The 72,089-nt window shown below is 32.0% G+C and overlaps 3 protein-coding genes across 3 annotated transcripts in view; 1 reads left to right on the top strand and 2 right to left on the bottom strand.

The window, feature by feature from the left end:
• LOC127737784 (methionine--tRNA ligase, mitochondrial-like) overlaps nucleotides 1–6,620 on the bottom strand; it is a 20,174-nt gene extending 13,554 nt beyond the window's left edge. The window contains exon 1 of the mRNA XM_052248703.1: nucleotides 6,444–6,620. Within this exon, the coding sequence (XP_052104663.1) occupies nucleotides 6,444–6,573 (130 nt within the window). The 5' untranslated portion in view covers nucleotides 6,574–6,620. The remainder of the gene's footprint in view (nucleotides 1–6,443) is intronic.
• A 5,327-nt stretch (nucleotides 6,621–11,947) lies between these two features.
• LOC127737789 (uncharacterized) lies at nucleotides 11,948–22,893 on the top strand. Its single transcript, XM_052248709.1, has 5 exons — nucleotides 11,948–12,285; nucleotides 14,199–14,270; nucleotides 18,917–19,043; nucleotides 20,771–20,921; nucleotides 22,729–22,893. Exons 1-5 carry the CDS (start codon nucleotides 11,995–11,997, stop codon nucleotides 22,820–22,822), a joined length of 735 nt encoding a protein of 244 aa, XP_052104669.1. The 5' UTR covers nucleotides 11,948–11,994; the 3' UTR covers nucleotides 22,823–22,893.
• A 16,928-nt stretch (nucleotides 22,894–39,821) lies between these two features.
• On the bottom strand, nucleotides 39,822–71,017 carry LOC127737790 (uncharacterized). The gene is made up of 3 exons (XM_052248710.1): nucleotides 70,741–71,017; nucleotides 43,317–43,394; nucleotides 39,822–40,820 (listed from the first exon to the last, which is right to left on the bottom strand). Exons 2-3 carry the CDS (start codon nucleotides 43,364–43,366, stop codon nucleotides 40,154–40,156), a joined length of 717 nt encoding a protein of 238 aa, XP_052104670.1. The 5' UTR covers nucleotides 43,367–43,394; nucleotides 70,741–71,017; the 3' UTR covers nucleotides 39,822–40,153.
• Between the last annotated feature and the right edge of the window lie 1,072 nt (nucleotides 71,018–72,089).

The raw sequence follows: 72,089 nt of genomic DNA, 5'->3' as shown, positions 1-72,089 counted from the left end.
AACAGTATTATCATAGCCTTTATCAATAAGTTTATTATGCCAATAAGAAAGATTAGCAGAATTTAAATTCAGAAACTTATTACCTTTATGAATAATTATATGAGGTAGGTGATCAGGTATTACCAGTGAAAGAGCAAAAAGTTTGTATTATTTTCATGATATTTTTACATCAGATAAATTTACACAAATGCAGGATACTGTTTGCTCCTTTATGATATGTATGATCTAAAATTATAGTATGAGTTGGTAATTGAAATTTAAAAAAAAAGGATACTGTCTACTTGTCAACTGTAGACCTGTCAACCACATATTCCTCTAGATCTACTGTTTTCTTTTCAACCTCAAATTTAACAGTCTAACTTTGTAGATCTACCAACCAATGAACCTCATTATTAAACCTATTGAAATGTTAACTATGCATATGAATATAGATTTATTTAGGAACTATTGATACCCTATACTCCAGTTGAGCAGGACATCCTCTGTTTGTTCTGTTTGCCCCAATAACATGTTCGACCTGAGTCTGTTCATCCTGGGTTCTTTCGCCCTTCTTTTATAAAAAACATATGATATTAATGGTATTAAGGTTTTATAGACTTATTCAGATATTTATATGGTAATTATTAAAGAAAATATATATTTCTCAAAAAGTCATGAAAAAAACATGGAAATAATTTTTAAATTAATGGCTTGTTTTTTAGCATTAATTGGCTTCATTGTAACATATGTCTTCTTCAGAATTACTTCAGAATTACGGAATTAAGAGAAAACATGGCGGACAGTGGTCAGTAGTGAATTAGTAGTGATAATGAAATTTCTAGTTTTTGTGTGGAAATATGCCTAGAAAGGGAGTAAGAAGAAGGTCAAACAGAAGTAATAGTAGTGACAATAGTGTTGTAAATGACTTAATAGAAAAAAAGCCATCCAAAAAGAAAAGTAAAAAAAAGGACATACTCAGTTCGACAAATGTAAACAAAGGTGAGCTGTACACAGGCGACATAACGAATGTAAACAATCACACATACCCTTTATTTGACAATCCAAGTTTAATGAGCAATATGAACAATATGAAACAGCAACATTTTACTCAAGATACAAACTTAATGTACTCGCCTAGTCCTAACCCGATGTTTCAACTACAAAATCAACAGCTATGCTCTACTCCGAACTCCGGTGCAATATATCCTATGCAACAGGTACAACATTCATCGCCAGTCATGCAATACACATCCCAACAACGTCCAGTCTGGGTTGATGAGTTATTTCAGAGAATGGATACATTTGAAAATAAACTTAATAAACTTGACAAAATAGACTCCTTAGTTACTTCTTTGAATGCTAAAGTTGTAAAACTAGAAGTAAATGCCAAAGTCATGGACGACCGTTTGGAACAAGTTGAAAAATCGACGCAGCTTATCAGTAACAATTTCGATAAAGTTGAATCTTTTAAGTCCGAACTTGATAAAGTATCGAAACAAATGAAATCTGTAAGCGGGAAAAAAAATTCTGTAGACAAATAATTGCGTCCGTCGACAACATGAAGAAAGAAAACAACAAACTTAAAATTGATTGATATCCAAATGAAGTCGATGCAAAATAACTTAATCTTCTATAATATTAAAGAAACTGAGGAGGAAATTTGTTCTGAAATTATTGGCAGTTTTTGTGAAAATAACATGAAAATAGACGGTGCTGCTACGAAAGTGGTTATTTCAGATGCTCATCGATTAGGCAAAAAGGGTGAAAAGACACGTCCAATTTTAGTAAAATTCTCAACATTTGAAAGTAGGGATTTGGTAAAGAAAAACGCAAAAAATTTGAAAGGTTCGAAATTTGGCGTCTCGGAACAATTGCCTAAAGAAATCCAGATACGGAGGAAGGAAAAATTACCTTTTACTTAAGGAGTTGCGCGAACAAGGCGTATTTCGTTAAAGACCGCATATTTGTTGGTGGTAAAGAATATAAACCATAGGACATTTCCAGGGAACTTTCTGAGACATTAAAATGTTAATGTTGGAATATCAATGGCCTTACATCAGTTTATAATGATAATAACTTTCTGAATCTAATAGACAAATATAACATTTTATTTTTTAGTGAAACATGGTTACAAGAAAATAACTTTATAAACATTGAAGGGTTTGAAAAATAACTTGTCTTTGTAGAAATAAAAATATTGGTACCAGAAATGAAGGTGGTTTAGCTGTATATTGTGAACAACAATTATGTAAAGGTATTTTTGTTGAAAAAGAAGTCAACCATGGTATTTTACTTTTAAAATTTGAGCACACATTTTTCAATACAACTAAAGATGTCTTTGTTTTTTTTTCTTACATTCCACACGAGAAATCGAAATATTATAATATTTGTGATATTGATTTTCATGAGATTATTGAAAGTATTGTTTTAGATTATAGTGAAAAGGGCATTGTTTTGATATGCGGAGATTTTAACAGTCGCATTGGTGAAGTGAGTGACGTTTTATATAATGATCAATTAGATAAATTTGTAACGAGTGTAAATCATTTTGAAAACCCCATTATTTCTGATCGATGCTCAATGGATAAAGTTGTAAACACCTTTGGACGTAAATTATTACAGGTGTGCTACAACACGGGATTAACTATAGCTAACGGTAGACTCGGTGGCGATACGAATGGTAAATTCACGTTTTGTTATAGTAAAGGGACGAGTGTCAACGATTATCTTCTTGTGTCTCCGAACAATTATGGTATTATTAGTGACTTTGAAGTTCTAGAAATGAATGAGTTCTCAGATCACATGCCTATATTTTTTGAACTGAACTTTTCCACTATATGTCAAAAGAGAACAAATACTACAACACGCAATTACATTAAATGGGAAACAAATAAAAATGATGAATATGCACAAATTTTACAACCTCATAGAGAAAAACTATTGTCAGTTGTGAATAATATTACATCAGATGTCGACATACATAACGCTGTAAGGGAGATAACTCGTATTATTTACGATAGCGCTTTCAAAGTGTTTGGATAATCAGTTTCTATTCATAAAAACATAGATCGCCAAAATCGTCCGAATAATGAATGGTTTGATGAAAATTGCAAAAACGCCCGAAAAAGATTTCATGTCACGAGAAACTTTTTTATACGTCACCAGACAGATGCAAACAGGAGTGAATACGTGATTGCTAGAAATTCTTACAATAAAGTGAAGCGAAAAGCCTAGTATAATTATAAGAGGAAAAAAGGTCTGGAACTTTGTAGTATTGCAAAAACCAATCCAAAAAAATTTTGGTCAACCTTAAAGCCAAAAAACAAATCAAAGTGTGTAGTGGACAACGAAGAAATGTTTAATTATTTTGAAAATGTTCTTGGTATGAACCCACCCGAGCTATCTGATACAGTATTAGATCTTTTAAATAACACTTATTTTGATGGTGTAAATATAGACTTACTAGATACAGACATTTCCGAAGACGAAGTTATTAAAGCACTAAAGAGACTTAAATCCGGAAAAAGTGCAGGTAACGATGAAATTGTAGGTGAGATGTTTTCGTCATGTCCATTATTTTTCGCACCTATTTTAAAAACTTTGTTCAACTCGATCTTTGCTATCGGAATATATCCAGAAAATTGGACTGAATGCTTAGTTATTCCTGTTCCTAAAAGTGGTGATCTTACGAATCCGATTAATTATAGACCTATAATATTAGTAAGCATCCTTTCGAAGTTGTTCACTAGTATTCTAACTGACCATTTGTTATCGTGGTCTCAGGACGAAAATCATATAATAGACAACCAATTTGGATTCCAGCCAGGACGTTCGACTGTTGACGCTATATTTACTCTGCATGGAATTATTTCACATACTCTTCAGCATAAATCAAAGTTATACTGTGGTTTCGTAGACTTCAGAAGGGCGTTTGATAAGGTGGACAGAAGAATTTTGATATACAAACTTCTCAAATCTGGAGTTAGCAGTAAATTCGTATCAATGGTAAATTCTATTTATTCATCTGTGCGTTTACGTGTGTGGTCTGGTGGGGTACTATCAGAGGCGTTTGATAACCATCTTGGTGTAAAACAAGGCGAGCCCTTATCTCCCTTACTTTTCTTATTTTTTATAAATGACATTATTCAAGATATCTCCACTGATGTAAACGAAGATGTCATATCTTTGAATGGAATTCTTATATATCTGATACTTTTTGCTGACGACACCGTTTTATTTGGAAAAACACCGACTGTTCTGCAACACTTATTTGATAAACTTTTACTTTACTGCAATAAATGGAATATCGAAGTAAACGCTGATAAAACCAAAGTAGTGGTATTTAGAAATGGATTTAGACCAGTAGACACTCATTTTTTCTATGAAAACAAGGAACTGCAAGTTGTTAATTCATATGTGTACCTTGGTATATTATTACATTACAACGGAAAGTTTTTACATACTCAAAAACGTTTAGCACAACAAGGATCTAGAGCCATGTCATCTCTAATGAACTCTCTCAAACAATTCTTTATCACTCGAGAAGAACAGATGTTTCTTTTCGACAGTATGGTCGGATCCGTCTTAGGCTATGCATCAGAAATATGGGGTTTCCATCGTGCTAAAGATATCGAACTTATCCATAACCGTTTTTGTAGATTTGTGTTACAATTGGGTCGAAATGTACCAACATGTTTTTTATATGGCGAACTTGGCCATTTACCTCTTTTTATTGTTAGAAAACAAAAAATATTGAAATATTGGTTACATTTTATTACAAATAAACCAAAAGTTGTATACGATGTGTATAAACTCTTGTATGACGATGCTGTCAATGGTTATGTAAACTGGTCCTCAAATATACGGGATATATTATATGATCTTGGGTTAAATTATGTATGGCTAAATCAAGATGCTAGCACAATATGTATAAATAATATTAAAACTCGTATTAAGGATCAATACTTGCAGAATTGGTCAACAACTATTCAGGAATGTAGTAAACTGTCTTTTTATTGTAGATTTAAATTAACTTTTTATATTGAAAAATATCTTTCTTATAGCAATAATGTTAGTCTGCTAACAAAGTTACGTAGTGGAACATTAAAGTTAAATATTGAAGTTGGTCGTTATAATAATATTTCTAGAGAAAAATCGTTTATGTGAATGTTGTAAAATGTGTGTTATTGAAGATGAATACCATTTTGTTCTTGTTTGTCCAGCTTATAGATCTGTACGAACACAATTTTTACCAAAGTATTATTGTTCTTGGCCTAATAATGGCAAACTATTAAATATACTACAAGCTTCTAGTAAGTCTCTTACGATCAAATTATGTAATTATGTAAAAGCTGCATGGAATATTCGATCTAATATAGTCTCATAACTTTATATGTCATTGTATTATACTGTTGTTCTCTGCTGTCTATTCATGTTTTATGTTATGTAATATATGTTGTTAATTTTGCCATAGCATGTTTATGCTTATGCAATAAAGATTCATTCATACTTTAAATGAATGTTGATTATAATTTAGAATGCTGATTAGTATATTTATGATATCTTTGATCTCACTGATTGTTATATTAATTGTCTTTGGTGGATTAATAACGAAAACTTAAAACAGTCTTTTAAAAAATAAACTACATGTAGTCAGCTTGGAATGAGTAAAAACAATTATGTACATGAATGGGAAATTCTTTTGTAGCTTGGCTTCTACATGTTCTATGATCTCAAATTTGTTTTATGTAGTAAATCATTGTGTAGAAATGTAGAGTGAATGGCTGAGGGAATGTGTCTTCTTAGTATTTTGTTTTCATAGAATATTTTAATTGAGTTGTTTTAATATATAAAATGTCTTGCATTCCTGTGCACTTTAGCATGTTTAGTGCAAATCTAAGAAAAATAATTATCTGGTACATTGTAACAGCATTACAAACATAAATATTTAGCAAAATTTTTCAACAAACTTTCAAACACTTTTTATAGCTGACATTGCAGTATGGTTTTACCCATTTTTGAAGGCCGTACAGTGACCTATAGTTGTTGATTTCTGTGTCTTTTGGTCTCTTGTGGAGAGTTGTCTCATTGGCAATCATACCACATCTTCTTATTTTTATATTTATTCAAATAATTTACATTTAACATCAAGACAACAAAATAGAATAAAAAACAGGGCAAATGAACCCAGGGTGAACTGGTACTAGGGCAAACGTGAATCAGGGCAAACAGACCCAGATTCACAACAAGCTTGGTGTGAAAAATCTCTTCGTATTACATTCCTGCAGGTGGAATCATACTTTACACACTTTGATTGGTTGAAAAACAAGTGTTTACGGTCTACTCTATGATTACTGACTTAATGTACAATATTTCATCCATATTTTACTTTAGTACATCTACTCGTTAATGGTCATTCTAACGACTGACTTGTACTTTTGTAGTGATTTTACATGTTACTATACCTGCATTTACGTAGAAAATTGGTGTTGTCACAAAATAGTTACTACATGTATAAAACCTTATTTGCTTGAATAATCTCCCACATTTTATAAGTACAATTTTCTTTTGGAACAACAATGATTTTGTAAGCATTATTTGAGGTACGAAATTAGGGACGATACCAGGATGGGGAATGTAACGGGTCCAATCTGTAATCTGTACTCTGTGATCGTAACTCTGCCAATCAAGGCACACCTATATTCACATAGAGGAAAATGTCATTACACGATAATTTACAATACAACGCGCATCACTTTATATATTAAAATATAAAAATTTCCGCCACCTCAAAAATTATTATATTACACAGCACAAATAAAACAATAAATTCTTTTGATAGAAATAAATTAAAATGTTCTTTCAATGTGAAATCAACTCATTCTGGGACTATGTGTGCCCTTTATGTCATTGCAAGGCCAAGCTACCTATTACGATAGTAATAGCATTTAGAAGTTAGATTTTCTACTGCCTATGTTATCTATATTAGCTAATAAAGCATAGCGCTTGTTATGCAAATTATAAAGCAACTGTCTACACAACTACCCTACACTTCAAGACCTGCCGAACATAACAGAAAACGGAATAGCAAAACTATTATCCAACCTAAATCCATTTAAAGCTGCGGGTCCAGACACCATTACATCAAGGGTGCTGAAGGAATTACAAACACAACATACTGTATCCACTACAACACGGATTCAGGAGAGGCCTATCCTGCGAAACACAATTAATTGAGTTTATTAATGACATCACCATAAACATGGACGCAGGAAAACAAACCGACTGCCTTATAATGGATTTTTCTAAGGCCTTTGATAAAGTAAGTCATAGCCTACTTACACACAAACTGGATCAATATAGCATAAGAGGGAAAACCAATAGGTGGATCAAAAACTTCCTCGCCGACAGGAAACAAGTCGTAGTTGTAGAAGGGGAAAAATCTGATACAATCAACGTCGATTCGGGCGTCCCACAAGGATCAGTTCTTGGACCCAGTTTGTTCCTTTTCTACATAAACGACATGCCAGAGGGAATCCGATCAAGGGTAAGACTCTTTGCTGATGATACACTCATATATCTCACAATATCATCGGACACAGAGAGCGACCACCTTCAGGAAGATCTGAATAAATTGGCAATTTGGGAAAACAAATGGAAAATGGCATTTCATCCAGATAAATGTAATGTTCTTACCATAACAAGAAAACGCAAGCCTATTATAAAAGAATATGTACTGCATGGCCACACCCTCGAATCTCTAAATTCTGCAAAGTACCTTGGCTGCACCATCAGCTCCGACTTAAAATGGAATAAACACATTAAAAACATATGTGTCAAGGCAAACAAAACCATAGGCTTCCTCAAACGTAACTTGAACATCAATAACAACACAATAAAAGAAACTGCATACAAGTCACTTGTAAGACCGACTCTAGAATATGCATGTACAGTCTGGGATCCTTACATATGTCATCAAAACAACAAAAACCGACTGGAAATGGTACAGAGGAGAGCAGCCAGATATGTCACTAACAGATATCATAACACATCATCTGTTAGTGACATGCTTAACAAACTAGAATGGAAAACCCTCGAAGACCGTAGGAGAACATCAAGGCTTACAATGATGTATAAACTTGCCAACGGGATGGTGAAAGTTGACACCAGTAATACTCTCATTCCACCAGATAGGCTATCCAGAAACATCAACACAAATGGATACCAAGTACCATCTTGTAGGACCGAAGTGCGGAAGGAATCTTTTTACCCAAGGACGATACGAGACTGGAATGCCCTACCACATACTGCCACCAATACAGGTAGTCTTGAATGCTTCAAGACTTACCTGCATGAGATGAACTAGATCAACGCCAAGATGTTTTTAAATTCACTGTATATATGATGTATAGCACAAATTCAAATCAATTCAATATTTATTTTTTTGTCTAAATTTTAAATGCGCATCCAAAAAGAGGCAAAATAATCAACTTATTGATGGTGGCCGCGTATTGGTAGAAGTAGAAGTAGAAGGTGTTCTAAAATGTTACTGGTTTCCTCAAAAGCAGTTCTGTTTACATTAATGTCTACATAACAGAACGGGTTTATAATAAGTTGGATAGGATCAACTGGAAACGAAGTTGTAACTTTAGCTAGGATCAGGCTTCCATTATTTATGATTTTTGACATAATTGGTATTCTTGCCTCATCTAACTTTTCACATAACAGGATAAAGTGTTCCACAGTTTCATCCGCTTTACTACAGAGTTTACAAGTTGAACTAGTATGATTCTTTGAAAATGATGCCTTCTGGGTTTGTAGGATATAGTTCCCAGTTGCAATTTTAAGACGTACAGGAATTTTTCTGATGTCCTTTAGATTTGCGCTGACCGAAATTGCTAAAGGATGTACGGATCCAATGTTATATTTATGGTCCATGAATTCAAGTATTGAATAACCTTTTGATTCATCGATAATTTTTGATGTCCAATAGTCATGAATTTTGGAATAAACTAGCTTTTTCCATTGAAATTTTGATAACGGGTTGTTTAAATAAGCATACAAGTCAGTAATTTCATATTTTAAGCATAATTCCTTGATTTCAATAAACCAGCTGTGACTATTGTGGGGTTTTATCTGTAGCTGTCTTTCGGCTAGCCGCCATTCAATTGAATCACATTTCGCTCTAGATATCTTACCAAATAAATTGATAGCTTTGACATGGATTTCAGCGTCAATAGGGAGTAAACCAGATAAGGTATAAACTGCAGAATCAGCTACATTGAAATATAAAGACAAAATTTGTTTGATCCATTTTTCAGTTATACTGAATAGAGATATTATATAGTATTTTTCCTTTTGGTAGTAAAATTTCCAAACCATAAGTTAATATTGGCAGAATATAAGTTCTTATTAATGATATTGAGGTTTTACTATCTAATCCATTCTCTCCATGGAGGCCTGTGCCCATTAGACTGTACATCGCTCTACGTGCTTTCTTTATATTTTCATTTACTGTTGTGTCAGCAGTCTTTATCAGATTTTTGAATTCCAATATGGGAGGCGTTTGGAACGATTGGCATATTTTTTCCATTTAATTTCCAAAATCCATCTTCGATCTCATAAAATTTACGGCAGGTTTTTACTGGTATAACAACACTTTTTGTAGGCTGCAATAAATATCCTTCCCTTTTGCTAAAATCCAAAGCTATGCCGTTAATCATGGTTTGTAGTTCTAGAGGGTTATTGGAGACAAGTGCTACATCGTCAGCACATGAAGGAGCACAGCAATTGATGTTCCATACTCTTCCACCAGAACCTGATGTACTTAAAATGTTAAGCAGTGGATTAATGTAGATTTTATATAATTCAGCGCTGAATGCACCTCCTTAAATGTAACGAAATATTATTTTCAAGATTTTGTTTTCCAGATTATCACTCTTTCTATAATGGAGCACTACCTACAGTTAGGATACTGTAGTCTGCTGTCTACAATTTATCAATGCATATATATAATTGTTTCGAATAAATACTATTAAAAAATTAATTGATTTTGTATGTAGATAGAGATCTACACTGATAAATCATAGTAAATATCATCGGATAGTCCAAATAATTATGACGTCTTGAAAGGCCAGGCGCGTAGCTGCCTTTACGCAAAAAATCATTTGCTTGCACATTTTTTTCACACAAAAAAAAAATTCTGAAATTGAATTACGGATAGTCTTTAGTTTTTACAGATTATCGTGTCGGGCGGTGTTTAAAGCCTAAATCTCTGATGTCGTCTCTAGCAGTGAATAATAAGGAACTATATCCTTCAATATTCGCAATCTTCTCAATTCTAGTTACAATGCCAGTAACTACATCAACTACTGAACGGTCATTTAGTGCATTACGGCGACCGAAAACTTATCTCCGTTCAACCATGGTACAGGACAGACTATCTTCGTTGGCGCTAATACATGTTCACAAAGAAATGGATATCAACACCGAGAGAGTTCTGCGATCATTTGCGTTGGCAAAAAATAGATATATGGACTTTCGATATTAACTTTACTTTAAGTCTTACATGCAGTATTAACATTTAATAATACAGGCTCAATACAATCACCTTGAAAACATCTTATATTTATATCCCTTACTTATAAGTCAAGACTTAAAAGTGGCCGTTAGATTTCGTATTCCCATTGTCCGTTCGTCCGAAAGACTATTAATTCACCTGGGGTATCTGTGTCCCAAATGACCTTCTACCGTTGTCGTAGAAACCTCTACTTTGATTTAAGAATGACCTTCGTGAGAAACACAACGGGTGTCTTGCAAGAAGCAGGAACTGCTTACCCTTCCGGAGCACAGGAAGTCGCCACATTGTTTTCTGGGTTCGTCTGTATTTATTTTTCAATGTTGAATGTTTTTGTTTCTCCTTTTGTGTCTTATCTGTTCCGGGGTTTGTCAATTGTCAATTGATTAACGCTTCGGTTGTCGACTCGTCCTGATCTTCTCGTTTTATAAAATTTATTTTATATTTGAAAATAACCATGTTAATAACATAAGCAGCAAATTACGGAAATCACTAGACTTTTACTATCGTTTCATGAAAATATGGTATAGTAAGAAACAGATATGGTATTTTTCATGTTCAAAGCAGTCACTGTAATTACTCATATGCCCGAAGCTTCATGGGGATTCGCTTCCCTGGACCATCGTCTACGGTGCTGCCCTGGATTCCCGACTAGGGTGCTACCCTGGACCAGCTGGGGACTTTGAGCGGTCCATAGCCTCCTCCCTTGCCGAATCATTATAAAGTCCACAAGTATTCACAAAATAGGAGTTTGGGCGTGAAGGAGTAATGTGAATTTCATAAGCATGGCATACCGGGAAAATGCCCGAAAAAAAGTTATCATTTTCTGCATAAAATGGTCCAAAAAAATGTTTTGCCTCGCTTCGCTCGGCGATAGTTATGATTGCACTTTATTTAAGTCCAGCTACGCCCCTGAAGGCTATTTTAATTTTAATGCAAACTCATGGACAAGTGAATTCTGGCTCAAAGTGGTCTACATATATTTCTCTTTCACCAAATGTTTCATTTCTGCAAATTTGTTTGCTAGTTTAAGTAAACAATGACATCAAAAGCACCATAAGGGTTACTTTTACGTTCTTAATTGAAGTGGGTAAATTGGTGGTCTAAACGTAACAATAACTTTTTTAATCGTAGCCAGTGCCTAATAGGTGGTGGGTTGATAGGTTCGGCGGTCATTGTTGAATTTTTTTATATTAGTATTAGTAACAATATGATTCATAGGCGTAAATATACTGGTGTGCCGTGCACATTCGTGTTGCACTGACATATCCGCTTTTAAAACTGTAATTTTACAGGACATTTGATAATCCGTATGATACAAAAGTAGTGGTACTCCAGATAATGGAGGGAAGAATAATAAGAAGAAGATCTATGGTACTTTTACTAGTTTCTTTCCTATTTCCAAAATGTCTCCTTGAACTTGGCCGATATTAACAAAAATGAACCTAGCACTGAGACTGCTGCTGGCAAAGCCGTCTTACAAATCATTTATTCCAATCTGCTCTTCATTTAAAAAATGTCCTTCACACATATCAGAGAAATTCCGTGCATTTTCTACGAACAAACCACTATTGATGTCCAATGAACGACCTTTAAAATTAATGAACTTGCAAAAAATAGTTCAGCCCAATTTTATTTTATGGCTGAAAAATAAATACTTTGAATTTTTGATAAGGAACTACTATGATGCAACGTTTTCACAACCAGAATTTCTAGCAGGAGCCACACAAGTAAGTTTATATAATCAGTGTTGATTGTGTAATTTACTGAATTAGGCCTATCACTTGGTTTGTATTTACATGAGCAACACGATAGGTAACACTTGTGGAGCAGAATCTGCTTAACCTTCCAGAGCACCTGTTATTACCCTGGTTTTTGGTGGGGTTGGTGTTGCTCAGTCTTAAACAAAAAAAATAAGGAGATGAGGTATGATTGCCAATGAGACAACTATCCACCAAAGTTCAAATAAAGTGGATGTAACTTGTAAGCAATTATAGGCAACCGTACTGCCTTCAACAATGAGATTATCCATACCGTATAGTCAGCTATAAAAGTCCCCGACATGAGAAATGTGAAACAATTCAATTGGAAAACTAACATGACTAACAGCCTGATTTATAAAAATTTTTTTTTTAACAATTAATGAAAAACAAATATGACAGACATGAACCAATGACAACCACTGAACTACAGGCTCCTGACTTGGGACAGGCACATAAAGAATGTGGCTGGGTTAAACATGTTTGTGAGTGCTCAACCCTCCCCTAACCTTGGACAGTGGTGTAAAAACACAACATAGGACAAACTATAAAAATCAGGTGAAAAAAGGCTTAACTCATAAAGATAGATACAAAGCACAAAACATTAAACATAAACACAGACTGGACGTGGCAGGGTATTTATCCATCCCTCATCCGTAACAACAAAAAGGACACTAAGTACAGATCTGAAAGTACTCACAGTTACTGAAAGCTAGTTCAACACCAATTACAACTAATAAAAAAAAATCATGTATCTAAGACTAAAATATCAATCAGTACACATCCAACATCCTATGGATTTAGTGTAAAGACGTCATTAACAGTGGAAAATTATGACCTTGTGCAATGCCAAAAAAAAGGTGTCAATAGATTGTAGTACCGTTAAAGTGCATATGTGTATAACAAAACTATTTAGTATGATTTTTTTTTAAATTTAATGATAACCATGATAACAAAATCAATATTTATACAAATAAAAACAATATTCAAAGATCTAATTACAGTGTTGAATTGGTAACCTTTTAGAATAAGTTTATTCAAAGGATTGATAAGTTTACCCGGATCGTACATATATATAAATTTCTGGGCTCGATAAAAATCACCATAAAAAAGGATGTGCTATTCTGTCTGAAATAAGTTTTTTATAGGTACAGCCAAACTTGCAGACCAAATCTTTGTGTCTATGGAAGAATTTAGTAAACGTTTTAAGTAATTTGTGGTAACGAAATCCCTGACTTAATGATTTACCAGTAATACATAGATTAAGCTCATTTAGTTTTCATTGTTGTGTTTTGTGTACTTTTATTTGTCTTTTTATCGTTTTTCGTTTTTTGCCATAGCATTGTCAGTTTCAACTTTAAATCCAAACTCATAATATAAGTCCCCTATGTATCTATTACCTCTCTGTTACCATTTTAGAATCTAAAGAGTTTTGCCTTGTGGGTTAATTTCATTGTTCATACACTGACATTCAAATAATGTTATAGCATTGGCTTAATATCTATGTTGAGGATGTTGTTGAGCAATTTCAAGGTTTTGCTGTACACTTTTAAAAATATTGCCCTGATTGCTTTTAATTTATTAGATCAATCTCTAAAAAGTAGCAAACTGCATAACAAATTTATTGCACAGGAGACTGCCAAGTTTTTTATAAAATGTTAAAAATAAACATTGAAATACAACAACAATAATAGCTGAATAGTAGAAGTGATGTCATGATACCCTTATGAAATCTACTGACCCCTACAGATCCAAAGGTGATCACCAAGTGTTGGCATTAAATCAATCACATCGTCACTATTTTACCAAGGTGCGATAATCACTTATAAATCATTATGACTTAAGACATGTTACAAGACACTTGTTTATTATTTCATATTTAGGCTATCACTCATGTGTCTAGTCTTATATCAAGGGGACAGTTTGAAGATTTAGAAGAATTGGTTGATCCTGATGTAAGTTAGATAACTTGATAATCTGCAGAATAACCATTGATACTGTTATCATAACATGTTTGGGATTTCATTGATACCAATAGGAATATTTGATGGTTATTAACAAATTTAAAAAGCATTTATGTTATTGTAAACCGCTCTGTGCAAGGTAATAGAGGTTTACAATGTATCATACTATGTTTACAATGTATCATACTATGTTTTATCAACAACAAAAACTTACTTATTTTAAACTTAATTTTCAACAAAAAGTGAAGTATGGAAACCCTATTTTATTTCTAGTTCTTTTTTTCTTTAAACCATAGCCAAAAAGGGGGCTATCTCATAATACTTAAAAATGTATCCTCTTAATACATGCTTGATTCATTTTGATAACCAGAAAAACTGTACTATACATTGATTTTTTTTCGTTATTTCATTTACACATTTTAGACACTGTACATTTAGGCAAACTGGATCCTTTCATTTTTAGCTCACCTGGCCTAAAAGGCCAAGTGAGCTTGTCCCATCACTTGGCGTCCAGTGTCTGGCGTTGTTGTCCGTTGTCGTCTTTTATTTTACAAAAATATTCTCCTCTGAAACTACTGGGGCCAAATTTAACCAAACTTGGCCACAATCATCATTGGAGTATCTAGTTTAAAAAATGTGTCCGATGACCCTGCTTGCCAACCAAGATGGCAGACATGGCTAAAAATAGAACATAGAAGTAAATGCAAGTTTTGCCTGTTATTTTGAAAACGGCTATCGTTTCACAAGTCATGTTTTTCTCTGACTGTTAATGATGTCTTTACACTAAATCCATTGGATGTTGGAAGTGTACTGATTGATATTTTAGTCTTAGATACATGATTTTTTTAATTAGTTGTTATTGGCTTTGAACTAGCTGTCAGTAACTGTGAGTACTCTCAGATCTGTACTTAGTGTCCTTTTTGTTGTTAGGGATGAGGGATGAATAAATACCCTTCCACGTCCGGTCTGTGTTTATGTTTAATGTTATTCTGCCTTGTATTGATCTGACGAGTTAAGCCTTTTTCAACTGATTTTTATAGTTTGTTCTTATGTTGTGCTGTTACACCAATGTCCCAGGTAAGAGGTAGGGTTGAGCGCTCACAAACGTGTTTAACCCCGCCACATTCTTTATGTGCCTGTCCTAAGTCAGGAGCCTGTGGTTCAGTGGTTGTCGTTGGTTCATGTCTGTCATATCTGTTTTTTTGTTAATTGTTTATGTCTCGCCCTGACGGAGTCAAAAAGCGAGACATAGGTATGCTGTTTCTGGCGACGGCAGCGTCAACAATGTATTAGTTTGTGATTAGGTCTAGTTCATGGTGAACCACTAGTGGTAGGTCAATGATATTTGGTATGCAGTTGTATTAGCATTGGCACATCTCATTACCATGGAGATTATTTGGCCCCGCCCCCTCAGTCAAGGTCTATTGACTTTGAAACTTTTCATAGTTTACATGTATTAGTTTGTGATTAGGTGAATTTATGGGGAACCACTAGTGGTAGGTCAATGATATTTGGTATGCAGTTGTATAAGCCTTGGCATATCTCATTTCCATGGAGATTATTTGGCTCCACCCCCTTAGTCATGGTCTATAGACTGAAATTTTTGCTAGGTTAACATGTATTAGTTTGTGATTAGGTCAGTTCAAGGGGAACCATTAGTGGTAGGCCAATGTTAATTGGTGTTCAGTTGTATAAGCATTAGCACATCTCATTTCCATTGAGAATATTTGTCCCCGCCCCCTCAGTCATGGTCTATTGACTTTGAAACTTTTCCTTAGTTTACATGTATTGGTTTGTGATTAGATCAGTTTAAGATGAACTGCTAATGTTAAGAGAATGATATTTGGTATGCAAATTTATTGGCATTTGCAAGTATCGTTTCCATGGAGATTATATAGCCCCACCCCTGATCATGGTTCATTGACTTTGAAACTTTTACACAATTTACAAGTTAATGTTTGTGTTTAGGTTTGTTTAAAGGGAACGACTTATGATAAGTCAATGGTATTTGGTATGCAGTTGTATTAGCATTGGCACATCTCATTCCATGGAGATTGTTTAGCCATGTACCTTCAGTCATGGTTCATCGACTTTGAATATTTGCATAACTTACATGTTAAAGTATTGCTATTTTAATTTCAACATTTGCATTATCAAAATTACAAAAAGGCGAGACATACTAGTATCTCTGTGATAACAGTTTATTCCCATTATTGCCTATTATATTGAAAACTGTAATAAATAGATAGAAACTTAAAAATAGCACAAATGATCAGCAAGACAAGATCTATAAATGAGCCAAAATGGCTGAAATCTTCAGTAGACTTGTTTTGGAGTTATTGCCCTTTAATAATATTTTTTTACATTTTTTTGCATTTTTTGCCTATTATCTTGAAACCTATAGCAGGTAAACAGAAACTTTGAAAAGGAAAAATTATCAGCAGGATAAGATCTACAAATATGTCAACATAACTGAAATTGTCAGTTAACTCTTAATAGAGTTGTTCCCCCTTAATGCTGATTTTTACTTAAAAAAATTGCCATTGTTGAAGATGCAGGTGAGAAAAACAGGCTCTTCAAAGCCTCTAGTTTAACTGACCAGGTCATTTTGGTTGTTTGAAATTGTACAAGCAACTTTGTATTGTTATGTAAATTATTCAACGCTATCCACAGAAGTATGTTAATTTTATTATTTATCACACTTATTTAAGACACAATATGGAAATTAATGCTATTCCAATGGAGAAATTTATCCCTTTTCTCAATATACTGATTTAGATTTTATGTCCAACAAACATACTAATGATGAAAATAACATTATTAAAGATCAAATATTATTATAGAATGATAATGATTGAAATCAAGCTTATTGTTTTGCCCTTATATTATCTTACAGTGGCTGGGGAGGCGAAAGTCTAATCTTTTGTACGTATGCATGCATTAGGTATAAAAAGAAACCTTTAATCATTAAAAGTTTCAAATCACATTAAAATCAGCCTGTAGTTCAATGGTTCTCGTTGGTTCATGCCTGTAAATTTTTTTGTTAAAAATTAAGCTGTTAGTTTTTTTGTTTGAATAGTTTCACATTTTTTCATGTTGGGGTCTTAAATAGCCAACTATGTGGTATGGTTTTTATATGCTAGACGAAGACAGGATGTAAAATGGTATATCAATGTCCGTCTGTCCATCAACACTTCGTACAATAACTCAAACTGGCTTTAACCAATTCTCATACAACTTTAACACAACATTAGAATTGACAGCAGAAAGGTCCCTTTCATTAGTGAATTTTTTGCTTCGCATCACGGTGCAGAGCTATTAGTTTCAGTCGATATACACGCCATCTTGAAATAATTTCTTATCACATATAGATTCTGATTGGTTGCTAAAAAAGGGCCGGAAATACAGCAACAGCTATTGGCTTAAATGAGATAAAGAATTACAGACTTTTCTCCTCTCAGGATAAGACATCTAATGCCGGAAAATTGACTATGTGTATTTCAGTTCCGATCAACTGTCATTAATTCATGTTCGTTTTATTATGCATATATTGCACACTGAAATTCAACATTGAAATATTAATTATAAATAGGTGTTTATTTGCTTTCTTAATCTGCAATATGCACGATTTGTTTTGCTGAACAATGTTCCTATACAATGTTTACAAAAATGCAATTATCTGTATTTTATAACTTCTGCCAATCTAGGCACACCTCCAGAGTCGTGTCTATTTGTAAATGTTTTAATTTTCAACAAGTGAAGTGAACAAATATTACCTTAAATTAGGAAAGAGCGAAGCAGTCCACAGCTTTTTACAAAGCTCAAACTTGTGTTATTATTGGATTTGTCATTCCAGAGTTATGGAACTTTGACTGTTAGATTTAAGGCAATTCTTCATAAATCTTGCACTAACTCCAATATTCCTGAATAGATTACCTCCAAATTTTACATTAATGTAGGGATTGATCAAAGGAAGCTCCCTTTTGATTTTTTTTAGTTTTCTGGTTTCTGGTTCCATAGTAAAGGAACTTACTGTTACATGTAAGGCAATTTTTCATAAATAGCGCACTAACTCTAGTATTCCTGGATTGATTTCCTCCAAACTTTACTTTATTGTTGGGATTGATCAAAGGAAGCTACATTTTAATTTATTAAATTTTCAGGTCTGTTGCTCCAGAGTTATGGGACTTTAATCACTTGAGTTTGCTTTGAATGGTTCAGTGGAAACTTTACATACTTGTTGGAATTGGTGAACATAAATTATGATTAAATGCCCTGGAAATATCCCATTTTATTCTTGCAACCGTTTCAATATGCACAATAAGGGTGTATCATGCACTCTTGGCATAGCTGTTTATTCTCATTGTTGAAGGCCACACATTTACCTTTTATTGCTTATATCCATTTATTTGAACTCAGGTGGATATTTGTCTCATTGGCAATCATACCATTTATCCTTATTTTTATACTGTAGAAATGTACTGGGAAATGTTTAGAACTAATTGTAAGGATGTGAGAGTTTATGCTCCATGTTTGTGGCCTCACTTTGACTTTGAGATGAAGAAACAGCAATACAAAAAGTTGTTACCTTGCTTTTGATTTTACTCTGAGGTGCACATAGTAATTTTTACTTGTAGGCTGTTGAAGAAATTAAGAGGAATTACTATTGCTTAAGTGACAAGCAACACAGAGACTTGAAAGTAATGGAAGACCATATTATAAAAATGTTTGTACATCAAATTGGCATGATGTTTGGAAACTCAGGTATGTATCAACAAATGTATTTATTTTATGTTTGAGAATGTACATAGAATGCTTGCAGTTACAGAAAGCAAGCTCAAAATACTGAATTTCAATTTTTTTTAAAACTCAGGATGATTAATTAGTTTGATATATTGAAAGGACACCAATCTATTGTTGAAGACTGTTGTTGACCTATAGATGACCTTTTGGTTATTTGTGTGTCATTCATTACATTGCGGTTTATTTGACATATATACTCCACATATCTTTTTATTCATATTGATGTCATCAGAGTGTTGATTCTAAAATCAGACAACTCTTCATTGTGTCTTTATTAGTAAACAATAACATATAATGTAGTACTGTTCCTACCATGAAATACAGCAAAACATTCTATTTTAGTAGCAAAGAGAGGGGATCTAAATTACCTTTCTGTTAAAAGTCTTGTAGATAAATGAATATTAATGGTAAACAATGCTAGGTTTAAAGATTTAACAATGAATCACTATATTATATTATTTGATATAAGTTTATTCAGTGAAGCTGAAGGTTTCAAAGAGCAGTTGTTGTACTTGTTTTCTTTGTCAACAACATGATCATACTTAAGTATTCCTCATTGAAATTTTATGAACTCATACACAATGCCAAGAACCAAAACTTGCAGACAGAGTTTGAATTAGGGCAGTGAGTCACTTACCGTTTTAGAGTTATGCCCCTCGATAACTTGGAAAATTGCAAATTATTTCATTTCTGCAATCTAACTTAAGTTTGCCTCATCAAAATTTTATAAAACTCATACACAATGCTGAGAACCACAATACGCAGACAGAGATAACATTTTGGAAGTATGTCATTAATGGTTCTAGAGTTATGCCCCTTTTTAACTTGAAAAATTGCAAAGCTTGAGCAGGGACATTCTCAGAAACATTCTTCTAATATTTTTTTTTAAATATTTTGATCAGCTTTAACTGGCCAAATAATTTGATGCAGGAAAACTATATGTAAATTTTTTTGTCATATATTTATGATAAGTTAAAGATTCGGCCTATGAAGGAGGGTATTGTGGTAGATGTCAATAATGCTATATCTTTGCTTTGAAGCACATGAATATCAACAAGTTACAGAATTTTCATAAGAAAAATAATCAAATCACGTCATAATTTTCCCAAACAGCTCAGGGGAAAACATAAACAATGCAATCATGTAAAGTTTCACTGATTAACTGTATAATATAAACACAAGAAAGAAAAGTGAAATTGTACACAGGAGAAGTTATCTCAAGAAAAAATACACTGTATATATATGTACCAAGTGTGTGTCGAGATTTTGTTACACGAGTTAACCATCATAACACCAATGTAAGCCTGCATGCTGTTAATTATACTGAAATAACTGTATGAATTATAGTATAAAAACAAGGAGATGTGTTGCCATTGCCAATGAGTCAAATATCCACCAGATACCAAGTGTATATTTTCAGATGTTGTTTTAATACAAGAGTAGATGGATTTTAGGGTACAAAAAATGTTTTTTTCTTTCTGATTATCCCAATAACAGTATGTTAAATTATGAAAATTCAACAATTGAACTAGATTGAGTTAAGGCAGTGTTATGCCAGGTTATGAGTACAAAAAAAAAACCAACAAAAAACAGACAAATAGGAGCGTTAGTGTTTATACTTTAATCGATTGTTTTGTAAGGCATGATATAAATTTATGCTATTTAAGTTTTGTTTTTTTGCCATACAGGGAACGTATTTGTTGAAATTACTGTTGTGCTTCATTATAATTCCCCTGATGATAAAACACTTCAAGAAACCTCTCATGAAATAAAGACAGCAGAGGATATAATTAAAGCTGCCTTGGAAATAACAAAGAAAGTTGTCAATGCTAATTACAGGTAAAAAGTAAACAGTTGCAGTATTAAGTTCACCTCAGTATTATGTTATATAGATACAATGGATAAGCGTGGATTCTTGAAAAAGAAACCATGAGCCCGGAGGGCGAATGGTTTGTTTTTCATGAATCTACGCTTATCCATTGTATCTATAACTTAAACTATTGTGTTAATTTCTTTTCAAAATTAAAGCCTTTTCTTAATTAGAAGGTATTGTAAGTGAGTTTAAATAACCATGTTATTGTGTCCAACGATGCATTGATAATTCTCAGATCACAATTAATTGGTTAACAAAATACAAATATAACACTTCTACCTTTAAAGATCTTTATATTATCAGGCATCTGAATATTATCTGTTTTTACAAAATAAGACATATTCGAACTTATTTCTAATAAAATTGAGAACGGAAATGGGGAATGTGTCAAAGAGACAACAACCAGTCCAAAGAGCATATATAAAGTATATATAATAAGTATGTTACCGAAATTTCTAGCACTCCAGGCACATCACGATTTTCTAGCATAGGAATTTGCGAACAAATATTTGTAAAATTATGTAGTAAAACAGATGAAAATCATACTATATTTATACAACAAAAATTGACAAATAGAATGTAATCATTTTTGTTTCAAACATGTGAAATAGCCAATAATAATCCAAAAAATAAACGGTAAAACACGCTATTATTACTAAAATATCCACTTTAACATGCAAAATTAGAAAAAAACCAGAATTGGGACAACAGAGATAATACAGGGATTCGAACCTAAACCGACAAATCCCTATCTTTTAACTCGTTGATTTTAAGCATGCTAACCTCGCGGCTACCAACTTATACTATACGACTGCCCATTGTGTATATATAAAGGTACAACCCCTGTGTGTCCGATGTTCATTTATATATATAAAATAGACATCTAAGTTGTAACCCATTGGTAGCCGAGAGGTTTCGTCGATGTGTTGATGTCAGTCATTCATAACAGATTTCAAGGAGGGGTTCGATTCCCAGTGAAGGCATATACAAGTTACAAAAATTAAAAGTAAGTTTTTAGATTAATTCCATTAGTGAACAGAAATCAGTAAATTAGCCAATTCAAACTTAATGAAATTAGACACACAAAGGAAACAATTGAATATAATTTGGTGAGTCCATTTCAGCGGCAGATGTAGGAAGCGTTGATTCTAGAAAAAGAATCCACGGTAAATGAATAGGCTGACGTCACCACAATGGTTTAAATTGAAAGGAATGATTTTAGTATCAACAGTGTTTACATTTTTGTCTGTTTACTTGTGCGGTTTGTGAGACACATTAAGGGAACAATAATAGAAAGGAAACTGTATTTTGCATACTTACAAATATGTCTTCTGAGGTGTTGCATCCCATTTTATCAGGCCTGTATAATACGGAAAAATAAAAATAAAAATAAAATTTTGCTCTAAATGCCTATTGTCTTTTGATCATAAAAAAGCTTGGGTTCAAATTTAATAAAATTCTATGAAAGTTTCACAAAGTTATTGATTTCTTAAAAATACATTTAACCACAGACTGAACCTAAATGTTGATACTAATGGAACGTAGGCTATGTCTCCCTTCTGTCACACTTTTTTCTTGCAATTAACATCAAGATACAGTCTGGGGGGTATTTTTTTTAGACATCAAGAACTTTTTCACTGACTGCAGCAATCATAAGCATGAATCAGGGCTCTGGGGAATCTTTTACTATTTTTTAGAACATGTCAAGTTGACGTAAGATATACCATTTGTGGCAAAATTTAATTTTTTATATTTTTGTTTTTTTCTTTGCAGATTTATCAAAGAATGCACAAAGGGTTCAGAGAGTGACTGGATCATTAACGGAGTGAACCATTTTTCTATATTTAGTAATAAAGACGAGGATTAAAACTCAAATTTGAATGTTTTTCTAAATGAAATGTTTCTTTGTTTATATAATATTAAAACTTGTGTTAAATATTCATTAGTCAACAACATGTAAAAATTACTGAAAATACCTAACTATTATATAAAAGATTAATTTATTTGTAACAGAAATTTAATGATGGCTGCTACAGACGAATCATCATTATATCAGCTCTTTAATTTTTGAATAAGTTTTGGATGTTCAAATATTCTGGCTTCGAGCATCACTGAAGAGACATTTATTGTCGAAATGCCAAGCTGGTGCAGTAAAATTATCACTGTTTACATTATTTAAGGAGGAGAAACTTATATATACCTTCAAATACACTGAATGAAAAAAAAACAACAAATATGCATAAAGACACTCACTGATGTTTTACTTTATGAACTAGGAATTTGAAAGTTTGTCTAGGTTAAAGAAAGTATATGAACTCAACTGTCCTATAAAGACACTGATAGCAAAAAAAAAAAGAGATAAAAATGTAAACTTAGGAAGGACAAAAATAGAACCATGCTGTTAAAAAGAAATAAACAGTTAAAGTACTTTACAAAAAGTGTTTCAGCATTTTTTGTTGAAAAGAATAAATATTTTGTGTTATTGAAAACAAATGTGGTCAATAAACAAAATCCAAGTTTATTCAATTTTAACCATTTGCTTTTATAAATAGAAGCTTATAATGTGTATAAGCATTGTTTATTCAAGGGATAATCTATATGTAGACCAATGGTAGAGATGTTCATTGTCTTCAGGCACTTATGTGCTGTCCTAATTTAGTTAGGAGATGAGCTGTGGTTCTATCATCTATGAGAATTCTATCAGTTTAAGTTTAGTTGTCGATAGCAAAGGTCATAGTTTTGTAGTGCTAATGCTGAAAATTAAAATTTAGAGTGTTAATTAACTTTTGCATTAGCAAGATTTCTTTGGATTTTGTTTATTATTAATTTATTGACTATCTGATTTGAATTCTGAATACAAATCCCAGTGTATTGTAAGTGATTTTCAATTTACAAACTGTTACATAGTATCCAGTAAGCTACAAACAAAGTCAAACAAATTCCCTTTAGCTGGCCGTAAAAACAGGTTAAAGCGTACACATCCATACAGACAGTCTAGAAATAAAATGCTAAGAAAATCTTGAAAACTGAAATGTTCAGCAATTTAGAGAGAAATTACAAAAACTGAATATAATTATTCCAAAGAGTCTGCCTAAATCAAAACAACTATATGTAAAAAGCCGTTAAAAGTACAGATGCATTAGAATCAGCAGCAAACATCAGTGTGAACGAACATTCTTCTGTGATTACCACTGCATATGAAATCCGGTTATACACTGTTGATTCTCAAAATGTTGAAAGCTCAACACAAAATCAGAGTTGCGCAAGGAAACATTATTGGACAGTGATTTGGAAGTTTCCTTTGGATGTTCAGGTACAAATTCAAAAGAGGTATTTCATCACCTGATGCAATCATCATGGCTGTAATGAATATTATGTTTGCTAGATTCACACTATCTATGACTCAAAGTGTTATAAAGGTCTGCTGCAGCAGACGATCTCATCTGGCAGCTGGAAGATCCGAATCATTCCAGAAGAAGAATACATATAATTTGGAGCTGTGGTAACAGGCAAGAAACCACATTGATGTACCCATACTGCCAGCTACAAATCGTGTTAGCCAACAGTGATTTCCATAAAACAAAGGAGTCAGTGCAGATTCGATATTGTGTCCTCTTTGCTACAAAGGAGTATTATTGAGCGTAAGGATATAAATCTAGCTTCATTATTAACTCCTAGTTTTGAAGCACCACAACAACATGCAGTCATTGCTGGTATGGTTCATCTTAATGGGTGATAAACTGGACTCCCAGATTGCATAGGCATATTTCAATTCAGGAATTTGTTCAAGCTTTTGGTAAATTCAAAGGAATGTTGTGCTAAGATCGTCGTAATGAATTAGATTCATACGAGAAAGATATATCTATTCAGAATTTTTATGGATCAAAGTTTTATGATTACCATAGAATATCCTCTGCACAAACAGCAGTTCGTTTGAAGGAAAAGGGAGTCAAAGTCAGCTAGAGCTTACGTGACCGTGATTAATTGTCCTTAGTAGTGGGGTGGGGGACATCTGTCAACAACTGCAAATTTTGCCGATCATGTCACTCAGTTTTGTTCATTACAATCTACAAATCAAAGATCAACCTGTTTCATGAGTGTCTGGAACAGTTTCAAACAGATCCATTGATAAGCAAGGTCGCCAAAGTATATATAGAGAAAATAGGAGAGTGTGCAACACCTTCAATAATCCGAAAGTACGTGTAATGTATTACATGCGTGTTTAAAATGTAAGTAATCTGGTCATACAGCTATGTCATGTCGCAAACAACAGGTGTTATCATCATCATTTTCCAATTCAACAGCAAGACCTTGCAATTCTTCAGTGGTTAATTCCAAGAGAGAGAAATCAATGTGACTTAATAACAATAATCTTAAGATGTCTGCTTCAATCCCTGTAAATGTTGACAGACTAGAATATGGGTTAAAATAACATCCAAATAAGAAGTTTGTCTCTTATTTTGTAAGGTTTACTATCAGGTTTTGATTGTATGATACGTGAAAAAATTGTTGTAAACAAAGAATGTAAAACTAAATTTTTCGCGAGGTCACAACCTGATATTTTTGATTTAATTGAAAAAGAAGGTGCAAATGGTTTTGTTTGTGGTTGGATGTAGCAACTAGTAAATACACAAATAAAAAGCGCATCATCTTAGATTTGTCTTCTCCATGTGATGATCAAAACGGTCACATCAACTCAGATTCTTAAGATTGTTTTTTTGTAAAGAGTAAAACGAACAAACAGACTGAACTTAAACAACTTTCCGTTAATTTTCTTCTCATAATCGTCATGTTTGATATCTCCCTTTTTTATTTGCGTTTATTTTACAATACGGAAAATAGTACTAAGCAGTATCTATACTTAGGGTTTTTTATATTTAGCACCACGTAAAAAAAATTGATTTTAAATCATATGCAACATTTAACATGAAAAATGTAGTTAACAGCGTAATAGTAGAAGGAGTAGAACACCCCTCAGACCAAATAGAGTCTTCCATATTATCAACACTAAGAAACTACATCATACCACTTGTTGTTCACTGTTGATCAAACGTTTTAAAGTCAAATTCATTTAAAATGTTAAAATATATAAATAATCATCTGATGTGTTTAATTGCAATTATTCCTGTTTTGATAAAAAAAAAATCTGAGTAGTTCGATATTGACAGTGTCCAGAGCAAAATTAAGAAGAAAGAAATTGCATTAGTATGTGTATAACTAGTTATTGGACTTAGTTAGGTTTTTTTTCTTTCTGTTAACTTCTAGTCTAAGATAAAATGTTTTTCAGACATCAATATGACTTTGCCAAAGTTCATGGAATTTATGGAAAACTTCCTGGTTAGGGACAAATGCATCTGTTCATCATGATCAAAAGATAGTATCCAGAGCAAAATTTTAAAGTTATTTTTCATACGACCGCAAAAAAATTTTGCGGTCGTATATTGGTATCACGTCGTCGTAGTCGTCGTCGTCGTCGGCGTCGTCCGAAGACATTTGGTTTCCGGACAATAACTTAAGTTTAAGTGTATGGATTTCTATGAAATTTAATCAAAAGGTTCAATACCATAAAAGAAGGATTGGGATTGTTTTTGGGTGTGATGGTCCCAACCGTTTAGGAATTAGGGGCAAAAAAGGGGCCAAAACAAACATTTTTTCTAGTTTCAGGACAATAACTTGTGTATAAGTATTTTGATTGCTCTGAAATTGTACCACAAGGTTCAATACCACATGTAGAAGGTTGGGGTTCATTTTGGGGGTAATTGCCCAAACCTTTCAGGAATTAGGGGTAAAAAAGGGTCTAAAACAAGCATTTTTCGAGTTTTCAGACAATAACTTGAGTTTAAGTGTATGGATGTCTCTTAATTTGTACCATATTTTACAAAAAGAAAATCTCTTCAAAATTATTTTTTTGGAAAGGGGGGTAAAAAAAAATTTCTTTGGGGGGGGGGGGGCAATTTTTTTTCCTCAAAAGAAAATTCTCTTCAAAAATTATTTTTTTGGAGGGGGTAAAAAAAAATTTTTTTTGGGGGGGGTAAAAAAAAATTTTTTTGGGGGGGTCAATTTTTTTACTTTAAGATTTAAGAAACTGTCAATTTTCTAAAGAAAAAAATTGGGGGTCACAATTTACTTTGTTAAAAAAAGGGTATAAAACAAGCATTTTTCTAGTTTTCAGACAATAACTTGTGTTTAAGTGTATGGAGGTCTCTTAATTTGTACCACATTTTACAAAAAGAAAATTTCTCCAAAATTATTTTTTTTGGAAAAGGGGGGGGGGGGTAAAAGTTTTTTTTTTTGGGGGGGGGCAATTTTTTTCCCTCAAGATTTAAGAAATTGTCAATTTTCCAAAGAAAAAAATTGGGGTCAATTTATTTTGCTAATTCTTTTTATATAGTCTGAAAACAGATTTACTAAGTATTGCGCGACAGCACAGTGTATTGCACAACAGCAAGAAATCTTCAATTGAATATAAATTCAAATCATACAAGCAGTTTCAAGTTCTTTGATTACAGTTATTCTGTGTCAGAAACCTATAATGTGTCAAATATTTAATTACAATCCAAATTCAGACCTGTATCAAGCTTGAAAATTGTGTCCATTTTTGCCCCACCTGTTCTGGGTTGGACCTCTGCGGTCGTATCCAGCTGCGCACGGCGAAGCAGTTTATTTTAAATGTTATTTTTTTTTAGTATTTTACTGATATTAAAATGTACTCAGTTGTTTTCTTAATTTTAAGGTTAACGTTTTTCAGACATCAATAAATTGTAGGTATCTTTGTCAAACTTTCATTGAATGTAATGAACCTTGGACAGAAGTACTTCATGATCAAGAATTGCATCTGAAGAAAAAAGGTTGATTTTTTCATATTCATCAACGATACCAGGCTTATGATTTGGTACACCAGAAGTGCGTTTTGGCTACATAAGACTCATCAGTGGCGCTAAGTAAGACAGTGAGAAAGCCATATCAAATACGAAGTTGAAGAACATAAAAAACCAGTGTTTAGTTTAACCCTTTGGGATTTTTTGTTAAATTAAATTGTGCCAATTGGTGTCTTAAAATTTCTTGTAAAGTACCAGATATATGAGTTTAAATGCATCAACATGTGTCAAAGGTCAGTATCTTTGCATGTTATCTATATTTTACAACTCAATAGCAACTATCGAAAAGAAAGAAAGGTTCATCAAAATTTATGAGCAGTGTAAATCAAAAGAAAAAAGAAGATATACAAATTATGGCACAATTTCTAAAAGAAATTAAAAGTGCAAAAATGCTGCAATTAATCGCACTCCCTTCAAAATGTTTGTCCATGCACAATCCAGGTGAAAACATGGATAATTTCAAAACAGTTGGTAGGTATATTCGTTTTAAGGTTATGGATACGTTTTAATGACCACTGCCACATGCGCATCTACGGGCTTAGTCTTTCTGTCGGTACCAACCAAGTTAATAATTGTAACTGAAGACACCATTTTCCCATCAGATTGACATATTTTAGGCTTGTACAAATGTATATTTGACACTTAGTATGTGGGCTTGATTAGAACATTCAGAAGGAATATTTTCAGATGAGTGTGTTTGAATTTCCAAGACTGAAGAGCAAAAATCAAAATACAAAACTTACATTGTTCATTTTTAAATATACACTTGTACCAAAGATAAGTTGAAAACTATATTTAGATTGAATCAAATAAGGAATACATGTGCAGTTGAATTACTTTTGAGAAAGAATACTAATATCAATGGAAACGATGGCGATCGTATCCCTCATAGTGAGCAAGCTCTTTGATTTACAAATTTGCCAACTTGATTAATTTTAGTACTGCTCGGAGTTTAGTGGGTATTTGTATGATTGGTCGCCATAAAAATTGTGTGTTGCAAATTAAATTTGAATCTCAATGTATGAAGGTCAATAATACCAACGTAGTTGATGTTAATTCTTTCTGTAGCTTTCCTTTCATGATTTCCTTGATAGAGGATTGATTCACAAGGAATCTATCAAACCAAGAGTTCCAAGTGGTGAAGTTGAAATCTTCCCTTCGAAAAATTTTACGGAGGCCATCATGAAAAGGTAGACCGTTATGTAGATTCCGACGGATATGTTCCAATTGTCATAACCACAATCCCGTCCTCTTTTTCTTGAATGTGACCTACAGAATGAGACTTATCACCGGGTTTGTACGTACATGATCACCACGACGGGTATCACGTATAGAGCAGGATATATTTACTTTCCGGAGCACCTGAGATCACCCCGGTTTATTGTTGGGGTTCCTGTTGCGTCTTTAGTTTGTCGTGTAATTGATGTTTAAATATTCCACAGTGAAGCATCATATAGAAGCAGATATGTTAATATATTTTCTCTTTTTATGATATCATGTAAATACTACAAAAAGATAAATCATACATTTAAGTTTTATATAACCCTAATTCATGACCAAATGTAAAAGCTTTTTACAGGGTTAATCTGTAGTAAAAACAATACAAATTTATTCTGAGCGTTTCACATAACCGTGTCTTCATGTAATGATAATGAAGTATTTGTATGAAATCTACTGATTAAGTGAAGGATAAAATTATTTCATATCAGCCCATGGGTTGATTGGGGGGTATAAACATATTTGCAAGGCAAAATGTCTGCCAATTTGAAAACAAATCCTCTTGTTCCAGTGGCATTCCAAATTCCCCGCCTTTAATCCCAATCGACCTACTTTGATGATCCTACCGATTTTATTAATTGTTGATTTAATCTCGTCATGAATAATCATGAAATATGTGCCAATGTTGTTTTACCGCCTCATTTTTAGACTTTTACCTCGAATTTGACATGAACGGTCATCTCAGTACCAAAATCTATTATTTTTATTTGTATTTGTATATTTTTAACCATTACTGTTTAGTCCATTTCTGGTAATATCCTTTTGGAGTGGTTCGGTATTTATACATCCCGCCATGGTGTTATTGTGCTATCGTAATTTTTTGTATTCTTGTCTTTCTTTTTTGCTTATGTACTTTTTCTTTAGAGAGTCTATATGCCATTTGTTTTTCTTTGTTGAAATAATATTTGTTTTATAGTGAATAAGATTATAACGCAATGTTGACTGCTGTACCCAAATTTTTGACATTATTACCTATTATGTCTGTTTGTTTTTCTCACACATTGTTGTCAATATAGTGGAATTTTATTCGACTGTCATTCAAGTGAGAGGCTTAGCTAGCAACAAAACCAGGTTTAATCCACCATTTTCTACATAAGGAAATGTCTGTACCAAGTCAGGAATATGACAGTTGTTTTCAATTCGTTTGATGTGTTTAAGCTTTTGTTTTTGACATTTGATAAAGGATTTTCTGTTTTGAATTTTCCTTGAAGTTCTGTATTTTTGTTATTTTACTTTTTACCACTAATCGAGAATAAATAGGAAAACGTTTTGTGTCGGTCAACCAATTCGTGACGGTGACATTAAAACTTGTGCAGTGTCAATTTCAGTTGTTATTCCTAGTAAAGCTGTTATAGCAGTTTTTGGTTAAGGAGCACTCTACTGTTAAAGAAGTATTTTCAGTGGTTGTCGTTTGTTGATGTGGTTTATAAGTGTTTCTCGTTTCTCGTTTTTTATATAGATTAGACCGTTGGTTTTCCTGTTTGAATGGTTTTATACTAGTCATTTTTGGGGCTCTTTATAGATTGCTGTTCGGTGTGAGCCAAGGCTCCATGTTGAAGGCCGTACTTTGACCTATAATGGTTTACTTTTACAAATTGTGACTTGGACGGAGAGTTGTCTCATTGGCACTCATACCACATCTTCTTATATCTATTTATAATGTGAACATGCATGCACGCCCGGTACGTATCAATTGAGATACACAATGTATGTGAAAGCAAATGATAGAGCAAAGGATTTCTAACTGCTGAAAAATAGGAAAAGTTGACAGCGTTATGTCTGGATTGTGTCAATATCAAGAAAAGTATCCAAATAAAAAAATGATCTTCTAGTTTCGGTAGTTTCCTTAATGTTAAGATTATTAAGATATATGAGATACATACGCTCACTGAGATTTGTTTATTTAAAATTTTAATTTGGCAAGATGCTTTTACTTTTTTTTTGTTGTCTTTGATAAGAATTTGTATGAATTCTGCTTCATATGAGTACAAAAACAAGTCGACAATTACGGTTGCACAAGTAGAACCCGTTAGAGTATCGACTGTTTTTTTAAATATGATATCTTAATCCTATTTTTCAAATATATTAGGCTATTTTTCAAATATATTAATCTATTTTTCAAATATATTAATCTATTTTTCCAATATATTAATCTATTTTTCAAATATATTCATCTATTTTTCAAAGATATCAATCTATTTTTGAAAAAGATTAATCTATTTTTGAAAAAGATAAATCTATTTTTGAAAACAATTAATCTATTTTTGAAATAATTAATCTATTTTTGAAATATAGTAATCCACCAAATTTAACAAATATGTAGTACGGTACTTCACAAAGTTATACTTTTCGTGACCTAGACAAGAACTTGTATCTACAATAAACGAGAAGATGTAGTCAATCTTTCAATTGATCAGGGAGAATAATACTGTTAGGTTTTGATATTATTGCAAAATTGTAATGATTGAAGATGCTTTAAAAGATTTAAAAAAAAATTTAAATCTTAATCTGATTGAAATCAATGATTCAGTACACCTAATCACTTTTTTGTTGGCAATCTGTTATGGTATTACTGATTTTAAAAGATGTTTCTTTGAACATCCAGACAAACCTGTCATATATGATTCTTTAAAATATTATTTTTTTATTTTGGTATATTGTATATAGAAGGGATATTTTTATCGTCCTTTTTATGTTGAATCCAAAGGGTGAAAAGGGAATTTTTGATTTACTAAACTCGACTCTTTCGTGAATGATGTAGATGTGATTTCCAGATCTGCTGTGAATTTTCTTTTCCTTTGTTTGGTAATATTTGAACATCGGTATTACTTCTGTCTCTAGTCCTAGACAGCGACCAATGGAAACATTATCAACATTGAAAAAACAGAATATCACAAAAACAACACGTGAAAATAAAATAAAGTAACACAAATTAAATAAAACAAATTTGACTCTTGTACCAAAGAAAGGGACATTACAAATAGAAGATTAAATAAGTTGTAACTGGTTGTGTTAATGAACAAAGTAAAGGAATAATACAATAAAACTACCCATCAGAACCTGTTTTGGTATATGTACAAGGAAGACTGTGGTTTAATCAACAACATAATAAAATAATCTACTGTATGGCGCTTGAAAGTTTGAACCACTTCCCAAACTGACATGGCGTAGCATTACTTTTATACTACATTTTTGTATCGACTTTTGTCGATTGTAAAACTGCAATGAAACCAGAATATCTATTGTAAATTTCTATCAGGGGATGTTTGTAACGAAAATTAACATGTGCCGCTTATGGGTTTTGGTTGTCTTTTTTTTTGTATCTTCTTTTTTCCCCTTTAGGACATTGCATGCAAATTCTTATTTAGTGAATTTTTAACCAAATAACATCACCGACATTTTGATAAACATTGTTTTGTGTGAATGTAACACTTTACTAAGTTTTTCCATTAGGACAGTGCATGCGAATTCTTATTTAGAGAATTGTTAACCAAAAAACATGACCGACATTTTAATAAACATTGGTTTGTGTGAATGTAACACCCTACTAAGTTATTGTAGCCTTAGTTATTCATACTTTATTGCACCACGTAAAGGTTATTATCAAATGAATACGCATTAATTTGATATGCTATTTTTGAAAAATCTATCGTTGCTCCCGCATGTTAGATATCAAACAATAACCCATTGGAATACAATATTTAAACAGTTTTCTTGTGTCGTCTCTTGATCAGAAGGCAACAGGTTATCAAGGAAATCATAGAAGTAAATACAAGCTCTGGGATATCAAATCAACAGGAAGATAAATTGTATTATCCATATGTAGGTGCTAATGGAATGTTTCGTATAAAGAAGTACAAAGTTCACAGTGGAAAATTGAAAACATCTATTTTGTCGTAGTTTAGTTCCAAACCGACTCTAATTGTCAATTAAAGTTGAGAATTAAAGCAGACCTAGCTGTATGTGCAATATACATTATTCTAGTTTGAAGTCGTCCATATGTATCAATATCGAAGAAAAGATAAGATAAAAAAAATATGAATCAGACCCTTTAGCATCGGCAGTATCCTTAATCACAAGTTCACTGGGATAAATGAGATGCAAACACCCACTGCAATGTTGATTATTGAGTGACAGGAATTCATAAATATATCTGAAAGCTTAAAGAACCTTACAACATCTTCTAATGTCGTTGAACAGGTTCTGTATAAAATTCTGCTTCATATGAGCACAAAAACAAGTAGGCCAGTAGGAAGGCACAAGCAGAACCCGTTGGAATAGCAACTGGATGTTGAAATATCATTACACCTAACTCAAATAGGTAATCGATCATAAAGTCCAGCATTTTGATAATACTAACTTCGGTGTATTGTTGTGGTTCTTCACAAAATAAGATTTTTCATGACCTAAAACGAGGAATTAGTATCTATGATTCCCATATTTGTAGAAAAAGCTCTGTTTAATGAGACATTGCAGTCGATCTTCCAATTGAGCACGAGGAATAGTAATGGAAAGGGTAGAAAAATCTGAAGTTTTGATATCAGTGCAAAACTGTCGAGAATGTGATTGAAGATTTTGGAGTTGAAGATAAAAGAGAGGCGAAAGATACCAAAGGGACATTCAAACTCATAAGTCGAAAATAAACTGACAACGCCATGGCTAAAAAAGAAAAAGAGACAAACAATAGAACACAAAACACAGAAAACTAAAGGCTGAAGAACACTGAAAACTTGGGGTGATCGCAGGTGCTCCGGAAGGGTAAGCAGATCCTGCTCCATATGTGGCACCCGTCATGTTACTCATGTTAGTACAAACCCGGTGATAAGTCTAATTCGGTAAATGCAATCAATAAGAGGCAACAGAAATTTACGGATGTTCCAATCATGTAAGTTTATTATCAAATATACAAATCAAGTCACAGACTGCGGAAATCGCATGCAATTCCAAAAGATACAAGACTGGGTGCATGGACAGGGTAAACGTCTGCTGATTTGTATGCATCAGGCACCATTCAAATTCAAACCCTATATAAAATGTAACGATAGGGAACAGGACACATCGGTAAATTTACAGATCAGGCAACTTTTCTGGTATCTTCAGTCGCAAAACTTTGAATTGTTCGTCGAGAAGACATTCTTTTCATAACAGAACTAAAAAAAATTGTAAGATTCTGTTCATTTTTCTTGAGATACCGCATATAAGGTTTCTTCTTACGAATACTGGTACAATATTAATTCAGCTAGAAGAGGAGCATAATTGGTTCCATCAGAAACTCCAAATGTCTGATAAAAAAATACATCCAAAACTATAATGGTCGCCTTATGTTTATAACAATACACACATATGTACTTACGTCTAAACATGTGACAACGTTATGAAACTCTCCATCAGATAACTCGTGGTTATACAAGGCTAACACCATAATATATATACAGATCTGTCCTAGAGTTGTCACTTGTTTAGACGTACTTATCAAAATAATTGTTTCTGTGACTGCATCATACGATCCTTTAGTACAGATAACTTAGCTAATCTGCAATCAATTTTATCTTCATGCCTAATACTGTAAACCAACTAATTTTCGCGAATTTCGCGAGCAGGAAAATAACGCGAATATAAATCGTCGCGAATGCATAAAATGCATGTCCTCCGTTATGTACATAGATGACGAAAATTAGAAAATCGCGAAAATAAATCGACGCGAAGTCGACTGGGGAGGGTTACACGCGAAATAAAGTATCCGCGAAAATAAGTTGGTTACAGTATATCATGTACTGTGTTACAATTCTAGATTCTACTGACGAGGAAAGGTATCACTAGGCCGCCAAAAGCTGAATTTTAAGTTCGTTCTAGGTGGCCGAGTGGTCTAGAGCGCTGGACACAGTGCAGGCGGTGTTGTCTCGATATCCAAATAGCATGAGTTCGAATCCCGGCGAAGGAAAAACAAAAATTTGCTTCCGCAAATTTGCAGATTTAACATTGTTGTGCTGATATTTAGAGTAATTATGAATATAATATGTGTTTTCAGCCGTGTATTACCTTCACTGGTGATCCAATGGATGGATCTGTCCTAGAGTTGTCACTTCTTTAGACGTACTTATATATATATACAAGTCTAAATTGAAAACAACGTTCAAACCTATGATTGCGTTGGATAAAAACCGCAATTTTTATACGTGTGCATGCAAAACAAATTTCTTATATATATATATATATATATAATTCGTCTCAAATTTAGCACTACAATGTTAGATCTTTAAATTTGCGTTCGCAAATTTTTGTCCTTTCCTCAGCGGGATTCGAACCCTTGCTTCTGTGACATCGTAGCAGCTCCACCTGCACTGTGTATATATATATATACATATATAAAGTTCAGTTATGTCTTGGAATCAGTACAAGATAAAAACATTTCTTTTAAATTTTCTACCCTGCTATCTTTAATGGCATGTGTCTTCAAAGAAGTGGGTTACAGATTAAATTAATTCTGTCAAACCAGTCACCTTGAAATTCTGTGAAACAACTTAGAATTCAATAATTCTATGGTTCTTTTTACTACTTCATCAATAGGATTATTTCCATTAAAACTACTTGCCATTTTGAGATTCTGACCTTCTTAAAGACTTTAACAACAAATATTGATATGAGGTCAAAAAGGAAAGAAAGGTGCATGTCAAAAATATTCCTGCACAAAACAAAACAATCGTCTTTCAAACAATTTAAGTTAATCAAAATGACGTTATGAAAAGTACTTATGTCTTAGTGGCGTTTATACTTCTGTCGAAGTATTTCCAGTTGTTCAATTAAAATAATTATATTGATTTTTATCTCGCCTGAGACGAAAAATCACTAGTCTTGTCGGCGGCGTCAACAATTTGTTGAAGCTTGAGATTATGTCAGTTTTAGGGAAACCACTATGCATGTGGCAGACAGTATTATCAGTATAACATCTCATTTATATGGAGATTATTTGAACTTGTTCCTCTGTAATGGTCCACTGATTTTGAAATTTTTTTTACATGTTAAAGTTTATGATGAAGTATGTTAAAGGGGAACGTAATGGTAAGTGTAAAATATTTAGAATGAAGCTGTATTAGTATTGCCACTTCTAATATCATGGAGATTCACTGACCCCTGTGCCCTCTATCATGGTCTGTTGATTTTGAAACTTTTGTATTGTTTACATTTTCAATTTCCTACCCAAGGAATAGGTAATCTTACATGCATTTTGGCCGCAACATCTTTCGGAATTTTTGGTCCTCAATGCTCTTCAAATTCGTACTTTATTTGGCATTTTTGATAAACGAATAACACATATGACAGATATCAAACTATCTATCTGTTTGTATTGAAAAGATGGAATTTGAACCTTTTCGACTTCACCGATGTGTTCTACATAAAGGCAACAGTAGTATATCGCTGTTCAATAGTCATAAATCGATTAAGCGAAAACAAATTCGGGTCACAAACCAAAACCGAGGGAAACACATCAACTATAAGAGGAAAGCAACGGAACAACAGAAACACTGAACTGCAACAAAAACAAACGCCAACAATAGATAAATAATAGACTATTTGATAACAACTGCCATATTCCTGACTTGGTACAGGACATTTTAAGAAAAAATGGTGGGTTGAACCTGGTTTTATGACTAGCCAAACCTCCCGCTTATATGGCAATGTTAAAAGTAACGCTGAAATGGCAACATTACGTGACAGAATACAGTACAAATAAACACAAGAACACTCACGACAGAGAAACACATAAATAAATAATATAAAAGTACATTACAACATGTAAACCACAACGGAAACGTCCCATTAATCCACGACAGCACACCAGGACACCACAAACATAATATAAACTGTGCATTATAAAGTCAATAGCATTGAAATATTCTCATTGTAACAATTAAAGAGTTTAAAGATCTCCCATTGTTTTTGCTGAAATATTTAATTTGTCTAATAAGATACCTATACCTTTTACAACTGATGGAAGCATATAATACTTTTTGTCTCGCATGTGACGATAGTCGCAGAAGGCGAGAGATAGGCATTACAATTAGGCGGCGGCGTAAATTATGTGTATAAAGCTTTATATTTCATAAGACCTGGAAGCTTCATACCTTGTATTCAGGTCCCTTATGTTACGAAGTTTCTGTTGGTCAAATGTTTATTGCCCTCGATCTCATTTTCATGTTTCAACGACTGCTTAGAACAATAATTAGTTTTAATTTTTCGTTATGTCAATTTCTCACTTATGAGTGACAGGATAACTATATTTGGTATGTTATTTCCTTGCAACGTCTACATGTTCTTCAGGCAGGGTTCACTTGACCTCGACCTCATTTCATGGACCAGTGATCAAGGTTAAAATTACGTGATTTAGGTCCGTTTCTCAGATACTATAAGCAGTACGGCAACTACATGTGGATTCTGTCTGACAGGTTTCATAATACCTTGATCTCATTTTCACGTTTTATTGGTTAATGTGATATTTGAAAGCTGTTTTTCAAATACAATACGCAATACGTCAACCTTATTTGGTGAATGCAATGATTGTAAGGTGTACATGTCTGTCTTATGGGTATCATATGTCCTTGACCTCATTTTCATAGTTAATTGGTCAATGTTAAGTTTCCGTAGTTTTGTCCTATTCTCATGTACTATAAGAGATCGGTCAACTATATATTTGTATGGAATGATTGTAAGGTGTACACGTCTGTCTGGTAGGGTTCACTGTCTGCTGACCTCAGTTTCATGGTGGATTGGTTAATGTTAAGTCTTCCTGGTTAAGTCTATAAACAATAGGCACACTATATGGTGCAAGGAATGATTGGAATGTGTACATGTCTGTCTGGCATGTGTCAAACGACATTAACTTCATTTTCATGGTTTATTGGTCAATGTCAAGTTTTCATGGGTTAGGCTGGTTTTTTATACTATAACCAGTAGATCAACTATATTTGGTGTGTGGAATGTTTATAAGGTGTAGATGTCTGTCTTGTAGGATTTATCTAACCTTGACCTCATTGTCATGGATCATTGATAATGTTAAATTTATGTGATACTGGTAGGAAAACCTTTAGGACTTTCAACTTAAAGTTAATTATGGTCAGTGAAGCAGCCGAGATATTTCAGCGTGTTCACTCTTGTTAAACGTTTATTTACAGTTAATGTTAAGGAATTAAGACTTTAGAAAGACACTTTAAGGAACACTGGCTGATTTTCTGCACCTAAACGTTGTTTGTAAGGAGACTTTTGTAATTTTGGAATACAACAAAGATAAATGGAATTTAAGGTGTCCATTTTTTGTCTTTATTGACAATTGTAATAGAAATAAACAACAATTTTATATTTTCTATATCGTCTTTGGTGCATATATGAGCCTCCTCATGGGGTTTTTGATTATGTGATTACTTGGCCGTTTTTATAGTGATTATTTGATTACCAGACCAAATATTTCATGATTATTTGATTATTTGATAATCTAGGACTGTATTTTTGATTATTTGATTATCTTGTTTTAAAAAATAATTAATGATTATGTGATTATATTGGCAAAAAAAATGTGATTATGTGATTACTTGGACACCCCCGTGAGGGGACTCATATATTGGGCTTTTAATAGTTTTATTGCTTTACAAATTAAAAACAGTCAGTGTTATACGTTATATTGTAAGGTGATAAGTACTTTGAAAAATTATCAACACCAACGAAATAGAACACATTTTAAGTTCATGTGACGTCTTCGAAATTTCTAATGCTTTTATGCTCATTGAAACTCCAAGAACGCAATCACGACTTGACCTGCGACTATAACGAAGTAATTTACTCTAAGAGGTTTTAAAGTTCCTACTTTCTCAATTCTAGAAAAGTGTTCTACAATATCAATCAATATTTTGAATTGTGCATTAAGGCACACATTATTATAAGAGCCTTGAGCTTTATATTTTACATATGTTTTCATTGTCAAATAGGTTTAGGTTAGCAGTTATAATGTGACATGAATACCAGTTATTTATGAATAAGAAGATTTGGTATAATTGCCAATTAGAAAACGAACCATAAACCAAAAGACAAAGATGTGAACAATTAGAGGTCACAGTAGGACCTTCACAAATGAGCAAATCCATATCGTATAGTAAGCTATAAAAAAACTTTATGATAATTGTGAGGCATTTAAAAGAGAAAAACAACTGATTTATACTTAAAAAAAGAACAACCACTGGATAACAGAAAACTTGTGATATGAAAATAAGAAATGTGGCAAAGTTAAACATTTTCATGAGCGCTCAATCCTTCCCTATTCTGGGATATTGTATATCAAAACAACGTAAGAACACACTGTAAAAATCAGAAAAAGACACAAAGTACCGTCCTAAGTGCTAGTTCAATTCCCAATTTCAATTAATAAATAAATCATACTCTTCCAGACTAAAGGTCACCAAGCCGCGAGTTTTACTTTCGGGTTTTTAACGGATTACGTAAATGCCATGCAATATTCTAAGCATAGTAACTGTTCTGTTATAGCTGAGCAATCACTCTAAAATACAAAATTTTATTTTTGTATAGATTTTAAACGAAAATACTGTTTCCATTTGATTGCAATTAAGAAATAAAAAGATTTTAATACTTATATAGAAGAAGTGTAGTTACAACGTTCTGTATCTCACTCAATTAGTAAGATATAAGAACAAAGACTTTTTTGTTTAAATTTTATTTTATGTTTATTAAAATTTTAACATTTTTGCATATTTATTGTAATTCTTCTAAGGTGAACAAACATTCTATTTTTTCAAAAGAAACATACATAAATCCATCCTCGTGTCCTTACAAAAATCAATAAACTTGACAGTTTTTCTCTTCCAAAGTATTTGTTTTAGACAAAATATGTAAACTTTGTTTTTCGAAAAGGTCGTTCAATATTACATTAAGAAACCAAATTCAATTTTATTTCCAAGTATTAAACGTTGTAAGACTTTTATTTGATATATTGAACTAACTTAACAAGTAACTGACTAGTAGTTACTTTAATCGTATTTTCACTGACTGTCTCGCTTGCCAACAAGTGAAGAAGCTAATGGGTCCATGTATCGTTTTCCTACTAAACCGCTGGCTAATCTGTCGAATGGTCTTTTGCCGACAAGTCCGCTAGCTAAACGATCAAATGGTCTTTTGCCAACTAAACCACTTGCTAGTCGATCAAATGGACGTTTGCCGACTAAACCACTTGCTAAACGATCGAACGCTCTTTTACCAACTAAACCACTTGCTAATCGATCAAATGGACGTTTTCCAACTAAACCACTTGCTAAACGATCGAATGGCCTTTTACCAACCAAACCACTTGCTAATCGATCAAATGGACGTTTTCCAACTAAACCACTTGCTAAACGGTCGAATGGCCTTTTACCAACTAAACCACTTGCTAGTCTATCAAATGGGCGTTTTCCAACTAAACCACTGGCTAAGCGATCGAATTCACGTTTTCCTACAAGACCGCTTGCTAATCTATCAAATGGTCTTTTCCCAACAAGTCCACTAGCTAATCTATCAAATGGCCGTTTTCCCACAAGTCCGCTTGCTAGTCTTTCAAATAAACGTTTATCTATGTCACCGGTATCTATGTCACCGATATCTTGGTCCATAAATTCACTGTTGTCTCCAACATCGTTGTTTGATTCTGTGGAAGCAGTAAGTACTAGACATCTGAAAAGAATAAGAACCTTGTATTATCTAAGTTAATTCAACATTTGTCATTGTTACTGATAACTTCTGAGATGAATTTTGTTAAGATAAAATTGACGATGAATGGATGCGAAGTATTGTGGCAAGCCGTTCTCGTCAAAACTATGTTTAAACAATTTTTCGAAAAATTTACACACTGAGAATTAAAAAAAACACACTGAGATTAAAAAACCTAAAAACCCACACCGAGAATTAAAAAGTACACACTGAGATTTCATAAGAACGCACTGAGATTACAAAAAATGAAAAACACACACTGAGAATTGAAAATTACACACTGAGAATTGAAAATTACACAATGAGATTTCAAAAAGACACACTGAGATGAAATAAACTGAAAAACACACACTGAGAATTTGAAACTATACACTGAGATTTGTGCGCACTTTTTATGCGCACATATCTAATTAGCATACTTAATCCGAATCTATTACAAGCTTAAAACAACTAGGGGGACAGAACTCGTTAGTCCTTCAATTTGGCGCTAAATGATTTATAAAAAACAATAAAAATACAACGTATAGAAAAACTACGTTATTAAAGACCAATAGAACAAGAAAAAAAAACCACTTACTCTCATTACAAAATATAACCAAATGGTGAAAAATTTTATTAAAATTATAAGAACACATTGGAACGATCTGCAATAATACAATCAATGCAGTTTATTTTTTTCCCAAGTGCCTATTATAGCATATAAACGTAACAAAAATATAAAAGATTACCTTGCGAAATCAGGGTAACAGTTGAAAGACTTTTGAAAAGGGGTCATGCTTAAACAGTTTTAAGCAAAAAATCCCGATATACTGTAAGTAATAATCTGAATTATAGTCAACAAACTTATAAATATGAGTTAACAAAAAAAGTTGTTAAGTCTTGAAATTTATTACGAATGTTGGTTGTATAGGAACCGTATTTCATTATAACGACAAGAGTTCGGGAGACCAAGATATTAATCTGTTGAATTATTCATCTCATGAATATTCATTAGTAATTTGCATATTAATCTCAGTGTGTATTTCTTAAAATCTCATTGTGTATTTAACAATTCTCAGTGTGTGTTTTTCAATTTATTTCATCTCAGTGTGTCTTTTTTAAAATCTCAGTGTGTAATTTTAAATTCTCAGTTCGTGTTTTTCATTTTTTTAAATCTCAGTGTGTAATTTTAAAATCTCAGTGTGTAATTTTAAAATAATTTCGATTTCTCAGTGTGTTATTTTAGGTTCTTAAATTCTGATTTTTTTAATTCTCAGTGTGTAATTTTTTCGAAAAAATGGTTTACACATAGTTTTGACGAGAACGGCTTGCCATAAAGTATCCTCGATTAGTTTTACGACATGAATAACACGACGTGTGCTACTGGTTAGGCAGGAACTGGTTATCCTTCCATAGCAACATTTTTGTCCCTTTAATTTTCAATTATCCGTCTTGTGTTTTTTGGCTGTTGTTTGTCTTTTCGTATATTTTTCTTTTAGCTACGGTGTTGTTTTTTTATACTATTTTATTATTGGCACCTTGGCATTTTTTTCATAGTAACCCTTATACCTAAATTATTTTTATGCAGCGTGTAATACTTTTTAATCACAAGTATATACTTGTAATATGATTAGCTAAAAAGACCAAGTAGTTACTTCAGCTATATACTTAATTCGTGAATTATGTTCAAATGCAAGGTAGGAATTAGTATTTCGAATAGTAAAGAGGGAAGGGCACTATTCGTTGTATTTGTTTCGTTCACAAGGTCACCTAAGAAAGTTGTTAAAACCTGGTGGAATTCGAGAGTCTCTTAAAGTGCACTTAATACATTGTTTAAAGTTTTACACATTTCCTAAAAATGAAAATGTATTCAGCGCTACATATTGCTGCATGTTATAGACAATTTGTTTTACAATTTTATAATTTACATGTTTTTTGTAAAGACACCTTAAAACGTCCGTCTAAAACTGAAAATGGTCCTTCGTACCGGTCTATTGAGTTCAGCCATTTGAGCAGTCACAAACATGGTTAAACCCGCAACATTCTTTATGTGCAGGTCTTAAGGCAGGAGCCTGTAGTTCAGTGGTTGTCGTTGGTTCATGTCTGTCATATTTGTTTTTCGTAAATTGTTTTGTTAGTTTTCTCTTTTGAATATTTTAACATTTTGTTATGTCGGGACCTTTTATAGCTGACTATACGATATGAGTTTTGCTCATTGTTGAAGGCCGTAAGGAAACCTTTGATTACTTACATTCACATCATTTTAACTCTGGTTGAAAGTTGACTCATTGGCAATCATACCCCATTTCCTTATTTTTATCTTATGTGAAATTAATCCAGCAGCAATTGGCCTTTATATCTTTCATTTACATTTTTTATCTGCAAGTAACTCTTTTATTTGTGCTTCATATTCAAGTTTGATTTTACAAGTAATACATGTTCTGTAATTATTTGAAAAAAAGAATAAAAACGGTTACTTACAAAACAAGAAATGAAATGTAACCCATTTGTATGTAGTCAATCTGTGACATCTGTATTTCTATACCAGCACCTTTTTACCTGAAATATAAACCATACTATCTAGTTTAATTTACCATGCAAAGTTAATGGTTTATCCATTGATCAAAGTACATGAGACAAACAGACAAGGTGATGTATGACACATGAGAAAATAATCAACATTCCGAAGGATATTCTTGAAAGTAGACTTCTGCTCAAAAGGAAGCTACTAGCATACGAATTTAAAATGAAAAAGTTAAGCCATCTCCTTGAAAGCTCAACGCACGACATGTTGACTTGGTTAGATAGAAAGGTTAGCTTAAGTATGACATTTAATATTCCATAGACGACCATTAAATAGTCTGGGGGAATAAATAAACGTGATTTGAAAAAGATGAAAAAGTGAAATTTGACCAGAAAAAATTCCTTCTGCACCCCTTTCACCCTTCCAACCTGAATATCAGATGGTTGTCCCCTTAGATAAAACAGGTTAGAATTTAAAAGTTAGGGTGACAGCATAAAGAGAAAAAAATCTTAAGTAATAACTGAAAATTAAGGTATAATTAAATTTTTAAAAAAATGCAAAGTTGATGTGAAACAGAAATTGAAAATGCAAAGCTGAGATTTTACCAAAAGTAAAATAATACAAAATTAGAGGATATATATATGATACAAAAAACTCTTTTTGGGGGGAACACAGTAATAAAAGAATAGAAAAAAGGTAGGTTAAATACATAGCTTATGTGTAAACGGAAAGTCAAAATACAATTCTGAGATATAAGAGGAAGTAAAAAATTTGTTTGAATTGTTGTACATTTGTCATTTCGGGGCCTTTTATAGCTGACTATGCGGTATGGGCTTTGCTCATTGTTGAAGGCCGTACGGTGACCTATAGTTGTTAATTTCTGTGTCATTTGGTCTCTTGTGGAGAGTTGTCTCATTGGCAATCATACCACATCTTCTTATTTTTATATATGCTAAAGTAAAATTAAAATTAGAAATACAAATTTAATGTATTAAAGCGATAGTAATTTACCGATGTTCAAATAATGTAAAACGATTAGGAAGAGACAAATAAAGAATTACAGAAAGTAAAATATACAAAGTCTAGGTATAACAAGAAAAGGAAAATTCTAAGGTCAGGTAAAACTTAAGTGGAAACAAAAGCTGGACTGTGTCATTTAGTCTCTGGTGGAAAGTTGTCTCGTTGGCAATCATACCACATCTTCTTATTTTTATACTAAGGTATAATTGAAAGAAAAAATACAAAGCTACGGTTTGACAATTATACAGCAACATAGCCATAGCTTTGGTACAATGGAACATGTATGAAGCTTAGTTTAAACAGTATGTAAGAAGCTTAGGCATGACATAAAAACAATCTTGGATATAAAGCAAAAAGCTATTACAACATGCCAGATGTTCATAGTCTCGGGAAAGTTGAATTTTTCAAATACATTTTTAAAGACTGGACAATCGGAATAAAATTTTTACTTAAAATTTATTTCATATTAATCGAAGAAGGTTAATATGACTGAACGCATGAAACTTTTACTTAAACTATATTTATCTGGAAATCAACAAATTCTTAAGTCACTTATCTTTCAGAGAATACAAGTCTCCGATAATATCAAATAAAGGATGGCGATGAAATTCAACAAATTATTGAGATTAAATATAGTCTTAAGTCATTCTCTTATTTACAGTACAATTTTAATCTAACAAAAGTGTTGTGTTTAATCAAGATGGTAACAGTTTTTCTTTTTCTAACCTAGCATGCCATTAGTTTGAAAGCATCAATGGCATAGTGAAACTGTGATTCTTTTTTTCTTCACATGAAGCAAGTCCATTAAACATAAAACACACATTCAAATCCGTTATTTATCATTTGGTTAATCAAGACTCTTAAGCGTTGTAGAAAAGAAAAACATTTTCTAATATTTCAGAAAAAAACGAGCAATTCACTATATATTCATTATGATTATAGAGAGCTGTGTATTTCTGACCCCATTTAAATAAAAGACCCTGAAGCATTTGAGAAAAACAGTTTTTTTTTAAAATCTAAAGTTAATTATTCACTCTCTTGTTTTTATAGTGATTAAGATAATAACACATTGTTGACTACTGTATCCCAATTTTTGACATTTTTACCTATTATGTCTGTTTGTTTTGTTCACACTTTGTTGTCAATATAATGGAATTATATATTACTGCCATACATGTGAGAAGTTTAGCTAGCTATACAACCAGGTTCGGAGTTCGGTATTTTTGTTATTTTACTTTTTTCTATTTATAAAGTTGTACCGTCTGTTGGTCTCATTTTGATTTGGTGTTAACACTGGTCTGTTTAGGAAAAGTGTAATTATGATTATAACTGTTATTTTGCCTGGAGAAATTAAAATATCCATATTCTTTTAACCCCTTTCCAAATTATGTCAATTGTTTGATTTATGAACATAATGAAATAGGTCACTTTAGTACATTAGGGCATCAATACCATTATTGATGTCACTGTGACGTCATATAAAGCATGTCAAAATTGATATAGTTGATGAAAATGTAAATTTTACCTAAATTTTATAGTTAGATTAATAGATGAAAGCATTTTTCCTTAGCTGTGTACATTTTATAGATCAGGTATCTGACTTATTCTGATTTTAAAGTTTTTTTTCTATAAATTTATAGACATAGTTATATGATTTTTTTAAAAACTTTTATTTAAAGTTGATTTGCCTATTTTCCCGTGTACGTTCACTTGGACATATGCGATATTTTGCCAGATCACAAATACAGATTTTTTAAAAGCGCAACTCAACCAATCTGGGAGACAAATATCGTGTTCAGTTCAAGACGTTACACGATATCCATATCATTACCGGTTTATAACGTCATAATCTGTTCATTACCTCGTTAGCGCTAGTCAGTTCTGACTTACATTTCACGATTCATTGACTTTTATATACAATGTATTATGTTTTACTTCGGATTTCATTCATCAGACACTGAAAAGTCAGTCTACAGTTATAGATATTATTATTAGAGTGAATTTTGCGAGTATAACTCACCCCGCAACATGATAGTGCATGTTGTATTGAAATTTAAGTCTCAAACTATAAAAGTAAAAATTCAAATTCAATACAAGCGAACAGTTAAACATATAGGAATCTACAGTAATATAATAACGATCCACCGACTCCTGGTGACGGCCATAAAATTTCGAACAATTATTTCATTCTTATTCAATTGACCATGGATACAAAACGTAATTAATATATAATACGATTGAATATCTGTCGTCTTTATAAGCAACTTTTCAACCCAAGGACGACAGTTCTACCACAAGTAGTTACTGATGAAAACCAGAGAACGTGAATAAAATATAGCTTAGTTAAGAATGTCAATCAAGCAATTCTGATCACAGATAATTTGCTTGAGATATCAGAAGATTTTCTCTTGTTTTCTGTAATCTTAAAAGTTAAAACACGTTCGGTATGTAAATACATGAAAGATATATTAATTTGTTTTAATTTCTATACTATATTTGAATGAACTATTGTTATATCGTTTACAACTTGCAGACAATCTGATATATACCACAAGACTCAAGGTGTGTCTGTCCTAAAGTAAACTTGATTTTAATTTCCAACATATGTAACATTATTTGCGCATGATAACCTTTTCATTGATCAGCTCCTTGGCTTTCTGAACATTTTACTCTTGAATATAGAAAATCCAAAAAGGGAACTACGAACGTAATGATATTCATTTATCATTTAGCAATTTCTGTAACCTGTCATTAATTGCTTTGTTCGTTCTCCTTTTCACACACATATACACACATTTCTATATGCATTCTTTTAGTCTTTTTCGGTTTGCCTATGCTGCATGGTAAGAAAGGTCTTGGATAATATCCCAATAGGTTGCCAAGCAGTGATCCTGGGTCCACAGCTATTTTTAGATGTCCTTCGAAGCACACTTAATATCTATCGAATTAAATGGTCAAGTATATTACCTGACTAATAGATTGAATGGTCCATCTATTGATCACTTGATTAACGATTATCTAATTACACGAAAAGTATCTGACTCAACGAATGGATCACAGTTACAAATGTATCTAGAGAAATTTTCATACTTGGCCTGCTAGAACTATAATTTAATGTTAAAATCAATGTAATTTGACATGCAACAACAATTACATTAGATATAAAACGGTATTTGATTGAAAGCGTCAGATTATAAAGTTTTGTCTGTAACATAAAATCTGCAGACACCTGATAAATTGTTATTTAATGTACTCTAACTCGTAGAATTAACAGATTCTTTTATTTAAATGTGAAATTATATGTTTATGGCACAGTAAAAGCTTTATTTAATATTAGATAAATACAAAATAATGTTTAAAGTTATATATGACTTTACATTTATTTATTTCTAACACTTCAGTGTAGAACTGAAAGTTTTAAAGATAGAGACTGAAGATACCAAGGGGGAATCAAAACCATAGGTCGAATAAAAACATACAACACTATGTTCAAAAAGATAAACGACAAACACGATTGTCTCTGTAAAATTAAGAGCATTTTTTTAGGGGGACTCGGGACGATTTAGAGCGTGATATGTTGTACGGATACCTGTTTGTTGTTGACGACTGTATGTTGCCTTTAAAATGCACTATACAGAAACAAAAGATTGAGCAACACGAAACCTACATCAGGTAAATAGATAAATAATATATGCATGTACCAATGAATACATGATTTTGTAAGGTTAAAATGTACACTTTGTCCTTTTAAAAGTGTTAACGCAAAGTCATTAAAGAATTGGAAAACAAAACCAACAAAAAACAAAAACACAGAAGCTCCAAATTATTTTTAAATTTGAAAAAAAAGTACATTTTTAATCCAAGCAGCTATAGAGTAAAGATAAATGAACTAGGAGTACAACATTCCCACTGTTCACCAAGGAAATAATGTTATTTATGGTTATAGATTGGTTGTGTAAGCTTGATATAAGCTTTTCCTTACAAATATTTGAACCATAAAACATTAAGAATATTTTACAAATAATCACAATTTATTATTAGATTTCTCAGGATGTTGTTAAATTTTCGACTCTGATATTGAAAAACTATACATATTTATATATAAAAGCATCTTTATGAATCCGACTGAAAGAGACATATTTCAGAGTAGCAAAAAAAATATGAAAAATTTACATGTAGTTTTTTTTTCAAATAAATATTTTTACAAAAATACCAAAATATGATATTCAGACGACAAAACATATGGCACCAATAAATTATATTAAAAAATACGATTGAACGATTTTTTTCCGTTTTTTTTTGGGGGGGGGGTTGTATAATTGAGCTTTTCTCGCCAATAATTGTGCTCGTAACAAAGCGTTTGGTTAAATATGAGTTGTAGAACTTTTTATTGACAAGACAGGTTACATGAAGTCATGTCAGAAAAAAAAGATGACACATGACAAATGAAAACTACCCTACCATAGCAGAGATCGAATTGCTATTTGTTAATTTCACATTTCATGCAACAGTTTCAGTTTTGTGCAATAATCAAAATTTTAAAATTTGCTCCGGAAAATTAATGAAAAACCTGTAAACCCAATAAACTGAATGTTGAATGTATATGACTATTTGTTATTTTTGTTTTACTATGTAAGAGTATGAGCCTTGAATGTAAATGTGTTTCAAACTCATTTGGTGCCTACAAACTAAATTGTAGAACATTCAAAATAAAAAAATAAGTTATTATTTTGGTTTCATCCCAAAAGAAGAGTGCACTTAGATTGAAAAAGAGAGGCGAAATATACCGAAGGGATATTAAAAATCATAAGTCGAAAACAGACTGACAACGCCATGTTAAAAAATGAAAAACGACGAAAAGACAAACTACAGTATGCAAAACGCAACATAGAAAACTAAAGACTGAGCAACACAAACCCCACCAAAAACCGGGGATGGTCTCAGGTGCATAAGATGAATATATGTCATTCATTTAACATTGCTTATATAAATTATGGTTGCAATAGCATGGGGATCTTATGATACCACGCTTTTAATGGTTTCAAGAAGTGAAACCATATGAATAATCTACAATACCTTAAACGGCAATGTAAAACATTTATTATAGAAATAAGGAGATGTGGTATGATTGGTAATGAGCCAACTATCCACAACAAATGGATTTCCATAAACTATGGAAGATCTCTCAAGCTTTGCGCAAAATACGATAATTTCGATTACTATCATACTTTATGTGTTTATATTTAGAAAAAAGTCAATATATTTGTGTGACATTGTCAAATAGGTCATCTTCAAGACTTGGTAATTGACCCCGGCAAACGGTCTAACAAAGGACCAAATATGTTAGAAGAGATTTATATGTTTTACTTGACTTTGTTATTTTAACATTTGCTTCTATTACCACACATGCATTTCTGACTTTTTATTTCTAACGATAACAGAATAGAAATATCAATAATAAAAAAATGCGCTTCTATAAACCAAGATTTATACAAACATAAAAAGACAGGTTGACCATATTTTTAAAGTGATCTCTTGTAAAAATGTAAAGGTAAAGATAAATACCACTGATAAAACACCACAAGGGTAACTTGGATTTGAGTACCGTCAAGTTATTGATACTTCGACATGAACTGTGTCTCACTTTTTGCAGATTTGCTTTTTAACTGCTATGAAACGCAGTTTATGGCTGAATTTCATAATACAACATAATAAAACACCACTATATAGTTAGATATTTCTAAAATTGTCTGCAGATGTTAAAACGGCATATTCTTTCTAAATAATCCTGATTTTTCTAAATAAACAAAAGAAAGTTATCAACCGGAAATATCTCTTACAAAATCTATTATTGAAAGTTATTAGTGTCCCTTCTAGGTCTTTTATATTTGAATATGTCTCTGTAGTCTTCGCACCCAACCTTTTAACAAACAGGACGAATCTTCCATATCTATATTATATTTTCCTGTCATTGATGTCTATGATCCAACCCGGTTGGCTCCTTCTTATGGAGGTGTACATTGCCAAGTTTGTTCAATATGCGCATGCTTACTAATCACAAATTTCATTTAACTCAGTTTTTTTCACAAACAATTTTATTACAGGGATATAGATAGCAAATTTTAGTTTAAAAGATAGAATGTTGACCTCTGAATACCGTGGTTTGTTTTTTGTTATTTGGTAGCTGACAGTAACCTCATGTCTAATTTATTCTTCTTATTCATCTTTGATCTGTTCATTAAAAGGTTCAGTTTTTCTTTTTATAATGAAAAATTTTTCATAATTATTATGATCACTGTGTCCGGTATTCATCTGATTAATAACTTTTAGCTGATTGATATAAACAACGTGCCTTCTATTCATATTAATTTGCATTCAAACCTCTCTTAATATTCCAATGGAAGCATTGACTGTAATCTGCTTGATAAACAGTTAGGAAAACATTTCATAGAAGACATAATACTACTGTCAAACTTCAATTTATTCCATATTCGATGTTTTGAATATTAATTTATACAATGAAATCATCATTGTTAAACGAAAACAAATTCAGTTTATTTACATACAGGAGTTAACAAACTAACAGATTAACTGTCATCTGAATTTCTCTAATCATTACAATTGTTATACAAACATATCAGTGCAATCTGGGATGGTTCTATCGTGGTCTACCTGAAAAAAGGGTGATGCTTTCTGTGTAATTTCGTACACCTTTTTGTGATTTAGAAAAATAATAAAACAAAATTTGATTTAAACAACTTCTTGGTCCGCCATTGATTCTGAAAGCATTAATGTAAAACCAGGAACATATATAGTTAGATATACTGTTCCCAGGTAAAACCAATTAAAGAAAAAACAACTGCTCTGCCAATATCGTATCCCTGAAAAAACACAGACCTCGCCTAAGGCAAAATGTCATAGTAGGTGTTACAGCAATAGGCAGCAAATAATTTGGTATGTAAACAAAGCCAAGATAAATGGAATTGGAACAGCAAAAATCCGACAACTAGAAAAAGATAGTACACAGGTGAACTGAGAAGGCATGAAGCAAGGAGCTAGAAACGGGATCTTTTTAACATCGATGTATAATGCCTAAAATGTTTACTAAGATCAGTGTATGATGTACTACCGAGCCCATTAAATATATATGTAAGTTGGGTTTGATGGAAAAGCCAACATGCGCTTTATGCAAAGACAACCTAGCAACTCTATAATATGTGTTACTCGTGTGTTCATCAGCAACACTCAGTTTGTAAATACACAGCGCGATATGACAATGTACTAAGAACCATAGCCTCCAGGAGGAAGAAGATAAAGGCCATGAACAACATCACATATGTAAACTATGTAAAAGCTGAAGAGAAGAAAGACAATTCAGCAGAAGGTCTGTGGATATCTGCAACAACAACTGACTAGCAGATGACTGAACGTTCAGCAACGCATGAGTTTCCCAACAGAAATATGAAGGCAGGATGAATTAGGCGCACGACAGAATGATGGCATCTACCAGTAGCCTGTAGATTATTGTCAGGAGCGACCATGGATGGGGAATAGAATTGAAGTAGGTTGTTAAGACGTTGCAGGGCAGAAGAAAATTTCGATTAAATAATGGACTTAAGATGATAAAGTGAATTCAGAAACAGCTGTTACAACGGCACGTAAGAACACATGACAGCAGTTAAACCAACTGAGACATCGGGAGTCATGTAGATCTATAGTTCTAGGTTCCGTTTGGTCACCGGAGTTGATGTACCTCTGGAGATTGTTGTGAACAGCACATAAACTGCCAAAGTATGAGGACTCATGTTGGAACTTGATCAGAATTTATTTGATGTTTACAAAGTAATAAACACTTTAAAAAATGTGGAAACTATATATTGAATACCTCACCGGCATATGAAGTAGTTCATGAACTTGGAAATCATATTTTAGAAATTTTGAATAATTTTTCTATAGTGGATGTTATATGAGATTTAAGTATTCTAAATTAAAAAAAACTACTAGTATTTACAAAAGAGATAAGATATGGCTGGCTGATATTTGATAGATCTTGTTTAAGCATTCACACCTTTTTTTAGACTTGGTGCGATTTAGAGCTAGTGACATTACCGAATGAGAATTATCATCGAAATTGTATTCAAAATGAGGCACGACAGTTTTTTAACGTGTGGAGAAGGATGGGTTTATCCTTCCAAAGCACCCAAGATCAATCAGTTTTGTTGGGATTCGTGTTGCTCAGTCCTTAGTTTTGTATGTAGTGATTTTTCTGTTTTGGAACTGTTTGTCGTTTCGTCGTTTTTCGTTATTTTACAATGGCATTGTTAGTTTCTCTTTGACTGATGAATAATTAGAGTGTCCCCTTGGTAACTTCCGCCTCTTTAAACATATTGTATAATCACATGTCTTTTAGCGAACACCGTATGTTCAGCTATAGATGTCTTTAGATTTTCAGGTCGATGATTACCCTCTCATTGCCGTATGCCCCAAATTTCGTTTAAACAATTGGCAAATGAAAGTGTTGTCCATACAAAGTTGAACTTAATGATACACTCTTTATCTGTACTCATAGTGTATCAAAGAAACAGTTTGCCATGAACAATAGTATTACATTTGAGTTCATTTCAAGAAGGTTTAACTGCTCTCGTATTTTAATAAAAAGCTTTCCCACATTTTGCTCTACGAGTTCCTGGTAAAGATTACCCAAGTGGTTTAAGTGGACAATCTAACAGTTAACCAGAAAGCTTTCCACCCTTGTGCACTATGAGTTCCTGGTAAAGGTTAACGTAAGAGTTTTCCGATGTTTACTGTATGATTTCCTGGTAAAGTTTAATCAAGCTGGTTTCCACTTTTTGCTAAACGGGTTCCTAGTAACGGTTAATTCAGTGGCTTTCCCACCTTTTGAGCTATGCGTTACTTGTGAAGATTATCACAAAAATGGACATCGAACGTAACAAATCTATTACGGACTATTTTAAAGATGCTGACCGTTAAGGGCATTCGCCGAGGACATAACTCTAAAAGCTAATTGAATTGTTCTGTTTTTGTTTCAGTATCATTATAGTTATTTACGTTTATTGCTCACTTTTTTTTACCGTAGTAGAGTCATAAAGGCCAATTTAATGAAAACTTCCAAATCATTTATATAAACACGAACAGCATAGGTCAGACAATATTAGCCTCGTTTCAAAAACGAAGATTCACGGTATCGATGACGCAGTTAATGATGTAAACAGAGAAGCAATCTGAATTTTGGAGCTAATTTGTAATGAAAACACTGGAATCACTCTAATGAAATCATCCACAAGATGCTACGAGCAAATGAATGAGTTTGAGGTTCATTTAATCATAGTTGGCTTTTCATTCTCAAAATTGTCATTAAGAAACGAAGTCGATTTACAGGCTTCGTCAAAAGCACCCTAGTATCAATCTGTCAACAAAATTGATGATCAGAATCATATGTCTTATTCGTAAGAAATTAACACCTCTCTGGTATATATTTCATCAAATTATCGGATTTAATTCAATTAGGTGTTCTTTGCAAATTAACTGATGATATTACAGCTTGATTCCTAGCTTCTAATTGATGCTATATCATACTCGTGGGTGAAAATATTTTTAAATCGCTTTCAATTTGAACACATGCCGAAGCAATAGAAATATATACTGCGAAAGCCTAAAAACAAATCCATACTATCTACTCAAATGAAAAATATTTGCTGTAACAGGATAAATTCTTTCAATTCGAACATAATCCTGAACACTGTTTAAAGAATGTAGTATTTGTATTGCTTGTTATACTTTATTTTGGCCTTTTTTTATATAAAAAAATTGATTGTCGAAAATCATCGATTGAAATGAGCTTTGAAAAAACTGCAGACATTAATTGATTTCAAACAAATATTTAAAGAGCTCTGATTAAACACATAATGCACATAAATTATAAATGCATTTTTGACAGTTGTGAATTCTTAAGTGTGTACATTTTTATACAACACTTTAAATATGCTTTTTCAATTTTATTACAAAGTTATTTCATAATGTTGAAATGCTATGTGACAAAACATAAAATCGCAATAAACAAATGTGTTTATGTAAAAGGGTGTTTCGTGACTAAATAAAAAAAAATCTGCCTAATATCAATAAATTCATTTGATTTATTCTATGTATGTATGGAATGCTGTCTTAACTAAAACACAAACGCACTTCCAATCTTAGTCACACGCGGTACATTGCTTATAATTCGCGTACCGTGTTGATAATGTACTATCTCAATGCAGGTATGGATGACCTGAATTAATGCGTTAGCATTTCGCAGTTAAGTGTTATTCCTTTAAGATTTGTAGATCAGATTTTGGCAGGTTTAATCTTATTTGTAGTATAACTGTTGCCTTTAATCTAAAATAAATTGGTATAAAGAATTCTCTTATCTCGGTTTATTTTTGGAATGAATGTTTCATTTCGCAATGACACGAACATTCTATCTCCCTTAGCAAATTTGACCATGCACGATTTTGAATACTCTTTAGGACACTTTTTTTGTAGTTTCCATATATTTATATGACTTTTGACCTACCAAATGTTCTCCTTTCCTCGTTTTCGATGGCGTATTCTCCAGAACGCAGCAGCAACGTTGTGTTTGATGTTTAGTTTTTCTAGATTTCGACGCCTTTAATATAAAGAGAAATGTTACATTGCTTACTTTAATCCGTCCCCAAAAACTGATGACATACAATATTTGGAGCATACACTGTCCACTTGAACAGAGTAAGAGAAGTAAATACAAAATAAGATTGATTATATATAAGAACGTTTATCTAAATTATATATTCGAAATTCAGTCTTTCAAGTTAAAGTTTTTTAACACATGTACATGTTTATATTTAAAAATGCTATTTCCTCTGTAACTATTACATGAAGTTATTAAAAATAAGGTTCATTCGCATCGAGAGAACCTTTTAGTCATTTAAAGAGAAACAGCGATACTTGTCTCATAAAAATATATAATTTGGTCACACCTCCTTGGTCGTCCCTGGAAAGTTGGAAAACGAATGTTATAATGAACACTTAATATACAAATAAGAAGATGTGGTATAATTGCCAATGAGACAACTCTCTACAAGAGACAAAATGACATAGAAGTTTATAACTTAAGTACTTTCTGTAAAATATTATTAATAAAGGAAGTAATTGTAAATTATTTATGGGATAATAAAGTAATTTTTTTTTCAAATAAAAAGATCTTTACCTTAAATGATAAATCATATTCTTTATGCTCCAAAAGTCATTAAAAATAGGGAATAATGGTTTATGTAACTAGACTATACATTTCGAATAAGAAAACTCCTATTTTTAGTTTCAAAACCTGACTGTAAACGGGCACTTTTAAAGCTGAAATCACTCTTTTATGTTAGTCCTATCATACAGCAATATTTGTTATTGGTTATTGAAAAGGACAGAATGTCTAAAAGAGTGTGTTGCATAATACTTTTCTCGTCAAGATAAATAAGGAATCCATAAAAACAAGAAATAATCGTAGAAAGTGAGTAAAAGCTATAGCTTTAATGTTTATATTGTTAAACAATTTCCACTTAACCACTATGATAAAAAGCTAAAGTGTCTACTAATAGTCTCAGAAAACAAACGCGTCACATAGATGTATTATCAATGAAAACTGGAAATCATTCATACTTCTTTTGCAAGACATATTTTATTACTGTATAATTTTTATTACAATCATCATAAAGGTACTTGGTAGTTTTTCTTGCTTAACTGAGTATTGAAATATATTTTATAAATGTATAGAAAACATATTTCTAGTAATAATTAGTATGATATAAAATTCATAGAAAATAAACATCTGCATAGATAATTTTGTTTTTATTGTTCTGTTTTAACATTTTCATCATTCGTAATTCATGATATCGCAGTCCATATTGATGATGCGACCCTAATGCACTTCGTATCCTAATTTAACAGAAAATGTTATCCGAATATTACAACAAAAATGAAAATGCATACAGTTTTCAATTAGAATAGCACTTTATTTATTTCGTGCGTCTGAACCGCTTTTCTGAATTTTTCTTTACCAGAAACGCCCAATCCCCAAACATTTAAAAACCAGGAATGTATAAAACTTAACCATGTGAAGAATGCATGTGGTATAATTCTTCATTGTTATGTTCCATTCACTCCTGTTTAAAACTCCGTCTATTTAACATTCTCATTTGAAAGTAACTACAGAAAGTCAGGATTATGACAGTCAATCAACAATTGACCATACTAGTATAGTTGGATAAGAAAAAAAACTCACCAATATATATTCGGGCATTGCGTTTTTAGAATATCCCTTAAAAGAAAAAGATATTTGGGACAAACAAACATTACTCAGTTCAAAATTGGACATCAACGTTTTGCAGTGACTTTTACCTAAAGAAGATAACGTTGTGCTTACTCTTTAAACTAAACAAACTACTTTAAAATATGACTTATATCTCGTCATTGTTTTCTACTAAATGATACTGTAGTGTTAAACTTGCTATATGTGTTACTCTTGAAGGTCAACGACCTCATTTCAACAGATTCCAAGCTATTGTTTAAATCTTCTTCATAACGTCCTAAAGCAAATATATCTGGTTATGACATTAGGTTTTTTTTGTCATCCATAGTGTTTTAACTGGAACAATGTATTTACATAGCTTGTGAGACTTTAACAATAGATGGAACGTAGTGCAGATGTTTTGAGAATGTAAATTTATACTTTAGATCAAGTTGAGAAGCACATAGAGGAGTCTCGATGCTTTAAATCATTTATTGTTCAAACAAAGAAATTTATTGCTATATAATTTTTTTTTAAAGACAAAGAATTGTTTAAAGAAAGTATTTTGCGTCAGGGCCATATTAAGATATTGAACTAATACAAAAAACATGCGATTTTATGTAGTTTAAACTACAAGATATCTGAATGTTATATCTGTTTTTCCGGGTACAAATACCAACTGAAAATTGACTGAATTCTATGCAAAACAACTTAGAAAAGGTTCTTTCAAAGTTATAACTCCACCTGATTTAACGTAATGAATCTTTTACTGTTGTATTATCTCAGTATGAATGGAAAAATAAATGTTCATCCTGAATGGCAAGACATATAAAAATTATTTGATGTATCAAGCAAGCAACAAGTTATCAATCATTCAAATTTAATAAAATGAAAATTAGTTAAAATAAATCCCTTAGGACACTCTGTACTTTGTTATGATTGATAGATAATCTAGTTCTTTATCTTAATCAGGTAAAAATGTCACAAAATATATATTTCTTATTCGTTATCTGAAAGTTCTGAAGCTCTGTAAAGTAAAGGAAAATTAGCACTTCGTTTGTACATCAGTATAGTTAAGCACACACGATATATAAATAATACCCAAAAAAGGATAAGAGGAATCCCCAAAATAATGGATAGAACAGCAGACCACACTAACCACCAAATTAAGACTCCTACTTAAAAACAGACATACAATGTTGACGAGCCCATGATTAGCTGGTGCAGAGAGTTGTAAGTGAACAACAATTCCAAACATATCTGACTTCAATGAATATAGCTCTTATACGCGAAGTTCCTAGAATTGATCTAATATGAAATAAGTATCAGTTGTTGTTAAACTAATATTAATAGTGGTATTTGTTCAATCGATACAGCGAGGGAACCAAATACAAAACTAGGGACCATTTTCCTTTGTCAAATACTTATTTAGATTATAAAATGAACAGCCTATCAGAAACAGAAACTGTAGAGGACACATATAACATAAGACTGTTGTGTGAGAAGGCCATGGAAATTATAGAGTATTTTTATATTGTTAAAATACTAATAAACAAACATTTGTTTCGTGATTTTTCGTCATATGATTTTTAAAGAAAGACAATCAACTGGATCTATCAATTCTTAGTACCGTTCAAAGGAAATTAAAACACTAGTTTTGACAACTGTGGTCTATGTGACAGTGATTAATATTCTTATAATAAAAGAAGTAACCCATTTTCATTGAAAATGAGTAAAATAAAGGCAATAGTACTGTAGATTACCGATGCTTACGACTCGTAAATTCATTTGCAATGCTCCGACCAAGTGAAAAGAGGAGTCGCATGAACCTTATACGAAAAAAGACCGAATGGGTCTAATCACCTTTAAAATTGAACAGAAACCAACCGTTTAATCGAGTCGCAAAGAACACCAGTCGGTCATTTAATCGGTTTGCACATAAAACCAATTATGTCTCGGTTTGCACTTGCTGTGCATTGACGTGAAAACGATTATTGTAAAATTAACTTTGGATCAGTGACTCGTTTAAAACAATCACATTTAATTTTATTGGGCCACAAAGAAGTCATTTTCACATATTAAAAATTCTTTTGTTGTGTTGCAAACAAGTGCGTTAACAGAGTATTGCTGTATCAAATATTATAAAAGCAATTCATGTACACGAGTTTGGCGTCAAAGCATTATTCTTCAACTGAAAAATGTATAAACACAGACAGAACAATTGCATTATCTTCCTTTTGATCAACTACAAATACAAAATGTAAAGCAATAAGTGAAAATACAACAAAATGATGGTTAAGAAAAGGATATGAAACCGTCAATAAATGAATAAAACTTTGGAAACGCAGCTGATAGAAACGACTTAGATTATCTTATCGTAAAATGTACGTCATACGATCGTTATTGCATTTATTTACCTCTCTAAAAAAATGAGCAAGTGGCATCATAAACATTATACTAATAGTTCCAAAATGTTACAACTTCCCCTGATTCCAATGTCTTCGAGGGAATGTGTTTCAGTGTTTCTTTATTTTACTTTATTAATGCTGTACTAATGGAAAAATGAACCTAATTAAATCTTTAGGAAGACATAATTTGAAGTATCTGTGGCGATGAAGATTGATTTTTATGCATTTAGCAATTTCCTGTAAGGGACATAGTGGTAAAAACATATTTTTAAAAGTTAATAATAATCACAGTAGATCTTACCAATGTCACGATTCTATGTTCTGTGTTTTGACTTTGGTCAACATATAGATTGATAGTGGGGCTGCATCTTTTATTCTTTCATTTTAGTCAAGGAAATTATGACCTTACCAATAGGTAAAATAATACATTATCATGCAGATTATTAAACTTCAATTCATATTAGTCGGAGAATTCGGAACTTTCAACTAAGTGGTCAGTCTTTAGATATTATGTTCGTCCGGTTTAAAGGTTGTTTTTCCATATATATATATAACAGGTGACCTAAAAAAAATTGCCTAGAAAAAATACAGCTCTTCTTAAGAAGTTTTATCAACTAGATTAGTTTTGTTCTAAGACGTTTTTAAAGAAACACATTCAGACAAATATATTAAACAAATGGATGTTTTATTGCCGTAAAGGGGTGGTTCTTAAATTGGTTAAATATGTCAATCGTGAAAGGCAATTTCTTTTGCCGCTGAAGCCGTGTACAACACATAAGTATTTCTCAAATTAAAGATAGATAGATTTGGATTTTAGCATACGCATAATAGTATTATTTGACAAAAACAATAGAATTTGTTTTCAGGTGGTATGGGTGTCTTCCGCCATATTGGATTGTAAAAAAGAAAATCATAATTGGTCTATATATTAAATTAAGGTAGCACTACAGTCAGAATTTTCTGACTCCAACCAACAGTCTTTAAAGATTAATTTCTCCAAAACTACTCAATGGATTTTTAAAATCTTTAACTCATTTTAAAGCTGAAATATAACTCTTTCTTAATATATAGATAAATTTATTTTTGGTATGATTAATCTCAAAATATAGCTCATTAATTGCCAAAAAAGTGGTCTTCCAACTTGGATGAAAATGGCACATTCAGGTCAAATTGTAGTAAAAATTTGTTTTCATCCCTTTAATCAACCATTCACAATCTACAAAACCGTGTCTCAGATTTTTGATATATGCCTCCAGTAATAAGATATATTATTTTTACTGCTGGATGCCAAACCTCATTTCACCTTTCATCTTTGGAGACCTATAAATTCATTTAGAAACAAATTATCCAAAAACTGGGACACAGTATTGTAGAAAATACTCCCTTCAATCACATATATCAAAGTCAAGCCAAAGGGGGTACCCATAAAGTTTCTATTTTCATTTTTTCCTTACAATTCTCATGAAAAATTGTTCTGAGAAATGACCTTAAAACTGAATTTCCTCTTAAGAACTCCTATAAATGCCACAGAAATACAAAAATTCCACTGGGAACACCCCAGGAGTGTTCTGACACCATTACTGTATCAATAGAACCACACACATTGTGTCTTTGATGCTCTAATGCTGTAAATTTTGCATTTTGTTTGCACTGTATAACACTAACTTGGCATTTGGCGGGAGTTTGACGTCCCATATTTGACCAACATCTGTGATGTAGTAATTAAATAAAGACAAAGCCCCGCCTCTGTCCAGACAGTCTAAGATAAGAGAATAACAGGATTGGCCAGCTGCATATAATTAATATCTAACATCATTATTCTCACTATAAAGAATAATTTTCATTTGAATTTTAAAAAGAAATATAATATCACCATGATGACTGAAGTTAGCTAAAATATTAAAATTGTGCATTAAAAGACATGTCCATAAAAAGATCAAGACCATCCCCTTCTTGAAAATAGACTGTCCAACATGATTTATGAGTTTCATGGAATTAAAAAATTCACATAAGCTTAAAATTAATTAAAATGCCTAAAATTATTTTTAAATGTAGACCAAAGACGAGAAATTTGTACAGGCAGTCAGAGGCTTTCAAAGATACTTTCACACTCTTTTCCATAGTTTTTTTTTTTCATTTTGGTAGATTTTTTCCCTTTAGATTTTTTCCTTTTCATATCTTTTTCTTTTTCTCTGTTCTAAACTTCCATGTTTTATAAATTAGTTTTGTTGCAATGCAATGAGATATTTATCTTGTGGTCAGGGATTAACAGCTGGACACTGGTATCAACAGATGATTGACATATTAGCCCCTCCCAAATGCCTATATATTTAGATTAATTGCATGTGCTTTTATTTACATAAGTTCATTATCCATTTACTTCCTGCTGTGATATGATAATGACTATGGGATTTTTACAAACTGTGCAGAATAATACTTACTTCAAAATTATGTGATAAAAAATATCTTTAAAAAGTCATTGTTAGACTGTAGTGCTACCTTAAGTCAGCAAATTTCAATGAAAGAGTGCAGTTAAATAAGAATTTTCATTTAAATGAACAGTAATAATAAATATTTTTGTTTTACGAAAAGTAGAAAATCTTTGCTTTATATCGTTTTTTTCTACTTTGTGTATTAAGGGGAGGTAACTCAGAAATAAATCAATTTATAAAGGAATCTATTTGAAATTTTTCAATTTTATGTTATACCAGTAAAAAACATATGGTGACCCCATTTTTTCTTTTAATATTCTGAAAGAATTTTAATCAGAGCTATCTACTCATATTTTATTTCAAAATTCTATTATTAAGTTTTTCTTCATTTCTCATTATGATGCGTTTTCTCTGTATAATCCATACAAAATGTGTCATTTTTTTACTATTTGTAGCTTGAAAACAAGGTCGGTGACATAGCACTTTTATCATACTTTTGAACATATCACACACAATGTATTACCACATTTCGACAAAGTATGACATTTTTTGTTTACACTCCCATACAACCTTAATAATTTTATTCTATTTCTTTCCTCCTATACCTTGGACGGCCCCAGCTTAAGGATGAAGTGGACGTTTTGCATATTGGTTTATGAATACCGTTTTAGATAGATACAAGTTTAAATGTGAAATCGTTAAAATATAAGATTTTAAAATTTATCATATAAAAGCTCAAAGGCACTGTACATTAATTGATGCAATCGAAATGCTATATTCCTTACTATACAAGTAGATTAATTTGATATGATATAATATGATAATCAAAAGGAAATATGAATTTATGAATATTTATTATCGACGAGTTGAATTTCTTTTAAGTAAATCAGCTCAATGAGCAATACATTAAGATAATATTACATGCATTAGTGTTAATGTAAGTACTAGAATTCAGTATTGAAATGGTTTAATTTAATTTGTTTTTAATAGATTAATCCCACTCAGAACTAGTAAAGGTAGAACCATTTTTCGAAAGTGATTTTATCTGCAATGTCATATTTGAACCGCAATATTTCAATTCCTTTTTTATGATTGATATAAGTCCTGTAAAGTTTAATAGAGTTTAATTTCACCTGTTTTATTTTGCTTAAAGACTAAGTTATAGTAAGAGTTTATTCCCCATTTTCGTGTTTTTTGTTGTTGTTGATTTGTATTTTAAGAATATTCGATCCTCTGTTTCAAAATAACCAGCTTTTTAAAAGACTGTAATAAAGTGATAAAATATAAATAAAGGAACTTAAAAAGCAAAAAAAAAAATGAAAGATCCGTGTCCTTGATTTTAAAATATAATCAATTGAAAATTAGGGGGGAAATAATTATTCTATAGATTTTTCATACATTTAACATTGGCACATTTTTTTCTTCAAAAACTATGAAAAAATAACAAGGGTCTTATAAGATTTAAAAATGACTTTTCAAACTATATGTAATAAAACTATGAAAAGAAAAGTAGGGGTTAGCTGGCAACATTTGTATTGACACTACATGGATAAAACTAGAGGATTCCGAATATCTGACAAAAGTCAATAGCAAGAGTAGAGAACATATTTAATGGATTTATGAGTTTTGAACATCGGTAAACTACTGATGCATCTACATTAAAGTTAGAAGCGTCTTTGTGTATATCAATTTTTACTCCGAAGAAAACAATCGTTCGTGATTATTACAAAAATGCTTTGAAAGTGTAATTGATCTGTCTTAATATCCACCGTCGCAATTAACATACACCTTAATGAAGCTATGAATTCAAATGCTGAAATTGAATTGGAGATGACATCATAATCACTATTTTATCAATATCTAGGGAAATCAAAAGTATATAATACCGACAATTAACCATAGTGACATTAATACAAGTAAATTTCTAACTGGTTACAAGTATTTTCAATAGAAAAGGACAGTAAAAACCTATATTTGGTGCAAAACCGACCTATTTAGCTTAGATTTGCAAAAATGTGTATAATAACGGATTGTTGCAACAATCTAAAAAAACATTTCAGACAAATTGAAACAATACGATAGAGCTTTAAGATGCAAGTTATCAACTTCAGCTTTTAGAGTCGAGTCAAAGTATTGAATACATTTTATACCCTTATCAGCATATATGGTACAAAAAGTTTCAAAACAGCTCTAACAAATGTGATAAAAAGCAATAAGTGGAACAATTTAATGATACAGCAATGAAACAAATTCGTTTTTCGTAGACGCTTGTGTAATCAATTTCATCTGAATAACAAGACAAATGTTAGACATGTCAACATGCTGTCCTATGGAAGAATTGAATTATGTACATTGTGTTCCCCAGTCAATTGTAATAAAAGTTGGGGTTGTAGAGCACCTACTCAATAAGATATAATCTGTCTTTGGAGGTTTATGGATGTGGCTCCAGAGTGGAGATTGTGTCTTGTGATAGCAATAAAGCATTCCCTTGCGAGTAATACTTCAGTTCAACGTCTAGAGTAAATTCGGAAATAATCTGCCAGTGTCAGACTGGCAGTTTTAATCAACAGATTTAATTGTGAATCATTTTCCCTTCCTCCAATGGTCATTTTCTGTCCGCTTAATTCGTTGGAAATTATATGCAATCCTTTGTATGCTATCAAGAGTGTCAGAACTAATAGCATTTTGTTTGTTGTTCATCGTTTGATACAACAATCAAGAGAAAAAGTTATGCCTGATTATGAACCTAAAACTGTGAAACTGATTTATGTGCAGTTATTTAATTGAACTTGAAAGTATTTTCATTTGAATGTAACTTCTTCGAAGATGATTAATTAGATAAATGATAAGCATTGAACTGTAATTTGTATTATAAGCAAAGAAGGTGTTATACAGAAGTTGATTTAAATATCATACGTAATAGTACATAATCAAATCAAGGACGTAAAAACATTTGGAATCGCAGTGAGTGAGATCAGTAGATCATTAGCGTAAGGTAGCACCCAACAGTAGGGAAATAACATTAGAATTTATCCTCATAATTTTTAACCATCATTTTTTCCTGGCTATTTAACTAATTAAAGATTATTAAACTAAAAGAAACATACATTTGCACATGTATGTCATCAGTGCATTCCATAGATTTCATTTCCAATTGTTAATGTTGGGAAATATGATTATTTTTTGCGTATCATAATAATATTCTGCATTCATTTATAAGAAATTATGGCATGAAGGGGCAAAAATTAGGTCAATTCGAATTTCAATCGTTTTGAATAATACCTGTTCTGAAAGCACTGAAATTAGTTTTCAAAAAGGTGAAATAAAAAGCAGATGCTGTTTGCTTCATTTTCCAGTAAAATTGCATCACAAAATTCATGCGCACAAAAAAGAGGGAAGCAACCATAACAAGAATTTCTGGACATATGTCTAGTATGGATATAATACGAGCTGTCAAACAGACGATATATTGATTCTGAACGAGGACAAATTACAATTAATGCAATATGTAGGTCAACCAGGATGAAGGACTGAAAAGAAGGAGGTATGATTGGCAGCCATCATTTGGCCCCTGAAATTGCAAAAATAGTAAAATTAAAGAAGATAATTAAACATGGTGAAATAATATGGAGATTTAAGTGCAAAAAAAGGGTTACTTATGATGTGACTATGATTTTATTAATATGTCCAAATTGACAGACATATGGCCTCTTTACACATATTTTTTTTTTGGAAAAGCTTTACCTTAAAAGATATATTAACACATTATCATGTTTGTAAACACCTTTTTTAGGGAAAGTCTTCGGTTATGTCTAACCATTAATGACAAAACCTCAAATTCAGGCTATTTCAGTGTTTTTTTTTTTTGCAGTTTTGCAATAAATTTAAGAAGTTTGAAACCTTCATTCAAACATGTATGACAAAATACAATACTACAAATACTGATATCAGTGAGACTAATGTATTATCATACCTTTTCCATTTTGAATGAAGCTGGAAAATGAGTGTATGTTAGATGAGGGTAGAAATGTACACTTACGGACCCCTCGTAGAAATTGTTCCTTAAAATTAATAAACGTATAGAGAGAGTGGTACTCACCCTAAAAGACGCATTTTCGACCGGACGTGGCTGTATATTTGTACATTCCGCACAGCTTTAGGGACAAAACGAAATTAACAGAGACATTGTGAGAACGTTACATTCTCACAATGCAATTTGAGACTATTATTCAATATAACAGTCTAGATTGTCACATACCGTTGTATTTCCTTTGTTCCAATCACTGGAATGTATGTTTATTGTCTGTTTATTCTGGGTATAGTTTACCAGTTTTAGGTGAGACATCGTTTGCGATCAGTGCAACGATAGTTAAAGATTGATGATTCGTTATTTATAGATTTTTCAACGAGTGAGAAATGAATATCGCTTGATATTTTATTTCAATATAGAAATAAACAGGCTTTTGGTAGGTATATTATAATTCTTGAGAGTTGATTGAAATTCAGCAATGTTCAATTCTCATAAGTTGTTAAACCTATTTCTTTTATGGTAAACATTATTTTTGTCGGACCTTGGCCGCATGAAATTTGTAAAATGTTGTTTTAATTTTGTTTTCTTTGTCTTAGTGGATATTTTCAATTTCTAAGCTTCATTTTCTAATAAAAGCCCGCTTACAATATTGAGTATATTGTGTCAGGAATCCCGACTACTGTTAACATCAGATGTTTTCAAATTTTTTGTATGCCAAAGAATGAATGGAAACAAATTTGACACAAAGTATATACAGGTGAAACATGTGAGTGTTTTGTAGATTATTGAAGAAATTGAAAAATCTCCGTTGACAAGCTGGAAATAGGGTCTCTAAAAGTCATTATGGAGCTAACTCATAGCCAATGAAAAGTCGCAATTTCTCAAAATCTTGCCGGATACGCCAACCAAACACATTTTTCTATTAATTATTCATATCACGCTCCGTACAGTCTGATTCGAGAATTATCTCTTCATGCGGAAAATAAATAACTGGACAAAACATTAAGATCGGAAACATGTATCTTGTCAGTTGACTGTAAAAGTGATAATGTTGATGTCTTATTACATCATAGGGACCTCGTAATGATATCAATAGTTGACAAAAAATTGTTATATAACTAGTAATGATTTTCGAAAGAAATAAATTTGACCCGTAACCTGCATGTCAACATATTGGGAAGATATGAGTTGGAGCTAAATATAGTGTTGAAAAAAGGTGTTACGTATACCTGAATATAAATGATAATAAGTCAAAACGAAAAATATTTTTCTTAAATTTTGGGGCCAAAGTTATTAATGAATATAGAATATTTTTACTTATACGTATTATATTGTCCAAAGTTTAAATATCAAGCGTGCAAAAATTATTCAAAAAATAATTCTAGATATAGATAACTATTACCTAGTCGATACTTGCTACTGGTGGCGTTCGCCAAATACTAGGTAATTATTTCCTTTACTCATTTACTTCAATTCCTTATTTCCTGAATGGATGAAATGTTAAGTAAAACCTCTGTGTTGCTGATCTTTTAGATTTGTTTGGTTTTATGCCTCCAATGACTAATCGGATTCTTGTCTAAATTGTTGACAAGGAAGCGTTGCATTTCAAAAAAACAATTGTGAGCATCAATGTCAACATATTTTATATTTATTACAAATTAGAATATAAAATATATATACATTTAATACCTAGACGTTTGTGATTTTCAAATTAAAACAGAAAGAGGCTCAAAAAAATTCTTGCTTCAACAAATAAGAGAACTATGTAAGATCACCATATTTTGTACGACTTACTTATAAAAACTATTGCATTCCAATGTACAAATGGTTTTGGTCTGTTAAATTGATTTAAATTGTCAAAATATAAAAAAACTCTATATCAAAAATATTATACTCTTACTATCAAAAGCATTGCTTATATACTTTTCTTTAAATTTTTCAAAAAATCTCCAAGAAATTATTTGTAAAACAATTTTTAATGGTAAATGTAGTCGAGCAAAATATGAAAAAAGTAAAAATAGTAAAGTATATATATATATATATTACCTAACAATGTAGTTTTAACACACTATTGAGTAAGTAAATATTAGAATGTTTAAAATATTCACAACGCGATAAAAAATAAACGCAATATTTCGCTAGACAAACTAGCTTCATCAAGCGTGCATCTATCCAGGTGAAATCGGATGTAGATAAGAAACTTTTGCAGCTCATTTCATTAAATTTAGCTGTCTTGTAAAGAATTCAAAATTTGGATGAAGTTCAAGATTATTTACAAAAGTGGTGGTTGAAGTTTGCAACGTTCATTGGCAAATACTACAGGATAAAAAGGACGATGCTGTGTACTAAATTATTCTTTATCTTTCCTGTATTTTTTCTCGTCTTTTTCATTAAGACCATCAGGTTCTAAAGTGTAGAGCTGGTGGATCCAAAAGTTTTCTCTGCTCCATCTCGCCGTGGTTTCCCACTCGGTGTTGACTTCTATGATTTGGAAAGTCACATTATCAAAAGTATGTTTCTTTGAGCGAAGATGTCTTGTGAGAGGACAGTTTTTGTTGGTTTTGTACCATGAACGATGGTTATTCAGCCGAATATTAAATTTATCCATTGTTTCTCCCACATACTGAATGCCACAAGTGTTAATTGTTAATACATAAATTAAGTTCTCCGTTTTACAGTTGGAATTTGAGTAGAATATATATATATAGATATCTGAAGTAAACGATACATCTAAATATGCTTTTTGAGTTTTAATCAAATAAGAGCAAAAGCGTCGACGAAAATAGTTTTGCCTAGAAAAATATTAAAAAAAAATACGCGCTCTATGAATATCGTCTTTGGAAAGGGTTGTGTTCTGTTTTATTAAAAAGTCAAACAGTCAAGATTTTGCCCATTTTTTTTCATTTTATTGAATGAACAATTATTTTAGGATTGAATAACCCGAAAAAATATATTTTAAAAACTTAAAACTGCAATGTTTTATTTAAGCACTCGATTCTAAAAAATCTGAGACTATTTGAAACAAATCTAATATTTTGACTAATTTCACAAGTCGAAACCTTCATCTTTTCACAAACACTGTAGTAAAATATGTATTGTCATAGAATTAAGATTTTTTAAAAAGTGTTGCATCAGGTGAAGTGACACTAGAGAGAAAAAAAAAACAACACGAAGTATAATAAGTTTATGCGTCGGTTTCTAAAAACATTTAAACTTATTTTGCATTGTATTAAAGTCTTTAGTGGTAAACATTTAAGAATATAAATTTACGCTTTCGTTATTTAGATACTGCCCGTATTTGGCTATATTTAAGATACTTTTTTCAAATATGTAGGCGTCGAGTATCGACAAAGATACATTAATTGTAGAAATGTGCATCTGGTGCATTACAATTGATACCGTTTATGTATATTATCTTTCATTAAACGGACGTAATAATTGGATGAAAAAAATATTTAGAAAAGGTCCAAATGTCAATATTGGATAAGTTTCCAGAAAATTAAGTGTCCTCGCATGACTGTCAGAACGATATTACATGAATACTCAAGCAGGTCAATATTAATGTATGACCTACATATTGCTTTTGAGCAATCTTTGAATTATGTTCCATAACTTAAAGTGAGAGAACACTTTTTATCATATTATTCAAAATTTTAAAAGATCAAACTCATATAGTATGATATTAAACTTAAATCCATGAATTTGTTAAAATATCTTTTCAAGTCGCGTAAAAGTAATAGATATATATATAGTAATGAGATAAGTGTTGTCTTTTCTCAGTTTATATTCATATAACTGAAAATATTTGGGAAAAATTAGTATTTTCACCCGCCATTGTTCGTAAAATGCTACATAATATAATGGGAGTAAAGGTTTTATGCTAGAATTATAATGAATGAAAACATTGAATACATGAGACCCTATATTCAATGATCCTTTGATCTTGTTTAATAACTGCTCCGTATAGATGTAAGATTTTGTCTCCATCCATCTATACTATAAGACATTTATCTATAGATATTTTGTTCTGTCTATCATCTCAATTACACTTTTTGGAGAATATAAGATTTATTTAAAAACATACTCATTTCTGACAAATTATAATTTCAAATCTGTTGTGGAAGACTTTATTAACATGATTAAAGTATTGTACCCTTAAAAGGCAACAGGACAACAAGAGAATACCCGAAAGCCAAATGTTTATAAAAATATTAGATGATTTATAAGAGAAAAGAATGCCTTAAACAATAGCCAAAACCGTCAAAGGTCAATTTTGCCCGCAGGAGTTCGAACTGTAGAGTAGACTACGGGCGCATGATACTTTATGTATTTTATTTGAATAAAACCAACAAATCATACAATCAAAGTTTGTAATTCAATGCTTGCCTTTAAGATAATAAAGTGCATGCACGCACCCACATTGTTGAAAACTATCGATATCATTATTTGAATCGATGTTGATGGTTTAACTATGGATTACTTTATTATCGCTTAAGGTAAAGTTTCATTGTCATTGAAAAATTATGATAGAAATTCTTGTACTCTTTTCCCTCTTTTTATATTAAACATAAGATTTGGCTTTAATTTCATCCGATACTGCCCATTCTTGATCGCTTCACTTAGTGGAATGAATTGAAATGATTAATTTGAAAATATCTGTGTTAATCAATTTATTGAAACATTTCCTACGCTTCAGTTCTGGCAGCAAGAAGTCTTGTCACAAAAAAATTAAGAAATGTCAATAACAATTAAAAAAAAATTACGACATGATTAACATTATTTTCGCTGAAACGGCCAATTTAATTTAAGTTCCCTTCAACGGTAAATTAAACCCCCAGCGCTTACACATCAAAATGCCCACTTTCGGAAAAGAACACTAAGTATTTACAAATTCACCACACACTAAAGTGCAATTACAATCATACAACTAAAGAAAATATTGTATTTCCAACATTTGATTGAAATTTTGATGGTTAAATGGACAACAAAATTAAATCTTGTTGTCCACTTCATTTCAGTCCTTTATGATACTATAAAGTGTGTTTATTTTCCGTGTTAGAATAATTATTTTTTAGGCTACTGGTATATTTTTATATATATTTTCGCTTCCATTATACTGTAATTCACAAACAGATTTTCAAACTGAATTAATATAAAGATGTGAAGTAAACCTACCTTCTACCTCCCGTCTGTTTACTGCCTTGGATTTAAGTGAACGTAACTGCGGCTAGCGATAATTTATATAGTATCCTTAATTATGCGGTAACGTAATAAACAGCTAATTAATCGTTCAATTGCGAACACTGTGAATAAAGTAAGTACCGTTACTAATATTTGAACATTAAAAATTTTACTATTAATCTAACATGAAAAATGTTTCTAATTTTCCAGAACCAATTCTTCTCTAATGACATAAAATAAACTTAATGTTTTGGTGTTGATGACTTAACGTTGTTCCGTTGTACATATATCATATGCTTAACGATGAAATAGATTACGCTATCGTCACCCAACGGTATTTGTACTGTATTTCTTTGCTATAATTAATTGCCAATAGGATGGCCAATAGTTTTTGATTCTTCATTCATTATAGTCTTGAGCGACATGTTTATTGTTCAGTTGACTTGTGGATTTATCTGTACAATTGATCATGCTGGCATAAACCACTTCCTCAAAAGTAGTAATGTGCGGTGAGCATACAAAGTCTGCTATTGACGTTGTTATAAAAGGATAGCGTCAAACTTTTGTATGATGATAAAATGTGTTTTATGGGTTAGTTTCTTGGGTTGCAATAGTGTTAGGCATTATTTTAAGGTTTGTAAGACATTGTGAAGGTTGTTCCGTATATTTTCTGCTAGTTTATATATTCAAAGTCAGCAGTTAGAAGGCTACTATCGTTTTTCTGCAACACAAACAAAAACATTGGTTGTAACAAAAACTATCATGATACAAGTTGCTTGTTATTACTGATATAAAGGGCTATGTTTAATGTTGGAAGAAGACAAGTTGAAAAAGAGAATTCCTGCTCCATAAGTGATATCCAACGTGTTACTCCTGCTAAAATACGTTGATTAGTCATGTCGAGTGATTATACATCAAACAGTAGAGGATTAATGGATGATCTTGGTTAACGGTACCATGATGTATTGATTCTAACCCTAACACGTGACCGAATGTGAAGGCAAACCTTTCATACTAGTAAATTACAGAATAATGTTTTTAGAGCGCCTATGACGAGTCTTATGTAGATGAAATGCGTCTGGCGAACTTAATCATAAGCCTGGTATCTTCGATAATACCCAGGCATAAATTGCATTAACTTTTTGGAATTTTCGGTATTTGATGCTCTTCATATTCAAGTTTGATTTGGCTTTTCAACTATTTTGATTCGACCGCCACCGATAAGTCATATGTAGACGAAACGCGTACGTGGCGTAACAAATCACAAGCTTGGTAACTTTGATGAGTTTTTAAAACAACTGGGTTGATACAATTGCTCATGGACGTTTCGCTTCCGAGGGTAT

Source organism: Mytilus californianus, unplaced genomic scaffold (genome assembly GCF_021869535.1).
Source record: "Mytilus californianus isolate M0D057914Y unplaced genomic scaffold, xbMytCali1.0.p SCAF_4, whole genome shotgun sequence".
In the NCBI taxonomy this organism is placed as follows: Eukaryota; Metazoa; Mollusca; class Bivalvia; order Mytilida; family Mytilidae; genus Mytilus; species Mytilus californianus.
Note: the sequence above shows the minus strand (reverse complement) of the source record. Positions and strands in the feature narration are given on the sequence as shown.

What these genes read in the sequence shown, in the direction of transcription:
- LOC127737789 (XM_052248709.1), top strand. Translation starts at nt 11,995, where the DNA reads ATGAACCTAGCACTGAGACTGCTGCTGGCAAAGCCGTCTTACAAATCA. An exon ending in TTCTAGCAGGAGCCACACAA is followed by an intron (nt 12,286 to 14,198) that starts GTAAGTTTATAT and finishes TTTCATATTTAG; the next exon opens with GCTATCACTCATGTGTCTAG. An exon ending in AAGAATTGGTTGATCCTGAT is followed by an intron (nt 14,271 to 18,916) that starts GTAAGTTAGATA and finishes TTTTACTTGTAG; the next exon opens with GCTGTTGAAGAAATTAAGAG.
- LOC127737790 (XM_052248710.1), bottom strand. Translation starts at nt 43,366, where the DNA reads ATGTCACAGATTGACTACATACAAATGGGTTACATTTCATTTCTTGTT. An exon ending in TACATTTCATTTCTTGTTTT is followed by an intron (nt 40,821 to 43,316) that starts GTAAGTAACCGT and finishes TATTCTTTTCAG; the next exon opens with ATGTCTAGTACTTACTGCTT.